Source organism: Dipodomys ordii, unplaced genomic scaffold (assembly GCF_000151885.1).
Source record: "Dipodomys ordii isolate 6190 unplaced genomic scaffold, Dord_2.0 Scaffold150, whole genome shotgun sequence".
NCBI classification, from domain to species: Eukaryota; Metazoa; Chordata; class Mammalia; order Rodentia; family Heteromyidae; genus Dipodomys; species Dipodomys ordii.
Window position 1 is genome coordinate 4,454,596 of NW_012267366.1, and position 72,089 is coordinate 4,526,684.

Genomic DNA, 72,089 nt, shown 5'->3' on the forward strand with positions numbered 1-72,089 from the left:
CGGAGTGCACAGGCTTTCCGTCTAGCCTCTTGCAAACTCTCACCTCAAATTTTTTTTATTACAGTTAACCTTTCAGATTAGAGTGGGAAGCAATGTATGGAATGGCTGACTTGCCTTTATGCCTTAGACATACAAATGTATTTATAAAGCAGATGTTGTCTTGGGTTATCACTGCAGATTTAATTGGATTTGGTGTTCTAGTGTAATTATAATCATATCCCCTTCCACTCTCAACCAAGTCCCAGTGTGTGTGATAAATTCTTGGTCATTTTCTCTGCAGAGAAGATGGATGCTACTTTGAGGTTGCTTTTCCTACCATCATGTCTTAGTTATGTGACCCTTCGAGGAGCACTGTGGATCCCCTGCCTAATGATACAATTCTAGCAGGAAACTTCTTAAGATTTTTATGCCTTCAAAGTGTTGAATTTGTACTTTCATAAGGATGAAAGTTGAAACTAGGCTTAAGATCTGTCAGAGATCTTGAGATAGAATGGTATATTAAAATCATTGCTCATATTTTTTTTGTCCCAGACCAGGACTCAAAATTGGTATATGATGCTTGCTTTCACTCATTGGCTGGTGTTCTACCATCCAGCTGCTCATCTTAAATAATGTTATATCAGTAAACCCTTTCTTTACAGTAGTAATGGTTTTGGAATGGATTTTCATTTGTGTTAGTTGTTTGGCATGGAAGATGTTTGCAAAATTAGAGACATCCTTCAGCATATACATCAGAAAATCCACATTGGATTTATTAGAGGAGAACTAACAGGAATGACTAGCCAATCCTCCACAACTCAGGAATTTCTGTTCACAATCTGCTGACATCACCAAACAGAGCAGGCTTCCAGCCCCTTTCTTCTTTCCCTGGTAGATACATGGTGTTGACCAAGTTCATTGTTTCCTGGTTACAAACTTGTCTGAGTCTGGCAAAACAGAACCCACTAATATGCAAGAGGTTACACAGAGCAGGTGTGTTACTTATAGCAAAACAGCAAAAGACAAAAAATAGTTTATGGTCTTGTACATCTCATTGTTACAATGGGTCAACTTGTATCACTATGTTGAAAACATAGTGTTGAAAACATACAACTTGGAGGGGGGAGGGAGGGGTTGAGGAGAGGGGAGGGAGAGGAAGGTAACAAGCCTCCATAGGAAATGTACTCATTACCTTATTCATGTAACTGTAATCCCTCTGTGCAGTATTTTTGCAATAAAAACATATAGAAAAAGAAGTTTAGGGTCATTTATATGCTGTCCCCCAACCCCATGCTCGAAAAAACTTCCTGGGTAAATGGAGTCTTGATTGCATATGCCTCATTCTACCACACCCAAGGGGCCCTAGAAGGCAGTTTCCCCTCCCCTTTGTTTAGGTTAGGGCCTATGGAACTTCAAATTACATCCTGGTTCCAGTGAAGAGTGGAGCCATTGGTTGAGGCAGTTCCTCCTTATCCCAGAACATTGCATTTCTGGCATAGTTATTCTTGAGAAGTGCAAGTTAGAAGTGGGAAGGACTGTGTTGGTTTAAAGTCACCTAACTGTCCCACATATAGATTATTGTAAAGCTTCTCATTCTAAAACCAAGCTTCTACTAAAAATGTTCAGAAAGCTGTCTTTCTGTATTGAATTCAAATGATAGCAATTATAGTTTGGAAGTGGCACTGGTTTTTAGAGTTCCTTCAGTAATGAAATTAACTTGAGCAATGAAAGCTTGTTCATGAAAATAAATCCAGTGGTTAACGGTTGCAAATAAAGGTCTAACTCTCACAGAAGGAGATTCACATTCATTAATCAAGTGAAATGAAGAGTGTCTGTATTCTTTTTAAAATCAGGATTGTCTTTCTATAAGACATTCTTATTGTTCTGAAGCAAAAGTCAGAAGAGATAAGAGGAACAAATTTCAGGTAAGGAAAGTATTCGGTCACTCAAAACATAGGGGTTGCTAATGTATCCTTAGCAAGTTTTTCTTGGCCTTGTTCCTGGTCTTGTGTTACACTCCACACTTATCAGGGCTTAATTTTAGTTTCTCAATCTCTCATTGTCTCAGTTAATTCCTTACCACGTTTCACCTAGATTATTATGACACTGTATTCCGGTTTTATTTCCTAATGCTTTATATGACAAATTACAATAATTTACCTTGAACATAAATATCACAATAGGTCACTATAACTTTCAATGTTTTCTCACTGTGTACAAAGCATAAGCAAAGTGTCATAGCATGGCACAGCAGGTCCCCATTCACAACCTAGTTTCAGACCACCTCTATGTCTATATTCCTTGATACCTTCTCAATACACACTTTAAATTCACCGTGTGCAGTACATTCCAGTTTTACTTCTCAATGCCTTTGCTTATTTTGATTTGCCTGTAGGTTTCTTTCTATCCTTCCCCATCAAGTTGAAGTCCATTTTCCTTCAAAACTCAAGTTGGTGGCCAGTGGCAAATGCCTGTACTTCTAGCTACTTAGGAGGCTGAGATCTAGAGGATATTTGATCAAGGCTAATCTGGATAGAAAAGGCCCATTGCCAAAATAACCAGCAAAAAGCAGGGTGGGAGTTGTAACTCAAGTAAAAGAACTTCCATCAGGGCAGAAAGTCCAGCAATCTCTCAGTTCAAACACCAGTACTGTCACAAAGAAAAACCTCAATTCAAGCGCTAGAATTCCTAGGTGGAATATATCAAGTAAATTCCATCTCTGCCTACACTGTGTTCGTGTATTGAGCGTTCTGTGCATCCCGTTTGTAAACTCCTTAGGAACAGATGATACAATCTCTGTTATCTCATGATCTCGGGTGTGTGTGTGTGTGTGTCTTTGTGTGGTTCTTTTACGTGCGCCAACTGGAATTAAAGGAGGGAGGCGGTTGTCTGAGCTGCTGCTTTGTGGAGCCATAGAGAGAGGCGGAGCCTGGAAAAGTCCCAAAGAAATAACTCCTCCCTCCCACGCTGCTGTGTGTGGACTAAAATTTAGGAATTGAATGGTGGCCTGCAGGAGGTGTAGGCGGAGTGCAGAAGCCCTCGGGAAGCACTGGGGTGAAAAAAAAGATTCGATCACTTTAGGGCGGAGTAAAAGGTTCTCCTGAAGTGTTCCGACCTAGAAGAAGGCTTTGACAATGTTTTGACAAGGCTTTGACAGATTAAAGGATTTTTAAGAGTTTTTGACAGATCAACGGCTTGCGACGAGCCCCGCCCCGGTGAGGCCTGGCAGTCCTCGCGTGTGCGCTTGCGCCCGCCCTCTCGGCTCAGAGATCCCGCCTCTTCCGGTCACTTTTTTGGGAGGCGGAGCAGCACCGGCATCATGGCGTCTCCGGATATGATGTTTCTTAGGAAACTCAGGTAAACCCCGCGTGAGCAAGTGAGACCAAAGGACAGAGCAGGTCGAACCTGTACGGAGAGGACGAGCTGGGAGGAAAGAAAGGAAAAAGGGGGACAAGGAACTGAGCCAAGTGAGACAGCCGCCGCTGCCGCGGGAACCTTAAGCCCTCCTAGGGTGTGTCCTGCAGCGCCGCAGGCGTCCGCCGGCTTAGGAATGTGAGGAATGGAACAGGTGGCTGATAGGAGAAGACCTGCTATTTTATTTGAGGGTAGAAGGACGAGGCGGTAGGCGTTGTAGTTAAATTGGGAGAAGCGAGGTTTTCCCTGCGGAGCACCTCATTGATTTCCTTCCTCTCTGGGGGCGCCCACAGGGCTGAGGCGGGGAGCGCCGCCCGCGCGATCGCTCACACTGCTCTGTGTACTTTTCACTCTTGCAGCCACAAAAAGTATAGGGCCGTCCTGAAGAAGGAGAAACGAAAGAAACGTCGGCAGGAACTCGCCCGATTAAGAGATGCAGGTAATAGTCCCACGCCTTACCCCGTTTTCTGTGTGTGTGGGGGGGGGCGGGGGGGAGGAAATAGGTCCCCTTAACTCCTGTCCACAATTGATGGCTTGACGTCAGAAGAAAGTCAACTCTTTCATTTGAGGCATTGCCTGGCTGCTGTTTCTCTGTTAAGCTGATAGTTGCATCTGTATCAAGAACACAGGGTGGGAGGAGTAGTGAACAATTATTATGTGTGTTCATAATGAATTACAGTACTTAACCACACCTTGTACACTGTGGCATGGTTTGTTTTGTTTTTGCAACAGGAATGCAAGGTTTAGATTAGACGTTTTACTGATTTCCCCCAAACTTTAGTAATGTATGAGACAGTCTAAGTTAGGCATGGCGCTCTAAGCTAGTACTTGCAGCAGAGTTACTCAGGAGGCAGAGATCAGGATACAGTTGTCTCCGCAAAAGCAGGTAAGACTTACTCAACTAATAAAACAACTGTGTGGCAGGCACAGGTACTGAGGATGGAGTCTAAAGCCAGCAAGGCATAAGCACAGGACACCCGATTTGAACAATAAAGCAAAAAAGGGCAGGGATGTATCTCAAATGATAGAGCATTTTGATAGGCAAATGTGAGGCTCCAAGTTCAAGCGCCAATAATGACAGAGAGACAGAGAACTGACCCTTATTTGTCTCAAGGTACTACTATTTTAGTATTGATAGTATCAAGCTAGTTATTTTAGTATCAACCTAGTTCTGAAACTCTTACTTGATTATGAAATAGCACACTTAAAATTAGAAAGCCATAGGGAATTACATATCAGTACAATGCAAGTGTGCATTAATGATTTTCACAACATGCAAGTTTGGAATGTCTCTATTACTGTTGCACTATGGGTTAGATTTTTCCCCTCTATTAAACTACAGTACAATCATCATTTGGCCTTCATATGAAAGAACCTAATATTTGTTTATGTTATCTAATTGCTTAACACAATAGAATTCCCACTTAGTTATACGGTTACATGTCGTTATAAATGCAGATGGTAGCACGGAAAAAGTCCAGAGACTCTGGCCTCAAGTAGTAATCAGGAGCCTTGAGAATTATAGGCATAGAATTTTCATGTGCTATTGGAATTCCCAGGTGACTATTTTACTAGCAGCACTTGGAATATTTAGAATGGAAGGAACAATGTGTTTACCTGCAAACTGTATAAGAACCTCTCTTTTAGTAGTTGAAAACTGTTCCACTAGAAGCAAGACTTTGTGTCTGTGTAGGGGATGAGAGGTAAAACAAAGGTAGGCTGATGTTACTGGTGCTACTGTAGTTTTAAACCACCTTTTTGAAGTTCTCAGCTATTTTACTTTGCTCACTTTATCTTTTAATTACCCTTTTTTAAACAATAAAATACCTTCTTCTTCTTTTCTTTCCCTATTTTAAATCCTTTAGCAGCTGGTATTTATATTGTGTTGATTTTTTTTAATTTCAGAAAGTCATTTTAGAACGGTCATGGTAAGTCAGGTAGATAGTATCCCTTAGCAATTTATCCAGTAGAAGAATCTGAGTCCCTGGTCTGCTCAAGAGTATATAATTAATGGTAGATCCAAGATTCATCACCTGTCTAGTTCTACTCACTCCAACTCAATTCTTTCCTTAGTGGTGCTTCATGAATACTATGAACTATGACTGTAGTACATATTAGATGGACAAACATTACCCAGAATGCTAGAAAATTGAGTGTTACTATAATAGTACATTGTCTTCTAACACCCGTTATTTTTTCTAATCACGTGGTACCAAATTTGGGTGAGTAGGATCACTACTATTAGAAAGATTAAAAGACTGTACTTTCTTCTTGAATTTATTAACCAAGGATTTACAATATTCAGCTTAATATATATTTGAATTCCTCTAGGCATTTCACAGGAAGAGAAGGAAGAGGATACTTCTGTTGAAGAAGAAGAAGAAGAAGAAAAGCTGTTGGAGAAAGAGAGGTCAATGCTAACTGAAACATTTAAAGCAAATTCATATATTTACTTAAAAAATAACATCAGCCTTTACTAACTAGTACAGGTTTTCTATATAAAACTTTGTTCAAAATAAGTCTTACCTCCTATAAGCTATTTAAGTCTCTAGCTGACAGGCTAACATCAGATGTTATCTTTTTTTAATGGAAGTATTTTCCACAGTCTTTGCTAATTGACTGATAGTTTTTTTCCTAGAAAAAAAAGAAAATTAAATACTTAGTGAGTACAAAAAAATTGCAAGATCTTCAGTAAATGTGGCACTCCCAAAGTTAGCCATTGTTACGGAATATAAATGTCCCGTGCATATATACTTCTATAATGTGATGATACTTATACCAGTTTTTCTGTAAATTGCTGAAGGGAAAGGGAAAAGGAAAGGAGGAGAAAGAGGCCAGTAAATGTTGAACAACAAATAGGTGACAATCGAAAAGGAAAACGAAAGTATAATTCAAGTATAAAGTTAAAAAACAGAATTTGTACATTAACGAAGTTCCACAGTAATGAAAAATGGAAAAAAATTGTTGATTCTGGAGTTTGAAATCAAGGCTTTGTACTTGTTCAGCTGGCATACAATCAGTTGAGCTATGCCTCCAGCCCTGCTTTTTGCTGGCTACTTTGATGGAGTCTAGTGCACTTCACATATCTGGGTTGGCTTTGAGCCACTGTCCTCCAGATCGCGTCTTTCTGACTAGCTAGGATTACAGAGCCATAAGCACCCAATTGATACATTGCTTTCTCACTAAGCAAATAGTACATATATTTCAGTGTTGATGTAGCAATCTGATTATTTATCCATAATGTGTTGTTTTCTACTGATTGCTCTCAGGTTATAATGGCTTTGTACTGTTACATAAAAATTTTACATATAATATTTACATGTCCTTGGCAATTAACATTATAGCCTTAGAAGAATGCCTAGAAATGAAATTGTTGGGCTCTAAGGATGTCTGTAAAAATGTAGATGACCAATAGAAAGAATATTCTGCTTTGCAGTTTACAACTTGCCAGCAATGAGTCAAGATGCTAGTCTCCCCAGACCTTTACTCATGGTTAGATACTTGAAGACAAATCATAGGAGTATTTTAACTGTATAGAGAAATAATCCAAAGCTTTCTGGCAAAAGATGTTGGGTATTTATAGACTGCAGTTGTGAAATTGCCACATTTAAAATACATAAAGTAGCTTGGGATTGGTGATTCACACCTGTAATCAGGAGGCTGAGGTAGGGTAGAAGTCTGAAGCTGGACTGGACTACTTACTGACTTTTAGACAAGCCTGGGCTCCATACTAAGACCCAGTAGCAAAAGTACGACAACAAAAAATACTGGTGCACATCTGTAATCCCAAGAAAAGGAAGTAGAAGGATTATGCTTCTAGGCTCTCCCTAGGCAAAATTTTGACCCTATCTGAAAAATAAACTGAAAGTATAAAGGGATGGGAAGTATAGATTGTTGCCTAGATCTGAACTCTAGTAGGAGGAAAAACAAAAAAGCCTATAGGATAGGAAGAATAATGCTTTCAAAATGTGAAAAGTGAAGTTTCTTTTGAAGCTTGTCATTTGCCTTATTGACAAATGAATATCACTGTGATCACCTTAATGGGAAGGTGGTGTACTCATTTTCTTATGTGAAGGTTGTGATAGCTATTTCCACTGGTGAAATTAGAAATAAGTGATTGTAATTTACTATAGTTTTTCACAAGCTATTCTTAAGAGTTGGAGATATAATATACCTCAGTGGTAGCGTGTTTGCTTAGCATGTCCTAGGCTCTCTCTCTCACACACACACATACACACACACACACACACACACACACTTGTGTTTTTTTATGCCTATATGACTATGTGACTGCTTTGTAGAGAGTATCTTTTCTGATGTTTTATCAGTCCCAAAGCAAGTCATTTTTGACCTTGTTTGCTGTCTTTGTGTGTGTGTGTGTGTGTGTGTGTGTAGCGTATGTGAATGTGTATGTGTATAGATCAATTCCTAGTTCTTCTTCTTGATTGCTTTTTATGTTAATAGGCAAAAATTACATGAGCAGTGGTTGCTGCGGGAGCAAAAGGCACAAGAAGAATTCAGAATAAAAAAGGAAAAGGAAGAGGCAGCTAGAAAACAGCAGGAAGAACAAGAGGTAAAGTATTAATCAAATAACCAGTGAAGTAATTAGTAACTAAACAAAATAACACCATATCCAAAGTATATCATCATATCTATGCATGAAAGTATCACGATGAAGCCCATTATTTTTTAATTCTTTTAAAAATTCAAATAGTTTTAAAAAGGGTTTCAATTTTTAAAAATATAATTTATTATTATTAAGGTGTTGTAAAGAGGGGTTACCTTTTCATCAGTTAGGTAGTGCGTATAAATCTTTTTGGACAATATCACCCCTTTCTTTGCTAATCACATATCCCTCTCAGTAAATACATACTTTAGCTTTCTGGTGTTCCTTTTGTTAAACTGTCTGTAATTGTTCAAAAGGCTGACACCAGGGAAACTGCATACCATACTTGAGTTAGTTTGATTGTATATTGTAAAGTCCATTATTTTGTACAATTAATATACAGTGATAAAAATGTTAGAAACAACAAAATGGATTTGTGAGCTTTAAAAAGTTACATATCTTTAACTTTAAAAAACAACCTGATAATCATTGTACCATTCTTGGGATTTGAACTCAGGGCCTGGGCGCTATCCCTAAGCCTCTTGGTGCTCAAGGCTAGCGTTATACCACTTGAGCCACTGTACCACTTCTGGCTTTTTCTGAGTGATTTATTGGAGAAAAGAGTCTCATAGACTTTTCTACCTGGGCTGGCTTCGAACCACGATCCTCCAATCTCATCCTCAGAGAATTTGTTCCTTATTCTATCTTCATGTCCACCAAATGGTATTATAATTAGATTTGAGAGGAAGTGCTCACATAGTGTTCACCTACTTTCTGTTTTGTTATACCTCCCATAATAAGCCATGATACTGATATGTTTGCTTCATTACACTTAAACTCACTTTATGGGCATCTGTTGCTACAAAATATATTAGATCTTGATACATTGTGAAATAAAATTTTGGAGACTCCAGAAGTAAAGTGGTATGAAGCCCAAATCATTTCACAGGTTTGTATTTTTATCATGGGAATTTTACTAGTATTTTTAAAGTTTTCATTTATTTTCCCTGTTTATTCAATGTTTTTAAAAAGAGAGTCTGAGGGCAAGGACATAGCTAATTGGTAAAACGCTTGCCTTGCATAGGTAAATCCCTGGGTTTGATCTTCAGCATTGTAAAAGAAGAAAAAGAAGTGAGTGTGAAAAATAACTATTCTCTGTCTCTTTTTAACCTTTAAAGAGAAAATTAAAGGAAAAATGGGAAGAACAGCAGAGAAAAGAGAAAGAGGAGGAGGAACAGAAACTTCAGGAGAAGAGAGAAAGAGAGGTGATTCCTGTCGTGGGAGGATAGACACACCACATGTCTTCTTGGGGTGCACGTGTCTTCTTGGGGTGCACATTGCTGTATAATGGGTTTGCAGAAGAAGCCGGGGGCATATCAGGGTTGGAGGTTTTTGTTTCTGTTTTCTTTTTGCTTTGTTTGTTTGTTTGTTTGGAAAGTCCTATATTTAGTCTAGATATGCATCAGAGTTTCCTTACCATAACCATACTCATCTTTGGATCTGTGGAGTGACAGGTGCCTCCAAAGTTTTCTCCAGTTTTACTCAATTTACCCGTTATACCAGGCATTGGCAAGCTTTTGTATTTAAAGAGCAAGATAGGAACTTTGGGCTTTGGTGTCTCTGTGGCCTCTCTCACAAATGTCCAGCTTTGTCAGTGTACCAGAAAGCAGTCATAGATCTAGATAATACATAAATGTATGGCAATGGTTGTATTCCAGTCAAACATTTCTACAAAGCAGGCCGTCAGCCCTGACTTTACACTATACTTTTCTATCTGTAGAAAGTATTTTTCTGCAATTCTGCTGATTCTCTTGATTCCTATAGATGGTATTTTATGTAGTTTCCACATTTATTTAATTAGGGATTTAATGGCTTTGACATATCAGAATTACTTGATTTAAAGAAATCAGGAACTCAAATATTGTGGAATTAAATCTTGTGTTGTTATTAAAGTTTGACTTTTCTAACTTGGGCTATAAAGGCAAATGATAGTCGGTTATTTTAAATAATGTGTATATGTATATCTTCTATATCTTCCAGGCTTTTAAAAAGGTTCATTTGGTTTGTTTTGCTGCTACTCTTTACCAGTGCATGTATTTAAAAGATAAAACAGATCATCTTTCCCTGGTTGATTCATCAGGATGTATGATTTTGGAATATTTCTAAATTGGAATAGCATAAAATTGGGTAATTGCCTTATTGTTGGGAAAAATGCATTTGTTTTCATCTTAGTCATGATGGGAAGCATCAGTCTCCATGACTTTTGTTGTGTATCAAGCATCTGTTCCCATGCAAATCCTTTGCATACTTTGTTAGGTTTTTAGGGGCACAAAAATTACTTGAAGCTTGTCATATTTTACAGAGAGGAATCAATTCCTATTTTAACTTAAAATATTCTTCATAAGTGGTCTTGAAGGGGGAGGCTCAGTAGAAAGCTAAGCCTTCTTTTAAATGCTTTTATTTCAAAGGAAACCTTGTGAGTCACTAAGGAATGAACCAGCTTCTGAGCACATATAAAGGAACATGCGGTGTGTGTTTCTGCTCTGTATTCATAGATGGAGATAGATTAGTGAGAAACAACACAGTCCTGCTGTTATTGAGCTACTTTTCCAGATCTGGTGGGTATTAGGGTACTGGTGGGAGATGATAAAACAAATCATTTAAAATACAGTAAGATATACTGGGCACTGGTGGCTTATACCTGTAATCATAGTTACTCAGAAGGCTGAGATCTGAGAATTGCTGTTCAAAGCCAGCCCAAACAGGAAAGTATGTGAGACTCTTATCTCCAGTTAATTACCAAAAATCTGGAAGAGGAGCTATGGTTCTAGTAGTAGGGCACTGGCCTTGAGCAAAAAAGCTCAGAGGCAGTACCCAGGCTCTGAGTACAAGACCCACGAGTGGTGTGTGTACCTTTCACAACACACACACACACACACACAAATAAGATAATGCTAAGTTCTTTAAAGAGATAAAGGAGAGTTATGGGAATGGAGGGGTCCTTATTTAGGTGATTTGATCAAGGAAGCCTCTGAAGATGTGATATTTGAGCTGATGCCCGAGTATAGATCTTGGGGAGAAAAGACTTGGCAGTGGAAAGAAGGCCTGGGTACCTAACAGGAGCATTGGAAGAGGTGAGGACAGGAAGGGTCAGATTATGAAGGGCCTCTTGGATTTGAAGAAAGTTTGGGTTTTCTGGTTAAGTGTAATGGGGACCCATTGAAAGGTTTTTAAACTGAGAGTGACCTTATACCATTCATATTGTTACTTCCACTAGAGCTACAATAAGGTTATAAAACTGCCACTCTAGATAGGAGATGATGGTGGTATGGATGAGGGTGGAGCTTATAAAAGATAAGGACAAACATTTGAGCTGTGTTCTAGGCTGAGTTAACAGGCCTGTAGGTGGTTATTTGAGTAGAAGTGAGAAGGAAAGGGAGAGGATTTCAAGCTCATATTTTAAAAGTTGTTTTGCTTCAACAGCTGGGCAAATGGCAGCATGGTTTAGGAGTTTGTAGGCAAGGGTACATAGAGGAGAACATGAGTTCTATTTGAGGGCCAAGATAATGTTAAGTGGCAAAGTACATCCTAAGCACATGCAGGGCTCTGGGGTTGATCCCTAGCACCATAAACAAATGACTGAATGAAAAGAAAGATTTCTGAAATACGTTATGTTACCAGGGCTTTTCTGTGTCCAATAGAGTTATCAAGTAAATAGCTAAACATGAGTTATTTATTTATTTGAGGAGGTAGAGAAGAGAATTCTGTAGAACACAACTTAAAATGTCGTTAAATGTGAAATAGTAGAAATTTTATGGGAACATTGCAAGACTTCCTTTGCCTTAATGAAAGTTTGAAATTTCTCCTAAATCTTAATTTCTACTGATCATGTCATCCTTTGACTTCTGTTAAATACTTGTGATGTTTAACCTAGCATTCTTTTCTATAATGTTGGTTAATATCTTAAAAAAACAAGATAATGGTATGTATGTTCAAATATACCAAATATTATTGTTACTGAGCTTTTATAAGATTTTTTATAAGATTTTGTAATGTGTTCTATTCAATTTTCTATTTGAATAAAAATTCTAAGATACATATCCTTTGAAAGCTTTCAGAAGATCTGTGCTTAGAACATCAGAACCTGAAGCTTTTGTGTGTGTGTGTGTGTGTGTGTGTGTATGAGTATGTATGTATATGTGTGTATTTTAGTTGTTCCACATCAGATTCTAACCAGAGAAACCAGAAATGACTTAACCTGATTTTTGGGTTTTCATTAGTCCTATGTTTGCCCCATTTGTAGGAAGCCATGCAGAAGATGCTGAATCAGGCTGGAACTGAGGTATTTTTAAAACCTTTCATTAAGAATTCTTAAGACTAGTTACTGTGTCAGTAGAACAATAATTACTATAGTGTTCGTTGTGTAGTAGGCCTCATAGATCACATCTGAATATCTGGAATCACGTTGGCGCCTCTTCAGTTTGTCAGAAAACAAAACTTTATTGATGAACAGAAACAAATGGAATTGAATAACCCCACACACTACTTATTTAAAGTGCCTTAAAGTATTGTAAGCCACATCACATACCGTTAGCTTCAGATGTCTCCTTGATTCAGAGTATCATCTCCATTTCACAGTGGTAGCTCCATAAGTCTTGAGACTCTTTCCAGAATAGATGGACAGAAGAGAAACTGAAGTGACTGTCTGTGGTGGCAGTAGTGGTGGCTGATCAAGGAAAGTGACTGGGAGAGAGAAATACAGCTTTTATCTCTGGAAAAGTTGCTTGTGAAGTGTTGATTGCCTATCATATCTTAAATGTCAATGTTTAAAAAAATGAAACCTTTTTGACTGAAAATATTTGGATATTGTGGAATCACTTAGTCTTTCATGGGCTTTTATATCACCAGTAAAGTTGTGGTTATTTTCAACAGTTGGACAGTATTGTCACCTGGCAGAACCCAGAACCACCCACGGATTTAAGAGTAGCGGAGAAAGATCGAGCCAGTTGTCCATTCTACACTAAAACAGGAGCATGCAGATTTGGAGATCGGTAACTAATTTTCCTTTTTCATGTCAGATTCAAAATGGCGAGGGGTTTTGAGTTCTCTTTTGGATGCGGCATGGGTTTCAGTTTGCAGTGTTCATCATAATACATCTGCTTCTCCATCTCCTCAGCTCTGTTCATCTCTGTTTTCTCTAGCCTATCCTCTAGGTGGCCTTAGCTGAGAGTCTTCTTTGCAGTCTATACCTTTAGGAAAACCTTCTTGCCTGTTAGTTTCTTCCTGAAAAACAGTATGAACACTCAGATTTAAGAGCACACTTAGACTCAAGACACTTCTAGGTTCAATAATTGGCATCAGTGCTGAGTGCAAAAGTCACCTAAACTCTGGATCTTAACTCCTTCATCGGTGAAATGGGGAGGAAGCATAGTATTATTTTCCTAAGGGAACTGTGAGACTGGAATGGGTGAAGGCATGACAAATACTGTGTGGCCACTGATCTTTTCATTGTTACTGTTGTCAATGAGACTGAAACATTCTTGCTCTCTGCCCCCTCCCTCTTTTTAATAAGATGTGTGGAAATCTGTTTATTTCTCTAGTCATTTACCAAATATTTGAACACCTACTCCATACCAAATCATGGTTTTTTTTTTATAATTTGGTTAATTCATGAACAAATCAAAGGTAGATAATTCCTAGTAGTAAGTGACCTTCTGAGGCAAAATCTAACTATTACTACATATTCATCATAAAAGAGAAGATTTAATCCTGATATTAATGTGTTATTAATCTTAAAAGGGATATGAGCAGTGTAATTCATAGAAACTATATTTCATCCTCCAGGTTTTGTTTATTTATAAATGATCCATGCCATGAATTTTATTTCCCTTGAAAATATGGCTGTGTGCCCAGTGGCTTACACCTGTAAACTTATGACTCAGGAGGCTTAGATCTACAGGTTCAAGGCCATCCCATGAAGTCTGGGTTCACTAGACTTCATCTCCAAAATAACCAGCAAAAATCAAGGTTGGAGACATAGTTCAAGTGGTAGAGCACTAGCTAAGCAAGCATCAAGTCTTGAGTACAAACCTAGTACTAAAGAACAAAAGGAAGAGAGAGAGAGACAAAGAAAGAGAAAGAAAGAAAGAAAAAGAAAGAAAGAAAGAAAGGGAAGGAGAGGGAGGGATACAGACTTGAGAGGAGGATAAAGTGAGATATGAATTTTCTCTGGCTTTTTCTTTTCTTTTTTTTGGGGTCCAGTCGTGGGGCCTGAACTCTGGGCCTGGGCGCTGTCCCTCAGCTCTTCAGCTCAAGGCTAGCGCTCTACCACTTGAGCCACAGTGCCACTTCCGGCTTTTTTCTTTTTGCTTATGTGGTGCTGAGGAATCGAACCCAGGGCCTCATGCATGCAAGGCAAGTGCCCTACCACTGAGCCACCTTCCCAGCCCCATTCTCTGGATTTTTCTAATTAAAGCTTTCACAGAGTTTTCCTTCATCTTGTTTTTGTTAGTCCTGGGGCTTGAACTCAGGGCCTGGGTGCTATCTCTGAGCCTTTTTATACTCAAGATTAGCATTCTACCACTTGAGCCAAAGCATCACTCCCAGCTTTTTCTGAGTAGTTTATTGGAGATGAGAGGCTCATGGACTTTCCTGCCCTGGCTGGCTTCAAACCACAATCCTCAGATCTCAGCCTCCTGAGTAGATAGGATTACAAGTGGGAGCCATTGGCGCCTACAGTTTTTCTTTGTTTTGTACAGGTTCTGTGATTCGAATTCAGAATCTCCCAGTCACTCAGTGTGCTTATTCATGGCTGGTGCTCTACCACTTCAGCCATGCTTTAAGCCCTGCTTTTGCTGGGTAATTGGAACTAGAGTCTCATGAACTTCCCTTACCTCACTTCAAACTTTACTCTTCTGCGTCTTAGCCTACTAAATAGTTAAGGATTACAGACAAGAGCCACCAGTGCCTGGAAATTTTTCTTTGTATATTTTTTTCTTTTGCTTTTGCTTATACTGTGGCTTAAACTCAAGGCCTTGTACTCGCTTGGCTTGGTTGCTTGGCTGGCACTGTACTATTAATTATACCTCCACCCCCCATTTTTCTTTTTCTTTTTTTTTTAACCAGTCCTGGGGCTTGAACTCAGGGCCTGAACACTGTCTCTGAATTTCTTTTGCTCAAGGCCACCACTCTACCAGTTGATCCACAGCACTACTTCTGGCTTTTTCTGTATACGTGTACTGAGGAATTGAACCAGGGCTTCATGCATGCTAGGCAAGCACTTTACCACTAAGACACATTCTCAGCCCAAACAGACTAGGTATTTTTTTTGTTGGTCATGGGGCTTGAACTCTGGGCCTGGGCGCTGCCCCTGAGCTTTTCAGCTCAAGGCAAGCACTACCACTTGAGCCATAGCACCATTTCCTCATTCTTCATTTAAAAAAAAATTATTTGGGGTCTAGAAGTGTGGCTCAAGTGGTAGTGCTATGAAGCAAAAGGCCCTATGTTCATACTTCAGAACTGCTCCTTCCCTCAAAAAAAGAGAAAGAAAAGGAAAAAACAGGAGTGTAATGCATGTCTGAAATCCCAACTATTGAGGAAGTAGACATAGTGGCATTGTAGTTCCGGCAGAAGCATGAGACTCTACTTAAAAAAAAATAACTAAAGCAAAAAGAGCCAAGGTTGTGACTCAAATGGTAAAGCACTTGCCTAGGAAGCAAAAAGCCCTGAATTCAAACTCTACTTCACCATCCCCCACCAACAGAAACAGTAGTTCTCAGCCCATATTTGAATAATGTGAATGGCTTTAGGAAATTGCCTTATCAAACAAAATCATCTCATTATCAAACTATGTAAATCAGAATCTCAGATAATTAGGAAGACTTAGTGTGAAATGTCCTCTGGTGTCTCTAATGTGCAACATGTAATTCTTTTTTTATCTTATTGTTGTTATTGTTAAGATGTTGGGATTGCCTGCTTTTGAGGAACTGGTCACTAGGCAAAGGAAAATTTGTTCCCCTTGGTACCTTAGAAGCATTTCCTGAATGTACACTTCATTTTAGGAAGAAGTAATAAGAACTGATCAATGTACAGTGTCCCCCACCAGAAAAGGTGTTCAGCTGATGACCTTTCACAGATAAACATGACTCTGTTTCAGTTCTCATTTGTGTGGGTAGTTCAGTCAGGTTGCTTTTAAGGTTTTTCCAACAGTATCATCCTTTATGCTTATTTATGATGTGTCTCTAGCACTTCTTCCAAATTTAAGACTTGTAGAGGTCAGATTCCAGATTCTCCTGCTAGGCATAAGTGAAAGATGGGTTGATGTCTTCAGTGGTTTAAAGGACCCAGTTGACAGGCAATTTCTTGTGGAAAGGCTTGTCAAATGTGCAGACACACTCTTTCAAGGAATGGCATTTGACAGTGGTCCAATTAATGGATGACCATTTCTTACTGTTTTCATAGGTATATGAACTTTCACCATCATGACTATCTAAGTATAAGGCAATTCAGGAATTTTCATTGTTCCAATGATGAATTGATTGTAATACAAAGTTCTGTGAAATCCACCACCATCCTTCGTCGAGTACCATCCTTCTACACAAGCACACTGTTCTGTGTCCCCTTTTTTGTGCTGATCCTGGGGCTTGAACTCAGGGCTTGGGTGCTGCCCCTGAGCTTTTTTTGTTCAAGGCTAGGGCTCTGCCACTTGAGGTATAGCTCCACTTCCTGCTTTTTGGTGGTTAATTGGTGATAAGAGACTCATGGACTTTCCTACTTGACCTGGCTTCCAACCAGGATCTTCAGATCTCAAGCCTCCTGAGTAGTTATGATTATAGGCAGGAGCTACTGGTGCCTGGCATCTATCTATTTTCTTTCTGTGGTGCCTGGTGTCTACTTCCTTTCTATAGAGAGCCTTGTTGACTTGCTCCAGATAGTATAACCTTTTCTTCAGGGCTTATCAGATGTCAGAGAAATACTTCCTTTCCCCTTTAACTTTTTTCTCCTCTTTCTCTCTTTCTCTCCCTCTCTTCCTTCTCTCCCTCCCTCCTCCCCCTCTCTCCCCCTCCCTCCCTTTCTCTCTCCCTCTCTGCCTCTCCCTTCCACCTTCAGGCTCAAACCACTGCACCAAGCAGAGAAACACTTCTTTAAACTAAGCATTTTCTTTGTGTGTTTGTTTTTGTAATTAGTACAAAATTCGATTCTAGAATTGAATAAATTGTAGAATTGGTATTTTGGGGAGCCATACCTTAGAAGGGAGTTATATTTTCTTTTTCCTCCTAAAGGAAAGTAACCACTGAAGAAAGGCAAAACTTATTTCTCTAAATCTTCACACCTTACTTGCTTCCAGAAGTAATTTAACAAAAGCTTATGATTGGCTACATAAAATAAAATAAAATTGAGATCAAGGAAAGGAGGAGAAAGCAAATTATTGTAAATGTATGATGCTTCTGACTCTTTTTTTCTTATGATTCTTCCAAATTTATTTTTCTTTTTACAAAATTGTTTAGCCTTCCTAATTCATTGTTTATGCATATAAATTAGAAAATAAGCTAATGTATATCAGCAAAGTTGGAATTGAATTAAATCTACTATAGAGGATTTTAGTGCTTCCTAGGGAAAAATTAACTATATTAGTTCTTATTAAAAAGAAAAAGTGACTGATAGGTATCTCTAGAGAGACAAGGATTTTCCTGGTATTTCATTCTAAGTGTGTTTCCCATGGTATCTTGGATAAAGCACAGGAAGACGAACCCTAATGTTGATAGATGGTTTATAACAATTGATCTGCAACTTTCTTGCAAATGTCCCTTAAAATGATCTTTCATAAAGGATTACCACCTAACTTTAATGTGAAAGCAGTGATTCTATGGAGAACAAAGGTAGTGAGGATGGGAGGTGCTCCCTTGAGATGAGACAACAGAAGAATACACTCAGTGGAGCAAAATGGGGATCCAGGCAGAGTCGAGCGACAACTTGACCTTGAGGGAGGAGGCATAGCAGGAAGCAGCCAGAGTTCCAAGGGAAGAGTACTGGGGAAGAATAATACCTTGTACCTGAAGGGTCATTTGGATTCCCTTGACATTTCTTAATGTATTTGGATTAAGTAATGTTCAATGATGTGTTTTCTTGTGACATTTTGACTGGAAGTCCCATCAGAGTGATGGGTAACTAGTGTGTCCTAAATCACTGATTGCCAAACATGGCTGACCCATCAGGACCAAGTGAAGAGTTCCTTAGACAACGTGAGTTCCCTATCCCATGAGGTCTGATCCCATGACCAGAGAAAAGTCACTATTCCCAGCTAATTCTAAGAAGCACACAAGCTCGGAACCATAGCTGTACATGACCTTTTTAACATACTCATTTCTATTAGCTGACTTTTTCACACAACCATGGGGCTGGCCTTGTGATTGCAAAGACTCTACTTAGTCTCCAAGCCAAGTGAAGATTATTCCCCAGAGAGGGACGTTGGCGCTCTTCAGGTCTTAGGAATGCTCATAAATGGGAACTAGAGCCAAGTTTATTCAGATCTAAGTATCCTGTGAACAGATTCTTAACCTTGTTAAATTGGTTCCTTGTTTAATTGTGTATGTGCTTCCATCCTTACAAGCTGACATCGTTACCAGGTTGAATCCTTTTTTCTTTATTTTTTCAACAATAATACTTTAGGAAGTGAGTGTAATTACAAGGTCTGTAATTCAGTTATCCAGAAGGTCATTTGGAAATAGAAAAATTCACTTTAATGTGCTGCGCCTTCTGTAGAGGTACATAGATGTATTCCATTTCAGACCTAGAAACTGAGTGTGAGTAAACATTTGGTCACTTTCGAGCCATTGTTGTTTTTTCCCCCCCTCCAGTACTTGCCATATTCTTTAACTTTCTTTCTTCCTAAGTTGTTTTTTTTTCTTAAAAAAATCATTTTACTTATTTTTGGCTGCATTGGGGTTTGACTTCTTTACCCTTAATAGATAGGTAATCTACTGCTCTAGTTAGGCCTCCAGCCCTTTTGCTCTCATTATTTTTGAGGTCAGGTCTTAACTTTTTGTCTGGACTGTCATTCTCATGTTTATGCTTCCTGCAAGCTGGGGTGGCAGGCATGTGCCATCTCACCTAGCTATTGGTTGGGATGGGGATCTTACAAATTTGCTCAGGCTGGCCTTAAACCCTGAGCCTCCTGAGTAGCTAGGATTATAGATGTGAATCACCAGCTCCTGATTTCTTTTACAGATTTTCAACTAAGATCCTAACCAGGAAAATTTTTGCTTCTTTAGAACTGGGACTAAATATTAGGAGAAGGGAATAAGTAAGAAAATAAACTCATATAAAGAATTAGAAATCATTACTTGGGCACAGCCTGGTCAGTGTAAGCCTTAGTCCTGTCTAAACTGTGAGAAAAAAGTTCTTTACAGTTGTTAGAAACCTTCATGAAATAGAAATTCAGTTAAAGTCATTGTACTGTAATGACCAGGCATCAGATTTTAGGTTAACTCAGATCTACCAGGGGTCTATGGATTGAGTAGATGTACAATTTCAAGGTTCCATTTCCTTCTCTGCAAAGTAGGGCTGTAGCACAACCAGGCTCAGAGGGAATAAAGGTAAAAAAAAAAAACGCATAAAAACTATAAAACTCTATATCCTCCTCTGTACATAAGTGAGATTATAATACTTCATTAATGAGAAATTGTTGTTCTCTAAGTATTTAAATTAAATGAAGATTGTATAAAACCAGGAGTACATTCTTCTCGTGTTCCTCTTGAGACCCCCATTGGCATTTCATGTGTGTGTCATAATTTGTCACCCCAATGTCTTCTTTTCCCCTACCATTCAGCATATAGAAGTCTTTCCGAACTTCACTTAGAGGTACCTGAATGACACAGAACTTGGAAATCATTCTTAATCGTACATTTAAATGGAAAGCTCCTATCTTAGTCTTAGAAGAATTCTAAGACTGCTGAAGCATGGCACCTGAGTAGCATTTCTTACCATACAGTTAAGTAAAACAACAACAACAACAATAACCGTAGCTGAGTCTGTCTCTTAAAGTTCTAAGGCAACATTTTTAGGTTCGCTTTTTAAGTATTGGACTAATGGACTTGATTTTTTTTTCATATATAGGTGTTCACGTAAACATAACTTCCCCACATCGAGTCCCACCCTTCTTATTAAAAGCATGTTTACAACGTTTGGAATGGAGCAGTGCAGGAGGGATGACTATGACACTGACGCAAGCCTGGAATACAGCGAAGAGGAAATCTACCAGCAGTTCCTAGACTTCTATGATGATGTGTTGCCTGAGTTTAGGAACGTGGGGAAAGTGATTCAGTTCAAGGTGGGCATGGGCGTGAGGAGGGGACTGGTGCACTTCACCCTCAAGTTCTCCATGCGCCAGCAAGCTGGGGCTCGTGCTTGTCACCTGGGTGGAGCTGTGTGCTAGTAAGTGCCTGGTCCCAGGTCAGGCATGCAGGTACTTTGGCCAATCAGTGTCCCTTCATTTCTTTCTCCCTTTCCGTCCCCACTCTGAGTGATGCTATAGCGTTACCACATGAAAGCATGTGAAAGCATGTATCAGCATGCTAGTTTTCTGAACACTAGGGGCAGGGTTGCAAAGGACCCTTCATTTCTTGAATAACTTTGGACTATAGCTCTTTGTGGCATTTGAATTCTCTGTATCAGGTCGTCTGTATGCAGCCATGCAAGGCTTCACTTAGACACCCCCTCTCCCCATGAGGACAGCATGCCCCATCCTTCCTGTGTGGGCACCTGACCTAGAACTGTGTGAACACACTCTGTGACTCAGCTCCACTCACTGAGCATTTTAGCCCACTGTGCTGAGGGGGGTCTGTTTGTACCTCCTGCTCAAGGTGCATGCTTTCTTTTGGAGCTACATAAAACGTAGAAAACTTGATTACTTTTTTCTTTTTCTTTTTTTTTTTAATATTTTTACTCATCGTCTGCTATCCATACTGAAGATAATGTTCTCAAACCATGGTTTGGGATAACATACTAAGGGAAAAAAAAGAGGCATTCAAATAACATAATTATTTAAAAATATTCCTCAAAGCAAGGAGGGTAAGGCTAGATGTGATCCTTGCTTCTGGAACCCATTCGTTAAACTGTAATACAGAAAGACCCCTTCCCTGTCCATCATTTGGTCAGATCTGAAATGGAATGACTCATGTTAGGGCAAGGAAAATATCCGACACTTTGGATTTTTCATCTCTGCTGTAGGAAATGACAGTAGAGAGTTGGAACAGTCAAGTGACAGAGAGATTCCTGAATTTTTCAAGGCTGCTTTTTTGTTCCAAAGTTTTAGCAGGGATTTAGTATGTCAAGATAAAGTAAGGGGAAATGGGGGCAAAAAAGGGAGAAACATTTCCTCCCCTCCAAACAGGAAATGAGAGGAAAGACCTCTGAAGGCTATACTTCCAGTAACTACTTTGAAGATTTTAAGACATTCTTTAAATGATTTTCCCCTTTAACCTTTATTCCTGTTGCATGCCCTTCCCTGCCTTCACTTTGCTCAGCACAAGCAGTAACCACTAAAACGGAAGTATATGCTCATGCCTATACGATAGCACACTGAAGCAAGCACTGGCCACGGAAGCAATGTGCTTTGACTCGCCTTGTGCTCTCAGCTATGTCACTTTACCACGCAGAGTGAGATTGACCTAATTAACGCCAGTGTTTCCTATGAAGCATACTGTGTGGAGCATACAGCAGTGGTGTTGCTTTCAGGATCGACTAACATCTAGGATGTAGTTCAGGGGTAGATTACTTACCATACACAAGGCTGTGGGTTTCATTTCTACCACCACCAAAGAAATAAAATTAAATAAAAATTAGTTACTTAGTTTTGTGTGTATGCTGGTAGTGGGGCTTGAACTCAAGGTTTCACACTTTTTTGCTCTACCACTTGAGCCATAACCTCCACATCCAAATTAAATGAAAATATATTAAAATATGAAAAAAATGAACTTCCAACTGGTTAATGGAAAATCACATATTACTGGAAGGAGCTAACAGACACTAACTCTATTTTTTCCCCTTTTGATTAGAAACCTGGTAAGATGGCTGAGTTTATTCTAAACATGTTGGCAGTAAATTTCAGAACATCAAATCAATGATCAAAAACTAATAATAGATCCTTGAGGAATCTGGATTAAATGGTATTTTTAAGCTTCCTGACACAGTTGACATGGACTTTTGAGGTTCTTCAAGAAATTCTTCATTTGAAGGATGATGTTGCAAACTGTCCCTTTTGGATGCTTGTAATAACAGTACTCTGAAACAAATGTATAAACTTATAGATTTGTTTTAACGATTGTTTTAACGAATTTTGGGGGATCTTTTCATATATAGTATCATAAAAATATATCAAAGTTGTCATTTTTGAAGACACATGATGAAATGGTCAACCTTACTAGTAATAGAGACAGTATATGTGATAATGAGCTATTCACACCTACCTGCTAAGCAGTTATACAGTGTGGTAATCAAGAGTAGGTAAAGGGTGTGTGTTAGCATAAGTCACTCCAGAAAGTGGTTTGGCACCGTGTAGTCATGGAAACCCACAAATCATCATGTTCCTGGTTATGCAGATGAGAGAGGTCCTGAGACCCATAGAGAGGCATTCTAGAATATCACCGCAGTACTGTTCATGGACGAAAAATTGGAAGTACCTTGAGTAGCCATCACTAGAAGAGTAGATGCATAAATGTGATTATTTGATGTTTCTAGTAGGCAGGAGTTAAGTCCTTAAGTTTGCATTATTATGTCTTAGAAAAATACAGGATGACTTTTATATAAGATTTAAAAACTCGCTAAGCAGTACTATATGTTATCAATGCATATACATGTTCCTTTGCATACATATACATAAGTGTGTATACCATGTTGCATAATATATACTTGTGTGATACATATCTTCTGGCATGCATATAGATGTATATATGCCTGTATATCTATATACGTATAGTTGTGTCTGTAGATCTATGCGTGTATATATATGTTTATGTCTGCATTGTGAAAGCCATACCCAGACTCTCTTTAGTGCTTATTTAAGTTATGGAGGAAAGAGAATATGATGGGAGGATTTCAGTCGGGCCTCTAATGTTTTACTTCTTCCAACACTTTCAATCAACTTTGAAAAAGTGTCAAGTGTTAAGTCTGGGTAGTACATCTCTGAATTGTTGAATGGTCTCTATACTCTTATGCATGTGTGAAAGAAACATTTCATATTTATGGAAAAAGCAAACCAGACCTAGATCAATCGGGATCAGATAAGTGGAACAATTATGCCTTATACAGTTGATAGAGTTGCAATAGTATCTGTTTTGAAATTGGATCCCTAACTACTTTTAGAAATGTTAGCCTGGACAAAGTACATCTGATGACAAGATGTTTTCTTTAATTTCTCATGATCACATTCCTCATTGTTCCCATAGGTTAGCTGCAACATGGAACCTCATCTGAGAGGCAATGTATATGTTCAGTACCAGACGTAAGTATTTTGGATGTGCCTGTCTTCGTGTTTTGTCATAGTAAGATAGTTTGATTCTGTTGATGTCGGAGACTTTCTCACTGGATATCTAGCCTTTATATGCACGGCATCTTCCAAAATGTAACTATTCAGAGCTGATGGGAAGCATTTGAAAAATAATACGGTTGATTTTTTTCTTTGTATAATTAAAGATTTTGAATCTTTTACAGTATATTATATATATTAAAAATTATTTATTAATTTTTTTCAGTGGTTGGGGCTTGAACTCAGGGCCTGGGTGCTGTCCCTAAACTCCCTTAAAGCTAGTGCTCTACCACTTTGAGCCACAGCTCCACTTCTGGTTTCCTGGTGGTTAATTGGCGATAAGCATCACACAGCCTTCCTGCCTGGGCTGGCTTTGAACTGTGATTCTCAGATCTCAGCCTTCTGAGCAGCTAGGATTACAGGCAGGAGCCATCAGTGCCTGGCTATTGTTATATATTATAACAATGAAAATTCAAACTGAAAAAAGATGACTAGGATAGAGAGTATAAAATACAAATATTAAAAAGCCAACAAAGCCCCAAACAGTCAGTATGTATCTGGTCATATAAGAGAGTAGTTGCTGTATTTTTTCTGCTTGTCTTGCCATTTGCCTAGGCAACACCCTGGCGAATTGATTCAGTTAACCACTGGAATGAAAATAACAGCAGTGTTAGTTGAGAAAGCATAAGCTCTAACAACAGGAAACACTTCTGCAGTTTCAATGGTACAGCCTTTCGGTTTAAGAGGCTTTGACTGAAGCCAATTTCCATGCATCAAAACCTCTTACAGGGCCTGGTGCTGGTGGCTCACGCCTGCAGTCCTAGCTACTCAGGAAGCTGAGATCTGAGGATCATAGTTCAAAGCCAGCCTATGTAAAAAAGTACCCATAAGACTCAGCTTCAATTGACCACTCAAAAACCGGAAGTGGAGCTGTGGTTCAAAGTGGCAAAGCGCTTAGCCTTGAGCAAAAGAGCTTAGGGACAGGGCTCAGGCCCTGAGTTCAAGCCCCATGACTGACAGGACAAAAAGAAAAAAATCACTCACAGGGTTAATAAGAAAGGTTCCTGAAAATTGTGAGCTGCAGGAGGCTGAATGCTCTAGTTAGGATGACTCCTGAGGCAGTATAAAAACTGTGAACTCGCTGGTCCAATAATAACTTAATAAAATGGTTAATTAATAATGGGTTTCACCTGCCTATTAGAATTATTCTAAAGCACATCCTTTGGTTTTTGGTTTAAAGGGAAGAAGAATGCCAATCAGCACTTGCCTTGTTTAATGGCCGATGGTATGCAGGAAGACAGCTTCAGTGTGAATTCTGCCCAGTCACCCGGTGGAAAATGGCCATTTGTGGTAAAAGACTATATGATTTTTGTCCCACTATATAAAGATCTATTCTTTGAGGGGAAGGGATGAAGCCTACCTCGTCTCTCACAGTAGATGAGCAGAGATGTTATAAATACAACGGATGCAGCCATTTGCATTTGGAACAGACTTTAGAGGTTACTTTAGCGCAATGTATCAATGACAGAGTTGGGGCTAGAATTTCAGTTTTCTGATCCTCAGTCCAGGGCTATGTGCCTAAAATTATAAAGTAGGAGACTTTAGCAGCTTTGTTTTAATAAATATTGTCATTTAAAAATTTCATGGGCCGGGCTTAGAGGCCTGTGCTTATAATCCTAGCTACTCAGAAGGCTGAGATCTGAGGCTCACATTTCAAAGCCAGTCCCGGCAGGAAAGTCCTCCAGACTCTTTTTTTCCAATTAACTACCAAGAGAAAATAAAAAAGCCCAAAGTGCAGATGTGGCACAAAGTGGTAGTGTGTTAGTTTGAGCACAAAAGCTCAGGAACAAAGCCCAGGTGCCCCAAGTTCAAGCGCCAGGATCAGCACCAAAACAAAAACAAAACCCCCAAAATACAACAAAACTTCATGGGAGGCTAAGGCAGGATGATAATGAGTTTGGGGCCAGGAAGGATTACGTAATGAGATCCTGTTTCAATCAACCAACCAGTCAATTGTTAATCAGCCATTTATGAAGTGGGGAGGATTTTGGAATTCCTGGTTTTTGAAATATGTGGTAAGTTTTAGGAGTGGGGATAGAGGAGATGAAATTGTTTTCTCCATTAAGGAAGTTGCTTTTGCCAGTTCCTGAGATTGCAGTGTAATTTTAGTGAGGTGCTTCTGACTGTGGCTTTGACATTGCCAAAGTAGTCTTTAAAAGAGATAATAGCTTTGTTGTTTTCTCAGTGACTAGTGATATGTGCTCATTACTGACCATTTGTATCCTTGGAGAGATATCTGTGGTTTAATCGTGGGTCTATTTATTTTTTTTTTAAATAAACAGGGTCAGTTCATTTGAAAGCAAAAGAAAGGCAGTGAAAAAGAAAAGTAGCAGAAAGTCTATATTAGGAGAAGGAGCTAAAGAGGAGTCCCAGGCCCATTTTTAATTAGGATATTTGCCATTATATTACCAAGTCAAAAAAGTTCTTGCTATATTGCGCACACAGGACCAATCACAAATGTGATCTACAAATGTTTTCACCCGTTCCATAGGTTGTCTTTTTACTTTGTGTTTAAAAGGAGTAGTATTTTTTAAGTCTAACTTTATTTTTCTTGCCTTTAGATTTGTGCTTTTTAGGGTCCTATCTAGCTAGGACCCTTTTGCTTACCTCAAGGTCACTAAGACTTACTATGTGTTTTCTTCATTTTATTTTTCATATTTAAGTTTCTGTGATCCAGTTTGAGTTAATTTCTGGATATAGTGTGCTACTGAACCATTTTACGTATTTGCGGAATTTACAACTTAAAATAGAAATAAAGTCTAATATCTCCAAAAGAGTTTTAAAGAGTTCAAATCGAGGATTTTTTAACATCATCAAATAGTTTTTAATTTTAAGTATATATTAATTGTACAAAGGGATTCATTATGATGGTTCCATATTCAAATTAATTTAATTAGGAAGTCTTTTGTAATAAAGCACTTGGCAAATTCAAGGCATTTGGTCAGTGTTTATTATCACTTTTCTCTTTAAGTAGAAACAATTTCCTCTTAAAGTGGAAAGAAAACAAATTCCTCACCTATCAGAAACCATCTTTTTTTTTGTGCTAGTCCTGGGGCTTGAACTAAGCACCTAGGCGCTGTCCCTGAGCTTCTTTTGCTCAAAGCTAGCACTCTACCACTTGAATCACTTCAGGCTTTTTCTAAGTAGTTTACTGGAGTTCAGAGTTTCATGGACTTTTCTTCCCGGGCTGGTTTCAAACCACAATCCCCAGATCTCAGCCTCCTGAGTAGCTAGGATTACAGATGTGAGTACGGCCACCTATTTTTTAAAAATACAATTTTATTGTTATTAAGGTGTTTCACAGAGGGGTTATCATTTCATGTCAGATAATGAGGACATTTCTTTTTGGACAATGTCACCCCTTCTGTTGCTTTCCCCCAATTTCCCCTTCCTGTACCTGCCCATAAAGTGTGTAGATGATTTTCCACAGTGTTTACTGAACACCATGACTACATTTGTTCACTCTTTCTTCTTCCCTTTTTGCACCCTCCCTTGACCTCCCCTCAAAGCCAGACAAAAGAACAAAACAAAAAAGCAAAAACAAAAAGTTGCCACCTCCACCAAAAATAAAAAACACCCTCCCACCTTTCTATTTCCTGAAATTTGTTTTGATAAATAGTATTTTAAATGTTCAGAAGAGGTATGCCTTTGAGATCCTCTACTAAGAGCATCCTCCTTTTGTCTGTTTGTACGTGAATGAGAAACTTTTTTTTTATTGTAAAGATACTGTATAGAGGGGTTATAGTTACATGAGTAAGGTAATGAGAACATTCCCTATCGAGCAATGTTAGAAACCATCTATTTTGACCAGTCATTTGCCCTGCCATCAGAGCATGCTACATGTGGTAGCGACCCCAAGGCCTGGCCATTTACTATTAATTCGGAATCTTCTTAATCAGCACATGGTAAAATTCTGGAGCAGGTGATCACCATTTGTTCAGTTGCAGTCTGATGATACAATATTCTAGTTAATTAACATGCCTGGCTTGTTTCCACTTTCATTTCGTAAGAGTATTTATATATATAGTATTTATAAGACTGTTGTTGTAAATCTGGGAACCAAAGTATCACATCAACCTATATAGGCCCCATTTAAGTAACACAGGGTTATAAATAATGCAAGCCCCTCCAAATATCAGAAATAGGGTATCTGAATAGGGTAAAGGACCCAGCCCACAAAGCACGCAATAACTGTGGCTTCCTCCTTGTGCCTCTGCAGGTTTATTTGAGATCCAACAATGTCCAAGAGGAAAACACTGCAACTTTCTTCATGTGTTCAGAAACCCCAACAATGAATTTTGGGAAGCCAACAGGGACCTCTTGTGTCTAGATCAGACTGGCCCTTCCTTTGGGAAGAACTTGGAGAGGAGAGACAAGATGGGTCACCACGAGGAATACTATAGCAGGTCAAGAAGAAGAAGAAGCCCCAGTGAAGACAATTCCTACAAGAGAAATGGGGAATCTACTGCTAGAAAGAGAAGTAGTCATCGGGGGAAAAAGTCTCACAAACACTCGGCCAAGGGTCGTGGTAGGCACAGTTCAGGGAGTAGAGGAAGGAAGAGGGACAGTAGTCGGAGCCCCAGCAGCCAGAGCCACAGCCGCAGGAGCCACAACCACCACCGGAGCCACAACCACCGCCGGAGCCACAACCACCACCACTGTAAGCATCGCCAGAGCCGGAGCCGGAGCCAGAGCCGGAGCCGGAGCCAGAGCTCATCTCCATGCAGGGATTAGGGCGGGCAAGTCAAGTCGTGGAGGTAAAACCATTGAGAGTCCCAATCCAAATAAAACTTTTATTCTTTAATGGCTGTGTATCACTGTGACTCCTACATACATACATACATATGACTACATACCTGGAGAGAGGGCAGTGAGTGCACATCCATTTGCACGGATATGTCGTATGACCTCTGAGACCAATAAAAGTTGCTTTAAAGAAAGAAGTATGCCAGTCGCCCATGGCTCACACCTGTAATCCTAGCTAATCAGGAGGCAGAGAGCTGAGACTGGGGAGGGGGGTGTGGATTGCAGCCAAATGGATAGGAAAATTGGTGAAACTGATTAAGCATCATAAAGCCACAAGTGGAGCAGTGACTCAAGTGGTAGTGTGCCAGCCTTGAGCAAAAAAAGCTCAGGGGCAGCACCAGAATTCAAGCTCCAGTTCCAGCATGTGCATTTGCGCACGCACACACGTGTGCACACACACACAATTAGGGATTGAACCTAGTGCCTCACACATGCTTTGGTTTGCACTCTAGCAATAACCCTATCCCTTTTGCTTTTTGTTCCAGATAGGGTATCTCAAACTTACAGGCCTCCTGCCCCGCACTGCTAGAATAGCTATAAACTACAGGCATGCGGTTCTACACCTGGCTAAAGATAAATATTTTTTTTAAAGTTTGATCAAAGGATTTTAGAATAACAATATTGAGTGATGAGGAAAAGCTAACTGTATGTCCTGCTCCCCGTGCAGGAAATGGGAGTAATAGACTTAATGGGGGTTGCTGTTTATAGCCTTTAATACTTTCTGAGCTGGGAGAATATACAGGGTCATTCATATCTTAATAATTCCCAATCCTTAGAAAATGGTTCTAAGGTGGGCAAGATGGATGCTCTTTAGTATTCTAAAACATGAAGATGCAACCAAGGCCCATCTAAAATACAGAAGTCTTTTTCTCCACTTCCCTTTTTACCTGTTGTAAAGTTTACAGTAAAACCGAATATTCTTAATTCATTGTGGGGAGGAGGGAGGAAGTGGAGGGAAATCCACCTTAAGGTCAAGCCAAAATTGAGATGTTGATCCTTTCCCTTCAGATGTCAATGGGGTGGGAGCTTATAAACCTTTGATGATTGTGGTAAACATCCATCTTAAACTTAGCTGCAGTTATGTGGGGCTCTTGACTGTGCACCTTCAGTAGACAGGAGGTGAGAGTAATCAGATGGTTTGGATACCTTTATCAGGAATAATCGTAGTTGGCTGTTCAGAAAGAAGTCAACTGCATCAAAGTTTTAAAAGCGACATTTATTAATTGAAAATAAATGTGTTAATATGCTCTGGGCAGCATGGAGTTCATGTTTTTAGTGAGTTGAAGTACATGAAAATGCCTTAGATCTGTTATTTATTGATGTGCTTATAATCACCACCAAATGCAGATGGGGGGAGGGGTGTCAAATGGTGGGAAGGGTTAACATTTTATTGAACACGAGAAATTCTTCCTTCAGCAGCTCTCCGTAGTTGGACCAACTTTTGGAAAGAGAGATTGAAAACACACCACAGTGTTTATATGGTGAACATTTATTACAACTGGATGTGATAAGACAGTGCTCATGTGGTCTGATTGTTGTTTACAATCACAACAAAGCTTAATCCAGCCCAGCATATATACAAGGGAAAGTGTGAACACCAGGACATGTTTAGATAATGTATGAAAGTGACTGTCGAACAGTTACACGGCTTGAAAAATAGCGTGCCAGTTAGTGCCATTTTACTTCATTCAACTCTCACTTTGTAATACGAAAGGTTTTTCAATTTTTGTTAATGTTCTGCTCGCTAAGCAATGCCACAGAAGGAAAGGAAGCTGCTGTCAAGTGTTTTAGCACTTCTAACTGCAAGGAAGCAATAGAGAAGCGAAATAAATTTGGCTTTAACAAGCACCCCAGAAGGAACACTGGTACTTTCAAGATTGATTTTATGCAACGTTGAGAAGAACCATCCATAACAAATTCTGGAAGAGTCTGTTACCAAAACTTCCTGGCAAACTGATGATCTCACTTTATTTTGGGCCATCAAAAAACTAAGTAAATGAAGAGGACCTCAAAAAACTCATCTTCAGGAATCAAATGGACCTTGGCCTCTTAATAATTTATGTGCTATTAAGAAACATTCTTTGTCCCTCATCTGGTTTGTTCATATTATTAATTTGTATTGTAAAACAATATCATTCCAATCTCGTCATCAAAAACAATGGATGCTTTTTTTTTGTTTGGCGTTAAGGTATGGAGTATCCAATATAGGTCTTTCGTATAAATTTGGATTTTGCTTAAAGTTTCAGTAGCTCAATTTTCATTCACTTGATCTGTAACACGTCAATTCCCTTTATTCTTAGACAGGCCGAAATGGTGCCCTAATCTAGTCTTTGGTTCCATAAAACCAGCTTTCACATTCAAATTTGAGTTTTCTTGGTCAAACCCAGTAGTAAGTATATTTTGCATGATTTGTTTGAGATACATGTTATCCAGATATCATTCTTATATATGCACATAATCAACTAAAAGAAATGGATCTATAAAGTATCCCCAAAAGGTTTCTTTTTCTATATCTTTCCAATACATAATTTAAGTCCCTTAACTTATCATCTTTGATTCACCAAAGTTCCCTTTAAAAAAAATTGTGTAGGCCTGAATGAAGCAGCTTAGCAAAACAGTTAATACTGACAAGACATCATCTTACACCATTAGCTAACATGGACATGAAGGCAGTGACCATCTACAAGTGTGAAATGCCACAAGAAGTCATCAACAAGGGAGAAGAGTTATGTCAGTCCAATTTCTTCAAGAACACTACGTGGGGTTTCAGCTTCCTGTGGAGGGAAAATGTGAGATTCTGGTAAGCAGATCCAGGGAGGGCCTCTTAAGGTGAAAAACGGACATGAAGGACATGCCCCAGAAATATTCTACTAGTGACAGCCAGTTAGTTCAGTGCTCCAAACTCTGGAAGCCACAGAAAAGACATCACCATCTGTATTAAATATTTACTGTAAATCCGCCAATGTATGGGGGTTCAATTAGCATAACACACAAAGCAATCAAACCAATGCAATTATAATGGATGAAATCACTGGTAGTCCATTAAATAAGGAAATATTATCTTACTGTTAAAAAAAAAATCTCCTGCGAGTAAAAAGCAGCCTCCCCACCTCAAGTTCCCTATGCTTCACCAATTTGTTTTCTGTTCCATGGATTTATAGAAATGACTTCCTCTTGATATTTTCACTTTAAATGTTCACAAGCAGTAATGTTTTAGAAATGGTCCTTCCAAGATCTCAGGGCAAACATCTCTGGAAGCCACATACGGAAGACAACAAACACTTTGAGAGAAAAGGAACTTGCTCAGCTGGTGATCTACCATTTAAGTCTTACTTCCAGCCCAGCCTTTTCTGGTTATTTTGGTGATGGAGTCAAGCAACCTTTTCTGCTCGAGCTGGCCTTGAAACATGATCCTCCTTACCTTAGCCTCCGAGTAGCTGTGATTATAAGTGTGAACCACTGGCACCTGGCTCCAATATTTGTATTTGAATTTCAAAGGAAGACAAAACCAAGTTGCTAGGAAAAAAACCTATTTCAAACCATTTCCAAAGTGGCTAACTTTGCACATAACAAAATTTTTAAAAAGGCATGCAGATCAACTTTTAGGAATTACTAGCACTTTTGTAATTAAAAGGCAATTATTATATTTTAATGGTGGATTAACAATGTAAAATTTTGATACTTAATAATAAACTTACTTTTGCATCCTAATTGTGGTACAGCACAAAACAAGGAAAAGTCATATTAAATAATAAATTCATAGAACATCAGGTTTAATTATTATAAAGCACTTTACAGTATAACAATAAATTACTTAACCTTTATGATCAATTTCTATATTTGGAAATCAAGAATAACAGTACTACTTACCTTCATGTGTTGAGGTTAAGAGAATTTAAGTCTCAGTGCCTGATTTATAGAAAGTGCTTTAAAAAACATTAGCTGGTAAGTTAGAAAATTGAAAACTAAATGAAGGCATTTTAGTATTTAGTATCAAGTTAAATTACTGTAGCCAAAAATGTACATAGTGTGACCTGTTAATGTTTCTGTAGTAATGGAAATCTGGGTGGAAGTGAGGTTGGTGAAAAAAGTTTTTTTTTGGTTGTGGGGCTTGAACTCTGGGCCTTGGTACTATCCCTGAGCTCTTCAGCTCAAGGCATGTGCTCTACCACTTGAGCCACAGCACCACTTCTGGTGTTCTGATGGTTTATTGGATAAGAGTCTCCCAGACTTTCCTGCCTGTGCCGGCTTTGAACTGCAATCTTCAGATCTCGGCCTCCTGAGTAGCTAGGATTACAGGCATGAACCACTGACACCTGGCTTGAAAAAGGTATTTTTTTAAAGCGTAGTCTCATTATATATCCTTCCCAACTGAATTCACTTTATTCAGGTTATAAATTTTAAGATGGTGGATAAAAGAACGAATCGAATATCACAATAATACAATCAGTGAACAGTAAAAAAAAAACTATGGCATTAAACGATCAGTTTTTAAAAAGCTAAGGAGGAAAAAAGCTGATAACTTGTTAAAAATTTAGAGATTTAAGACTTATCAACCAGATAGATATAATATGATGCTTGTCTGGTATCTGGTTCTAACAAACTAAACATAAAAGACATTTTCTTCCAGACAATTAGGAAAATCGGAACCAGATAGGAGAATTACTATTAACTTTGTTGGGTGTGGAACTACTGTTAGGTATTAAGTAATATAGGTGAAATAGGAGGATGTCTCAGGTTTGCTCTAAAATTCCAGGGCAAAACTAGAGGAATGTTCTTGAGTAAACAAGTAGAATATTAAGTTGATGATTGGTGACATTGAGTGATGTGTACCTGAAGGTTCTTTATAGAATTCTCTACATTTATGTCTTGAAGCTTTCATGATAGGTTATTTTTAAAGTCAAATGGAAAAGCAACCCTCTCAAACTCCATATATGCCAATTTCTTCCATTTATAATGTTTAGCCTTTAATCATTAAAATACAACACACTGTATAATATCTGAACCATATATTTAATATTTTAACTCAGTTATTTCCACTTAATATTGAGTAATGTTTAAAAGTTTAATGCAACCTTTAGTACGTTAATTAAAGGATGCTTTGAGTTGTATACAGTTTACACTCTAAGTTTATCTTGGTAAAAATGGCCCAGAGCTATTTTGTGGAGCCAATCAGATTTCTATTATATGCTCACTGCCTGCAGAATTTCTTGAGAAAGAATCATGATGCTTTTTGGATATGGATTATTTAAAAATTTTCTTAAAAGCCTAGTTTCATTTACACACTTTACTCCTTTAAGACTGTGTAATTTGAACTTTTTTTTGTCAGTCATGGGGCTTGAACTCTGGGCTTGGGCACTGTCCCTCAGCTCTTGCTCTTCAGCTCAAAGTGAGCGCTCTACCACTTGAGCCACAGCACCACTTCTGGTTTTGTGGTGGTTAATTGGAGATAAGAGTCTCACAGACACTCCTGCCTGGGCTGGTTTTGAACCACGATCCTCAGATCTCAGCCTCCTGAATAGCTAGGATGACAGGCATGAGCCACCAGTGCCTGGCTTAATTTGAACGTTTTTTTTTTTTTTTTTACAAATTGTTTATAATATAAAATGTAATTTTCCTACAGGTTCACACTAAAATTGTAGCTCAAAATTATTTAGGAGAATAATTATCTAAAATAGTAAAATCATAAGCACAGAAAGTTCAATGGTGTTTACCAAGGCCTGTGGGACCAAGAAATGGGGAGTGGTTGATTTGATGGGTATAGTCACTTTTGCAAGATGAAAAAGTTCTGGAGATGTGTTGCATAACAATGTAAAAATACTTAACACTACTGAACTATATACTTAGCAGTGCTTAAAATGATGACTTGAATGTTAAATGTTTTAAAATCACATTGAAAAATAACCTGGAATAATACAAATATAACATGTTATTTTATCAAAAGGGATGAAGAAGTAAAGGCCATTCACATGAGTTGAAGTACATGCAATACTTTTATTTTAGACATGCAAGGAAAGCTCTCTCAGTCTACTAATTTAAGCAAGCGGCTGTATACAGATAACCACAAAAAAGCCACATTTTGTTACAGCTCAGCACACAGCAACCAAAGCAATCAGGCAGGAGACAAAGCAAATTTATTTCTGCAGCATTAAAACCAGATGAACCATACTGCAGGACAGAGAAAGGAATGGAGAAAAACCAATGGAAATGAAAGACCAATGTTTCCCAATATTTCAAACATAGTACAATGCAACACGAATGGAGATGACTGATCTGACCTGCCTAATACTAAGCTTGCTGCAAGCACATGTTCAAAGGTCTTTCAATGAGTGGTAGCTTAAAAGTTAGTGTTTAGGACCAAATTTCTTAACCCAGGCTTCAAACTCTTTCGATCCAATTGATTAACTTGGTACTTTTCTTTTCATTGTAAAATATGCTGAACGTTAAACAGCATACACCATATTAGTCAAAATTAAAGTTTTGGATATTCAGAAAGATATAACCCTAGTTAGCAAAAAATTAAGGATTTAAATGGAGGCTTATATTAGATAGCCATTAACTAATTAAATATAAGAATTTAGATATTGAAACAATGCATATTAGGCATTCTGTACTGTAATATTGTTATGGAAGGGCTACCACTAAGCCTTGCAGGACAAACTTTGCACACATAGTTTTCTTAAAGGGATAATACTTTTATCTTTAGATGACTGTGAAACTTTTTTTCCACTATTTTTAAAAATGTTTCTTTATTGTAAAGATGCTGTACAGAGGGGTCACAGTTACATGAGTAAGGGAAAAAAATTCTAAAAGGGATTGTTTAAGGTGGAGGCATGGCTCAAGTAGTAAAGCGCCTCCTAAACGGATTATTTGAGTTTATTTTATAGCACAAGTCATGGAATAAATGTGGCACTGAAAAAGAAAACTAAAAAGTTTCTTAAAAATCAAATGTTTTAACCAGATCAATTTTTACATAACATATCAGAACATATTGCTTCATACAGACTACAGTCACACTAAATAATTTCTTTTCTGGAACTGAAGATTAAACCACACTAAATATTATGGTACTGCTTATTTTGGACCAAGTGCTTTAGCTCTATTTTCTTTGGTAAACATAAATGATTGCCAGGCTTTTCTTAGACAATTAATCCAGATGGTTCATTAATAATCACATACATGTTTTTAATGAATATTGCTCATAATACTCACAGACCATATTTTGTCAAGAAAAAATTAAATCAGAAATGGATATCACATACAGAATGAAAATAAAACAGCAAAGTGGGGTATGAAAAGAGGAAAGGTATACAATCAAAAAGGTACTGGTTCTAGAAGTTCTATTATTATTTTACAAGACAATAAATCACCAAGCTGAGGATATTTTCTTTCATAAGTATATCAGCTCTATTTCCTCTGGTAAATTCTGCATACTCGATGAGTAGTCATTTAGTACACAGGGACATTAAAATATTCATGACGTGGCTACAAAAGAAATGCATATATTCTTATACACAATAGAAAAACTGATATAGACACAATCAGATTTATAGAACTTTTAAGTTAATAAAAATTTAAGGGGTTGTTTACTTTTGTTCTTTGGTTTATGACTGAATATTTAACTTCTTTAATAATGCCCAGATCAAAGTCACATTTCTATTATACATTTCTGTATGTAAGGGTAAACAAAATGTTGCTCTGTATTTACAAAGCAAGGTCTTTATTTCACTCTAAAGATATTTTCAGTGTAACTCAATAATGAGCAAACTGAAAGTTCAATTTGAATATTGCCTTTCACCAGCGCCTTCGGTTGATTGGGATTTTATTACACAAGCGAGATCCAGAGGGAACCTTTCTCCAAGAAAAAAGGAGAAATAACAAAAATCTATGAGTGTGACTTTGAGACTAAGTGTATTAACTTAAAAAAAAAAACCCAGAATAGATGCTAAAGAATTCTCTAAACAGATTTGTTAAGGTGTCCATGCCCACAAATTTACCTAATGATATATTTCTCACATCAACAAGAAAAAATGGTACCATGTGGTGAGGATCTTAATTTGACTCTAGAGGGTTGCAGATGGTTTCCTGGGGCTTGAAGAATTCCCTGGAATTAGACGCAAAGTTCTGAACAAATTTTCCTCAAGAGAGGATTCACCATCCTTCCAACTGCCCAAGGGATTACACCCCCATCAAAAGGCTGTGAATCCAAGAAGGCTAAAACTGCTTACATTAGTGTTTTGAAGTGTCCTCATTTGAACATTTATTCAAGTTGTAACTTTGAAATACTAGGCTACAAAAGCAGATACATTTTTTTTTGCCTTTCCTGGAGCTTGAACTCAGGGCCTGGGCACTGTTCCCTGACCTTTCGTGCTCAGGTCTAGTGCTCTACCATTGGAGCCATGGACTTTTCTGCCTGGGCTGGCTTCAAACTGTGATCCTTAGATCTCAGTCTCCTGAGTAGCTAGGATTAAAGGCAGGTGCTACTAGAGCCTAGCAATTTTATTTCTTCTTAAAGTAACAGAATGAAAGCTTATATCAGATAGTTCCTAAACCGCCTCCAAAACATCTTAAAAAGATAGCTTCCCTTTTTCTTCCACTCACAAAAATTCCACTCTAGATTTTTAAAAAACTCAAGTAATTAAAATAATTGTATTAATCAATGCTTCACTTCCATAAGAAACTTTCATTGTTCATAGGAACATTGTGTTCTTATACCAGTGACATTAGCAATTTATAGTATTTAAGGATTTTCTGTGTCACGGAACTTCAATCTATTTCAATAGTCTATGTAAAAAAATAAATTATAAAAAAACCTGTAACTTATATTAAAAAAAACTCTATGAAAACATCAACTTCAGAAAAGAAAATTAGAACTCTTCCCTTGGGATTTAGCCATAGCCTTTTAAAGTAATGCTATAATATAAACAACAAGCTTAACACAAGTATAATGACAAACTGAATTCACATATCCTACTACATTTTGATGCAGTCAGTATTCCAGCACGTATTCTAGTATGCTTTCTTACACCAATGAAAATGCTTGCTGTGATATATATTCTCTGTTTTCTGGAGAAAGAACAAGAAAAGTCTGTCAAATAACCTTTCATCTAAGTATCAATTCTTTGCCTTTATATTATAGTCCTTAATCTTTTAAAAATTCCTCTTAATTTTATGTCACATCAGTTACAAAAGAGAAAGATGATTTCCCAAACAGGGCTGAGTAGTCATTCCTCTCTAAATGAAACTTGTATTATGAGTGAGGACAGGTTCTCTATGGACCGTTGTAAAATGTGACCACTCCAGCCACTGCCATCAGCCTTTATCTGCTAGGAATTTTACTGCCTATGAGTTGATGGTAAGCCAAATTATTCTATATAGCGAATGATCTAGACTACTATACTGAAACAAGAAATTAGCAGCCACCAATTGTGAAAGGAAACCCTTCTTTAATGGGAAAACATCCTTCACAAAGAAAAGGAACCCTAAAATGCACAGAAATAATTAATAAATGTTATCTACAGGTTGCTCTCACAGGTATTAAGTAATGCCCCACTTCAGACTGCTGGACTCTGAAGAAGTTCTGCTACAAATAAATACCTTAATGATCATTGAACCTTTAAATCTGACTTCAAGGTACGTAAATATGCCCATAATTAACTAAGATTTTTTTCTCTTCTACGTGGAATAATAGTAGATGCAATATAAACTCTAGTGATCCTAGCCCTTATAACACTTATCGTTTCCATCCCAGGAAAAAAAAATTGTATTATTTAAGAATAATGTAATTCCTCAATTATATTTAAAGGTCAGTACATAGGGAAGGTGTAGCACTAGACCTACTCTTTTACTCTTCCCATAGACAGGGACATGGGCACTTTTGGAAATCATAAATGGTGTGTTTCTGAATATACCAAAATACCTGTGATTTAAGGGGGAGAAAGGACAGCATATTAGTGCAGAAAAAAATTTAGTGCAATTATTGTATTGGATAAATATAAGCCACAAGTTGCCTTTAATACACATTTGTGTGTGTGTGTGTGTATACACTAGGGTTTGAACTCAGGGCCTCATACTTGCCAGCCAAGAGGTCTTACCACTGAGCCACATCTCCAGAGCTTTCATATACTGGTTGTTTTTGAGATTCCTGCCACGGCATGGGCCTACATCATGACCTGCCCACATTAGACTTCCCATGGTGGCTAGGACGACAAGCCTGCACCACGTTTAACTCTCTATTGAAAATGGGTCTCATGAACTATCTGCCTAGGTTGGCTTTGAACCTCGATCTTCCCAATCTCAGCCTCCCAAATGGCAAAGATAATAGGTGTGAGACATTGATGCCTTGCTAGGACAGATTCGTTAGAGACTTTTTGTTTTGAGTAAAGATGATAAGTATATTATATTCAACCTGAAATACGCCTTTGGCTCTGGGAAATCCTTTTACTAATTTGCTCCTTACTAAATTTATTGCCAATCATCTACTCTCCTCAGGTATCTATCCTTCCCTCCCCAGTCCTCAGTGGTTCTTCTCTAGATGATGTCAGCTTTCAAGGTGAAGAAAAGGACAACAATTTGTAATTTTCCTCATCTAACTCATGAATAAAAAAATCTACAGCTTTCTCCCATTACTGCCTCATGATAAAGGACAAAAACTTTCTTCACTTAAACCAATGCTTTATTTGTCGGTTGTGGGGCTTGAACTCAGGGCCTGGGTCCCTGAACTCAGGCTGTCCCTGAGCCTCTTTGTGCTCTAATACTCTACTACTTGGGTCACAATGCCACCTCTGGTTTTTGACTGGTTAATTGGAGATAAGAGTCTAACCGGTACTTTTCTGTCTGGGCTGACTTCAAACTATGAACCTCAGATCTCAGCCTCTTGAGTAGCTAGGATTACAGGTGTGAGTCACAGGTGCCTGGTTTAAACCAGTACTTTTGACTCCATTCCCATTACCCCTCCCAATATAGTATATCTCCCCTTATTTCATTCTTATTCTTATCACTCTCACCATCAGAATCTTCTCCTTAGTACATATACATGCATCTTCAACTCTGTGTCATAATTCCCTATCAAAAGGACCAAATGTAATGGGAACTATTGTGTAAGAAACACTGAAGACAGGAACTAAGTTATATCTATTCTCAAAGCCATCTACCTTCTCAAGAAAAGTAAAACTATTACCACAACATTTCCTAGACATTCACCAGAGCAGGCTTATGATTCCAAAGGAAAGGCAACTAGAAAGTGGTAGAAAGCTATAATAATGACTGGGATGCTTAAGTCTCGTTGAGAACAGCAGAGCTAAAGTAAACTAATGGTACCAGTCCCGGGTGTGTAGAGCTAGGAACAAACATCTAGTCTCTTTGTTTCTAGTATACAATGTAATAAAGTGCTCTTGTTTGTCCTTGATGTTTCAGAACATCACTAACAGAATTGTGTGGCAACTCTGGAACTCTATTCATTGGGTTAAAGGCCTAAAGGGTCAAAGAATATTCTTACTCAGCAAGATCTACTTAGAACAATGAAGTATAAAAAAGAAGTGAATTTTGTGTGTGTGTGTGTGTGTGTGTGTGTGTGTGTGTGTGTGTGTGTGTGAGGGGGCTTGAATTCAGAGCCCCATACTCTTACTTAGCTTTCTTGCTCATAAGATAGTTCTCTAACACTGAAACCACACCTGCCTCCAGTCCAGAATTTGGTTGGTTAAATGGAGATGGAGTATTGCAGATTCTTTTTTATGCCTGGATTGGCTCTGAATTTAAATCCTCAGAGTTTAGCCTCCTTAAGTAGCTAGAATTTCAGGGATGAGCCACTGGTGCCCAGCTAGAAGTGAAACACTTTTAAAGAGACCTTTTGGATAATAAAACTCATGGGGTCAGTCTTATTTCATGAGCATTTGTGAATTATTAAAGTCTAAAGTTTTTTTTGAAATCACATGAGCCATAAGTGGAAAATTATATGGTTTTACCAAATGATGTCTAAAATGGGCACAGGAGATAAATACTTCATGCGCTGCACATTTATTTTAATAAATTCTACCTTAGTCTTACTATGTTTTCATTTGCTCTGAGCATTTTCCCACTAAACATTTGCAATACTAAACATGCTGTTTTATACTTCTTAAAAAAGGAGGGAGAAACTTTAAACATTTCCACAATTAATATTTAAAGTTAGCTAATATGCTGCTACGAGATTATTTTCTCATTTGATATGCCTTGAGGATCTTTCCATATCATTACAAAGAAAATCGATCTTACTTTTCTTAGCCATGTTTATAGCTGGATGTATGATTGTGTTGTAATTTTTCTTAACCTTATTTCCCACTGAGGGACATGTGGTAAGTCCTAATGGCTAAATAGTATACTGAGCCTATGCTCATATATACATTGTATATTTCTGTTGGATAAATTGTTGTGGTTAATGGGCCAAAAGGTATACACATAATAGGTACACCAAACTTGTCCTTTGCAAGACAAAGAGTGTCTCTTATCATTGCCAATCCAAGAAAAAACAAACAAGCAAAAGGTCTAGCTGCTTTCCCTCATTTGTGGTAGCTATAACAAGCCTAGAAACCTATAAGTAAACACATTGGGCAGTGTGCAAGTGGTTACAAGTGAATAAGTAGACTCTATGGAGGGCTTTGACCAAAGTCACAGTCCAACAAAATAAGCACCAGGAAATGAGTACTTGAAAGAGGGAGGATGAGGCCAAGGAGAGAAGGGTAGACAAATGAAGGGGGGCAGGGAGGGAGAATGCAGTCAAGAACTAATAGTATATACCACAAAACTAAGAAAACTAAGGGAAGGGGTGGGTGAAGGAGGGTAAGAATGGCAAAGGTGGCGACACTGATCACACTGATTTAGATGTACTGAATTCCTAAACTGCTTTGTTAAATGGCATCTCCTTTGTACAACTACTTAAAGATAATAAAAATTTAAGTATTAAAATGGGTGTATTTGCCAGTAAAAAAAGGTCTTGTTGGTATTTTAATTGCATTCTAATATAAGGAGAATTTCTTTTATCTTTCATTTCATTCATCTTTTATTCTTTTCATCTTTCATTCTGCTCTTCTTTCTTCTGTGAATTATTCATGCCCTCTGCTATGTTTTTTTTTCCTTTTCTACTGGGCTGTTCATCTATTTCTATTACTTTTGTCTTAAAAGTAACCACAGGAATAACTTTACTATGTTCTTTTAGCTGTTCTAATCTGTTATTGTAAGACATAGACATAAATTACTCTTTGACAGCTACATTTTTTTACAGTAAAAAAAACCAGAAAATTTTCAGCTTAGCAAATACAATTTTAGACTGTTATGAAATATTTTGAGCAGTATTGTTTGTCTTAAAATGCTGTAAATTAAATCAATGTTTCCCAAACATAAAAGATTTTTCAGAGTCAAAGAACATCAAACTCTAAATATTTTTGCCAAGTAAATCCTTTAAAGCCAACAGAGTACAAAAGAACAAGAGCAAAAAAGTCTATCTCTACAGCAAAAGAAAAGTCTGTGTATATAAATTCTAGTCATTGAATCTATTTTTCCTTTAAGAAGTGATTGAATCCCTAAGGGAGATGGAGAAATCAGCAGAAAATTCAAAAGGGCTCTGCTTGCCTGCAGGGTAGACTCAATTCTATTTCCACACACAAACTCAATTACCTTAATAGAAACAAATAGATCTGGTTGTTGTTGAAGAAATGAGATTATATGTTGATGTCCCACTAGCTTTGCTGTGGATTAGGTTCTAAAGTCAACCACAGATTACCTCTCTAGACCATGTTTATCAAGTAAACATAATTTCAGTGAATCACAGGTGAGATTAGACATTTATGTGTTTATTAGCACGTAAGTCCTTCATTCACAATTCTTAGGTTTCCTTCTCCCCTCTTCCTTTTGCCTTTTTTTTTTTGAGTACTGGAGCATGAATTCAGGACCTCATACTCTTGCTTGTCAAGGTTGCTGCTTTGCTTTTCTGGCTTTCTGCTAGGTTCATATAGCAATTCTCAGATCTCAGCTTCCAGAAAGGCTAGAATTATAGGCATGAGCTACTGGAGCCCAGCTCCCCTCTTTCTTTTGCATTTTTGACCAACTTTCAGGCAACTAAGCTGTATACTACATATACCACTGAAAAGATGCAACAGACTAAGTGTAAATGGAATTTTTATTCCATGGTGTTAAATTGAACTAGGGTTTCTCAACTCAAGACACAACTGACATTGGGGAAGAGATAATTCCTTGGGGGTTCCTGTTAACTGCAGAATATTCAGTAGTGTCTTTAGACTTTATGTATGATAGGCCAATAGTGATATGTCCAGCATAGCTCAATGGACCCTGGGAGGACACGGCTGCCCCTCCTCCAACCCATGAGAATTTCTGAGCTAATCAATCTACTAGGCTCTAGTTGGTGGATAAGAGCATAGTCTACTGTGTTTGCTTGCATTTGTTCATTTTTCTATAACAGAAATTTTTAATTTTTGAAAAAAAGCAACACAGGAAACAAAGAAATTATAATAGTAAGGGAAAAACTTCAAACTTAGAAGAATTTCACAAAGTAATGAAAAGATCGCCCAACCAGCTGGAATATGCTCTTTGCAGGTCCCAACACTAGAGCTCATGAGTTCAAGGAAGTAGGTCAAGAGAAGTATTAAAAAAAAATAACTGGGGTTGGGAAGGTGGCTCAGTGGTAGAGTACTTGCTTTGCATGCATGAGGTCCTGGGTTCCATTCCTCAGCACCACATAAGCAGAAAAAGCTGGAAGTGGCGCTGTGGCCAAATGGTAGAGTGCTAGCCTTGAGCTGAGTCGCTGAGGGACAGCGTCCAGGCCCAGAGTTCAGGCCTTGAACCGACAAAAAATAAACAAAAAACAAACAAACAAAAACCCAGATTGGTAAACGGGAAACCACAAAATAGGAAAGGAGAGTATTATGCAATAAAGTTTTCTACTCTGTTTATTATTATGGCCTAAAAATGCTTTTATTATTATGGGCTCTATTAAAAACTTGTGAAATCAAATTTAACGTTATTACATATTTAAGTTATTCCAACTTTTCATCATTAGAAACATTCCAGAGTTGCAAAAAGTGATTCACAGTGAGCTAGAAAAGAAACATCAAGGAGAGGGGGAATTTTCAAAAGTCTTTTAGGAAAAAGACTAATATATGCAAACATTTTTATTCTGTGTCCCCTTCTGGATTGTACAACTTGAGCACCAACATAACAAACCTTGTCTCGAATTTGTTCTGCAGCCCCCATTCATTTTATTTAAAAAAATTGAAATATACTGCAATAAAAGACCACAACTTTGTTTAACTTTTGACTAGTGAAAATAAAGGGGTTTAAGGCTAAAAGGTTTTACTATAAACAGTGGCAATTACAAAGGAATTATAGGAGTTTGTCTTATTAGAGCAAATTCTAAAACTATTTCTATCAAAATGTTTTGTGCTGGTAATATTATTGTATATATTTTAAAAACATCTAACTCTTAAAATTATTTGAAGCTGGGTACCAGAGGCTGTAATTCTACCTACTCAGAAAACTGAGATCTGAGGATCATGATTCAAAGCCAGCTGGGATAGTCTGTGAGACTCTTTTTTTTTTTTTTTTGGGTCCAGTCGTGGGGCTGAACTCTGGGCCTGGGCACTGTCCCTCAGCTCTTCAGCTCAAGGCTAGTGCTCTACCACTTGAGCCACAGCGCCACTTCCAGCTTTTTTCTTTTTCTGCTTATGTGGTGCTGAGGAATCAAACCCAGAGCCTCATGCATGCAAGGCAAGTGCTGTACCACTGAGCCACCTTCCCAGCCCCGTCTGTGAGACTCTACCTCCAATTAACCACCAAAAAGCCAGAAGTGGAGCTGCGGCTCAAGTAGTAGAGTACTTCTTGCTTTTAGCATAAAGGCTCAGGGACAGTGCCCTGAATTCAAGCCCTAGGACTAGTGCAAAAAAAATTAAGATATTTTGTGATTTCTGTTTGGAGATAGGGTCTTGCTATGTAGCTCAGGCTAGTCTTGAACTAGGGATCCTCCAGCCTCCATCTCCCACCACCCAGCCCAGGTAAGATATTCTTGAATTTGACTAATATACTCAAGTATTCTTAACTAGCAAGATTCATCTTCAAAAAATTACATATTCACTTTATGTTTTTACTTTAATGCTATTGTTATTAATCATATTTACTTAAAATATTTTCTTTAAAATATTAAGTTATAAAGTCTTCCTTATTTTCTTAAAGACCACATTTTCTTCTAACATTCTTACCTCTCCATTTTTACGTAGTCCCATAGATTATTACTTAAAAAAATAGGGATAGCATAATACTAAGATATATCATGTAGGTCCAGCACTAAACCAAATCAATTTTAGCAGTGGTAATTCTCCTTAGAGAACCACTTTCTAGACAAGGAAGACAAATGCCTGCAAACACAGTAAATCTATTCATAATATCTAGCATCTTCAAGTCGAAGCAAATTTTGGGGTACCTCACTTCTTTTCCATTTCACAGATTGCTTTAGTGAGAAACAATACCAACAGCCAACAAAGCTTAAAGGAAAAAAACCACCACAAATTTCAAAATAATGCTGTTAGTATAAAAAAGAAAGGTTGACACATCTCAAAGCATGTCTCTCCACCGTCATGCAGCTACCCATGAGGGTTAAAGCCCAATGTCCAGTATTTAAATATTTGATCTTCACAGATCAAGCCAGGACTTGAAATCATCTCAACGTGCAACAGTCGTTTTTGCATAGCACCCCATTTTATCCATGCCACAAAAATGGTAAATTTAGTAGTTACCAATAAATATGTTGGGGAGGGGCAAAGAGACTAAAGCCTTAGACTGTTCTTTATCATAAGATATCCTCAGACAAACCTCCCCATTCTTCATTCTGGCTCTATAAAATTAAGGAGTAGAGAAAAACTGGTTAAGTGCCCAACTTTACAGAAAAAAAGCCACACTACTACTTCCTTTGTCATGTGTGTGTGTCTATAAAATAAATCAAATTGCATTATTCCCCACCTTACCCACACACAATCTAGTTCAGAATGGGTATGTGGGGGGGGGAGAGAAATAATCCCAACATTGCATAAAGTATCAATTTAGTAATCTTAGCATGTCATACCTTAATAATTTAAGAATCAACTGTAGTGCCGGTGGCATGTTAAGATGACATGTTCTAAATGTTAATCAAACATGAAAAATTGGATAATTGGCCAATTTCAGGACTTCCCTCCCAAATCTAATTATGTATTCATACAACCAAATAACAAAAGGAATAAAATTCAGCCTACAGATGCTAAAAATAGTTCTTTGTATATCAAGTAATTAAGCAGAAGGAAAAAATGTGTTATTATTAAATCATGTCTACTGATCTGTTAGTAATTATTATTTAAATCATAATTATTTTATGCTCTTATTACTAACCATAATGTACTAACAGAAAATCAAGTTTAGCCACTGACCATCTACTCTCTTTGCCAATAAAGATGAAAGACTATAACACATCTCATTAAAACAAATTGAGTAAAGGAAAAAATCTCAAGAAAGTTTTCTTATAGAAAATTTTGTCTTATAGAAAGGCATAGTTCTCAATTTAAACATTAATTAAAACCAAAATTATTTTATGATTTGCAGATACTTTTAGCCAACAGATATACATTCTTTGTAAATTCAAAGTCATTTTTAGAGCTTAGAAATAATCCAAATAAAAAACTCGACGCTATCTAGAAAAGTCAGTACACATGAAAGATTAAATTAAAAATCAATTAGTCTTTCTACTACAAATTTAAGGCTTTATTTACATTTTTACAAGCAAAATCACTCCACAGAACATTAACTAACTTAACACTATATCCTGAACTATAAGACCTAAAGCTGCTATTATAGATGTAGGCTTTTTAATAAGTACAACAATAAATGATTTAAGATAATATTTATATCTATCTACATTTCCAATACTGTGGACAATAAGAATTCATTGCCTAAGAAGTCATATATGACATATACTCTTTCAGTAACATTTTTGTCCCCTAGTGCATTAATATTTAATAATGCTACCAGGTATTAACAGCATCATTGAGGTATTATAAAGTTGCAATTTCCCAGTAGTACTTAAAAAATAATACAGGCACAGGAGATATCAGTGCCCTATACATTTCTCTCTAGGAAACATATTACAAGCAAAAGTTGAACAGCAATGACTTTAAAAATGCTTTATTAAAAGCAAATGTAGTTAACCAGAAAATTAGGGAATATTTGCATGCTGGCTTCTGAAAGAAAGAGGGTTGTCAACACTTCACATTTGTAGGTACCCTAACCACCCTTTTAGTAAATGTAAGAGATCATTAAATGCACAGTGTTTTCTAACAGCTGTTTATACTCTAAATGATGTTATTTTGTAGTCCCTACAACTTACTGGTGCAGGGGATATCCCTACTAATTCCTTCCTTCTCACCAAGAATAACAGTAATACAATTTCACTGGAAAACTAGTTACCTTTCTCCTGTAATTTTGTTCTCTTAAAGCTTGTCATTGCTGTAATAAGAGAAATGCTTAAAAATGAATCTAAAATCTGCTTTAGCAATTAAAAAAGAGCAAACTGATGAACAAATATGTAATGCACAAGAAGAGGCTAAAGTAAGCTGGATATAGAAAATGATCATTTGTTTCTGCAAAATGAACCTGTGTTCAAGGCGTTTTCTATATATGCACATATACTTAATACTTAATGTAAGCATACTATGTTTTGTATATTTACTAAGCTCTTCTCATGCTGTAAACTTTCTATAAGACAGCAGTCATAGCTAGCTCATTATAATCTAATTTAGTACCTAAATCAGAGTATCATCAAAATTTAAATTTCAGAACTAGAAAGTATATAAGCATTGAACCCATGACCAGCAAAGGATGACAGTGGCAATTAGAAAGGGAAAGGTTTGTTACGATTCTGGAATATGGAGGTTAAGAGAAGAAGATAAAAATGTTGACAGAAAATAGTTTGTTATTTATAAAGAACAAAGAGAAATACAAATGACTTTTTTGTGTGTTTTGCTAACACAAAATCAGAGAAGTCCGCAGAAAGTCTAATTTGAAAACACTACCATTTGCTTGGCTACATTTACACTTAATGGACATGAGGTGAAAATATGAATCAATTTGGAATGAAAATGCCAGAATTTCACAGTCAACTTCAAATTATCCACACTAATGAAAAATGTATTGATCTCAAGTGACTCCACACAATGGATGGAGAGTTCTCAACTTATTGTTACTTTTGTCCAATCATTTCCTTCCTTATGATAGGTTAGAAAATAGTGTTTTAGGGCCCCAAAATGGGCTATCCAGAATAAGCCGGACTGATAGAGTATTTTGAAAATGAACTATCCATCCATAGATAACTGAGTTGATGTGACTGACACATATTCCAATCAATAAATTGCACATAGACACTACACATGCCAAGCATGCTGAAACTACTGAATGATTCGGAAACCAAGAATGATCATTGAGACTTCCCTAGCAAGAGCCAAACATGCTACTGTCTAGAGAGAAGAACAAGTAGCTTACCTCTTGCAGTAGATCAGCTTGTTCAATTGCTTTAAGGACATTTTTCTTGGATGTCTCCTGCACTTCCCCTCCCAAAAGAAACTCATCCAAAATAAAATAAGCCTTCTCAAAATTAAAGATAATATCAAGTTCACACACCTGAAAAGCAAATCAATAAATAAGGCCAAAATGCAGAAGCCTGTTAAACTTTTAAGCCAAAGATGCTGATTCATGATCAGGTATGGAATAAAATGTAAGCAGAGAGAATCAATCTTAATTCGTTCTGAAAGTGGCAGTCCTGCTAAGCATCATTGATTTCAGTAAGTTTAATTTTCAAATCTCAAGTATGTGAAAACACAATGCCTCTAAGATAAACAGGTCCCACAACTTTCCTCCCAGCATAAATTAATAATTTCTTTTTTTTTCTTTCTGGTCTGGTCATGGGGCCTGAACTCTGGGCCTGGGCGCTGTCCCTCAGCTCTTCAGCTCAAGGCTAGCACTCTACCACTTGAGCCACACTGCCACTTCCGGCTTTTTTTTTCCTGCTTATGTGGTGCTGAGGAATCGAACCCAGGGCCTCATGCATGCAAGACAAGGGCTCTACCACTGAGCCAACTTCCCAGCCCTAAATTAATAATTTCTGACTCATAACTTAGGTTTTAAAACATATTTCCTTGATAATGTGATTGAACTGCTAACAGAATCTGAATTCGATACAAAGTTTCAGAATATTAATGTGTGCAGTAAGACTCTTCTCTATCTTACTAGAATTCATTCACATCATAATTAAATGTAGATGTGAAGGGCCAGCACTCATGGAAGTTAAGTGATCAGATGTCATGTCTTTTCCCCGTATTTAGAATCTTCAAGACAACTAAATGATACATTTTTGGGGAAAAAGATGAACAACAAAATACTACTCACACTCCCAAAGTACTTGTCAAGTAACTCCACATAACGATGGATTATTTCCAGGGTAATTAGTTCATTGTCCTGATCCTCAATTGCACAGCAGAAATACAGACTAGCATATCTACAATAAAACACAAATGGGGAAAAACTATTACACTAGCATCACACTTTCTAAAGACATTTTCATGTCCTGCTAGAAAGGCCTGGTGCTATAAGCAGGTTTATTTCTTCTTTTACAATAGCACATCATTTGAATAGCTTGTATGTAATAAAATACAAATATGGAACACATGTTTCCCCAATCATCACGTATTTTAAATATATTTTCATGGCCTACTGTTAAGACTTCATGCTATTATCATACTTGTTGTTCTCCGATACTACGAAAGTAATAGCACATAAGAGAAAAATTTAAAAGCATAGGCAGGCCAAAAGAAAGAAAAATTACTTAATCATATCACATAGAAAAACCAAGCCCATCTATGTACCCTTATCAAATCACAGAAGAGAACAAACGCTAAGAATCTTAGCTACTTCGCCCGTACCCTCTTGCAGTTACAATCTCTTACCTCTAGGGGGAACCACCACCTTACTTTTTAACAGTATAGCATTTTTTTTTTTTAAGATTTCTAGGATTACAAACTTCAAGAACAGATTCAAGTAATTTAGAAGTTAGAAACAAAGTACATAAAGTTATTATCAGTTCAGAAAAACTGAAACCTGTCCTTAAAATGTCCAAGCTCTATACTATTGAAATGTATTACACCAGAAGGATGAATAAGGCTAGGGAATTCATTTTGTCTTCAAATTAGGATTCTGATACATGGGACTGGGTCCTGCTTGACTAAAAAATAACAAAAACAAACTTATTAATGAACAACCTTATGATTTAGCAAGCCCTTTGAAGGAGACTGAAGGAGTTGGTCTAAGGAGCACTTAAACACAATAGATAAGTACTACTCATAAAATTAGTGTAAAATAATATACAGAAAACCACACCCAACCTGAGTTTAAGGATTCAATGAATTCCTGCCTTTTGCTATAAAGATAGCCTCAAATTTATACAGCAACAATAATTTAAATATTATCAAAAACACTTTGATGTGATTTTTTCCCGATGCTGAAGATGGAACCTAGGGCCTTGTGCATTCCAGGCAAATCACTCTACCATGGAGCTACATCTCTAGTCCTTGTTTTGGAAATGGTCTCACTATGCAGCTCTGGCTGGCTATGAAGTTGGGATCCTCCTGCCTCTGCTTCCCAAGGAATATATACTACTACATCTGGTTTCTATTTGCTCCTTTCAACAGCAAGTAATCCTTGATAACAGATGTTTTTTTTTAAAAAAATCAAGGAGTCCAAAGGACTACTAGGATGAAAAATACAATCTCCTACCTTCACTTAAAATCCAGGCCACTTTCTACCATACTAATTCTTGTGCTATATATTATCTTTTTGGGTATTTTAACTTATTTAATATTCAGTAAGTTATTTAAAATTGTGGCTCTTCCATAGTAGAAATGTAAATGTATCTTCTTTTTTTATGTATCTGTTATGTGTGTGTGAGAGGGAGGGAGGGAGGGGGAAAGGGGGAGAGAGAGAGGAGGGGAGAGAGGGAGAGAGGGGGGAGAAAGAGGGGAAGGGAGAGAGGGAGAGAGGGGGGAGAAAGAGGGGAAGGGAGAGAGGGGGGGAGGGGGAGAGTGAGTGAGAGAGAGAGAGAGAGAGAGTGTGTTTGGGGGCCTGAACCAATGGTCTAAGCACTGTCCTTTAACCTTTTTTTTTTTTTTCTCAAATCTGGCATTCTACACTTGAGCCATAGTTCTACTTCTAGCCTTTTGGTGGTTAATTGGAGATAAGAATCTCATGGATTTTCTGGCCTGGCCTCAGCTTTCTGTGTAGGTAAGATTACAGACATGACGCACTAGCACCCAGCAAGTTCATGTATCATCTTTAAGGGAATAAACATTGTGCCAAACAAAATATGGCACCACCTCCAAATTTAACAAAGTGCTTCCTCTCTTTCCAGTCATTACCCAATTTTTGTTTATATGATTAAAATGCAATGGGATATTCTAACTGTTCATTCTCCCTAAGCTAGACTCTTTAATAGAATTTGGAGAAATGGATGCAAATGATACATAAGATTTCCTGAGAAAACTAAAAGTGACATAAAAATGGTCGAAGAAAACCAGACACGACTAGCTCAAATGAACAGAATGCTAGATAACTGTATTACAGAACTTACTAATTTCTGAGCAAAATTATTTATTTTTAAGATTTCCCTAATGCTACTATTGGACAATCCAATGTGTCTACCATCCTTGCTTTTTATCCATAGTACTGCTTCTTGCAAATAAACAGTACTTAGTCAGCTGCGGGGGACTCAGGCCTGTTATCCTTGCTACTCAGAAGACTGTGATCTGAGGACTGAGGTTCCAAGTCAGCCAGGGAAGACAAATCCCTGAAGCTGTCATCTCCAATTCAGCAGTAAAAAGTCAGAAATAAGAGGTATAGTTCAAGTGGTTGAGTTCCAGCCTTGACAAGTGAAAATGTGAGGCTCTGAGTTCAATCCCCAGTACTGGCCACAAAATAAAATAATAAAATAAATGGTGCTTAAGAATCAAAGGTCCTAAGTTATGCAACTTAAAAACATGGATGTAAAATCATCAAGAAAACCAATATTATTCTTAGAAATGTAAAACTTCCCCCGATACTATCTAATTTTCTGTTGGTTTATTTTCAGTGGTGGGGATTGAAGTCAGGGCCTAGCATATGCTATCACTGCATTATACTCTCAATGTTTACTTTTGCCAAGAATGGAAAAAGAGCCATCAAATTAAAGAATTCTTCCTTTGAAGTGAACAGATAATAATCAGGGTGCTAAGAACACCATTTTTCAGAAAGAATAAAAGCACAGTAAGTGGTACTACTGACTCAGTTCTCAACAGAAGAACTCAATGCTAGCTGTAGGTTTTACATACTTTACCATTTTAATCTTCAAAACAACCCTATAAAGGATACCATTATTATTTGCAGGCTTGAGTAACCTGCTCAGAACATAAATTTGACCCAAGAGCCCAAGTTATACATATAAAACCACTGTTACTAAATATATTAAAATAATATTGAGCTTGGCACAACAAAATGTACTCAAAGCAATACTTTAAGAGCTTTGAAAAAGTTAAAACAAAGTCATACTGATTTAGTAAAAGATTACCAAGAGAGCATGAATTGTACTCCCTATTTTTAGGATGAAATGGTTCTTAAAAATGAAATAATGAGTTCATTTTTTCCTCTTAGTGCATATTTGTAAGTCTAAATCTGAAATAAAATTAATAATAGACTAGTAAGAAGAAAGGTATGTTTGGTTATTTTTAGCACAGTGGATTAAGGCTTACTCTAATTACTGGCACTCAGAGAACATTTGAAAGTGCCTATTCTTACATTCAAAACACATGACTTCTCTGCAGTCAGCTAAATATCAGCTGACCATAGATGAACATAGCTAAAATGTTCTCAATACCCACTGGTATGTCATTAAAAATTCTTTTGTTAGTAAAGAAAATCAATAAATACCCTTCAAGAAAATTTCAATCTAGTAACTTGAGGATGTATGCATTTTTATATTAAAAGGCTTTAATTCAAGGATTCTTCCATAAAATGCTGAAGAGAATCAGAAAAGCAGGCACTATTCTGTCTTCAAGGGATCTTCAAGAGTATTTATTTTAGAGTTGAGGTTCAAGGTTACAGAACTAGCTAATGGCACAGACAGATCTTAAACCTTTAGATGTTCAGTCTGCTTCCAACTGTGTTATCCTTGTCCCCTTTCCTCTCCCTCTCTGAAGGGGAAATTTGTATACTTAAATACTCAAGATGAAGCATTTTGGATGCTGTGATGAAGATGACATATAAAACAGTTGCTGATACAAACAGCAAAAGTATCAGTTCAGAATTTCTCAGGAGCTAAGCAGCAATTCTCTGGCTTTAATGGTCTTTTCTTCCAGATGGAGCAAGAGAAACAAATCACCTGCTAATATTAACAAAACAAGATGCCATTAGGTGGTAAAAAGATGAGGCTTTCAGTATGAAATAAAGGAAATAGATAGAAAAATACGAAACATTCCATCTTTTGTATATGAAATATCACAATAAAGATGTGATTTTTATTTCTTAAATCTATTTAAAGGGGCTTTGACAAAAGTGTCATCAGGTTTGTTTTACCTTTACCTTTTCCCCCCGCTGTGTGTATGGGCTTACCCTGTGTGTACTGGGGCTCGAACTCAGGGTCTCATGCTTTTGCTTGGCTTTGTCTCGGAAGACTGGCACTCTACCACTTGAGTTACACCTCCACTTCCAGTTTTTTGCTGGTTAACTGGAGATAAGAGTTCCTTGGCTTTATCTGACAGGACTATCTTTGAACTGCAATCCTCAGATCTCAGCCTCTTGAGTAGCTTGGATCACAGGCATAAGTCACTAGCACCTGGCTCCGTGTGTGTGTGTGTGTGTGTGTGTGTGTGTGTGCGCGCGCGTGCGTGCGTGTGTGTGTGTGTGTGTGTGTGTGTGTGTGTCCTGAACTGAAGGGTGCTGTCCCTGAGCTTTTGTACTCAAGGATAAATAACACTGCACTACTTGAGCCACAGCTCCACTTCTGGCTTTTCTGTGGCTTAATAGAGTAAGAGTCTCATTGACTTTCCTGCCTAGGCTGGCTTCTCAGTGCTCAGATCTCAGCCTCCTGAGTATCAGGGATTACAGGTGTGAGCTCTGGGCACTTGGCTCCCTTATAACTCTAGACAGGGAGAGACCCAGTGGCACCAACCTGCTCTTTCCCTTTTTTCTTTTAACAGCTCATTTGTGGGCTGCTCTTCCTGGGATTTTCCTCCTCCACACCAGGGACTCTTTTGAGTGTCTAGAAATAAACTTAAGCCTCTCATACCTATTTTTGAATCTGTCCCCAATCCATGTCTATGGGTGGTTACTACCTCTTCTGGCCTCCACACAGTGAAGTTCCCCAAAATAGGCGACACATGCTGTTTCACTAGCGCTTAAGGCTTCACGCTAGTACACAAGAGGTCTGTCTCTACTACTCCACTGAAAATGTTCCAGCAAGGTGCACTTGATGAAATGCTACCATAAAATGTAATAGTCTTCCTTCACTTTCATTGAACTTACATGACATCTGACATTAGTGCTTGCTTTCCAAACTCTTACTTCCCTGATTTTACTAATATAATATTTACCCTTTGGTTTTCATTCTACTCTGTAGGTCCCTTCTTAATCCCTTCTGCTTGCTACTTAAAAGATGATTTATTCACTCATGTCTAATTGTCTCCTGAATGACTATACTACCTACATACCATCAGAAAGCCAGGAATCTCTTAACAGAAGTTACACCGGCATCCTATAGTCAAATTAGCTGGGTGCTCTAACTTACTACTCACCGCTCTTGGCCAAATTTGAAATGTGGGGATAAACTCACTCCTCCCCTTCCTTAGCTGATCTCCCCACTTCTAGGGATGACCAAGCCTTATCAAACTTCCCTAGGTAACAGCTCTTTTCCAGCCTCTAGTTTCAGAATCTCAGTATTGTGCAGTCCCCTGCTGATCCTGCAGGGACCAGTCTTAGCCCCATGGCTCCCTCACCACCATCTTGCTGCACTCTTTTCAGAAAGGCAAATATAATCTTTTTAAGCCCCTATTTTAAACCTTTATTTCCACACTAGGGATTTGAGCTGTAGCTCTGTATCAATCATTAGCATGTCACCTTGGACACATCACTATTCCCAAATTCTCCTTTCTTAAAATACTGAAAATTAGCTGGGCGCTGGGGATTCATGCCTGTAATCCTAGCTAGTCAGGAGGCTGAGATCTAAGAATTGTGAAAGTCAACACTGGCAGGAAAAGTCTGTGAGACTTTATCTCCAAATGACCACCAAAAAAACCAGAAGCTGAGCTGTGGCTCAAGTGGCAGAATGCTAGCTAGCCTTGAGTGAGAAAGCTCAGGGACTGTGCCCAGGCCCTGAGCTCAAGACCCAGTACTGGCACCAAAAAATAAATAAAAATAAAAAAAATAAAAAATAAATTGAAAATCAGGAATTATAACCTATGCAGATGGTTGAGGCCAATTGAGCAGGGGGACAGAATGTCTCTGTTTTCACAAGAGCAGTTCCATTTATTGCTAATTTTGATTAAGGTTCTAACCCTGGGCAAAGATTATTCTAAGATGTCTCCCAGCTCTCCAAAACTATGATTTTTCTAAGCAAATATTACAGTAAAGACTAGACACAGAATCACAAAACTGATTAAAATTATTCTATAATAAAGATAATTACACAGTAATTGGGAAACTATGTCCTTAAATCTCCATTTGCTTCTTCTGCAACCTCCTCCATCAAAATCCCTTGAAGTACAAAATATTGAAGTACAACAAGAAAAGAAAAAAGAAAGCCACTTTTCTCCCCACCTTGCATTCCATACTGCTAATTCTCTGCATACTTTCCATACAAGATAATTTTTAAAAATATTTTTATTGTAAAGATACTGTACAGAAGGATTACAGTTACATGAGTAAGGTAACGAATACATTTTCTTTTGAGCGTTGTTACCCTTCCTTTGTTTTCCCCCTACTATCCCTTCTCTCCCCACCTCTACAATTCCTCCCTCCACCTCCAAGTTGTAAAGTTTGTTTTCAACATATTGTCTTCTATGTCTCATTGTTACAATGAGTCAAACTGTATTCTTGTTTCAGCATTTTATTATTTCCCTTCCCCTCCCCAATTAGAAAAATGAACACACAAAATGCAGGGCACTGGAATCAAATACAGTGACAACAGGGCTTATACCATGGGGGAAGAACATACAAAAGAAACAAAAAAAATCACATAATACATTAAAAACAACAGTGACAAAGAAAAAAACCTCTATCTTGGGGTTCATTTCGCTTAGCATCATCTTATATGGTCATATGACACAGCTTTTGACCTTTTCTGCTTGTCTGGTTAAGATTATCCTAGACATATACTAGTTATTGCAAATAAGGGAAACCATGGGACCCATGTTTCTTTGGGTCTGGCTTACTTCACTTAACATAATTTTTTCCAAGTCTATATGCAGAAATGCTGTTTAATACAGTAAGTTATTAAAAAGGAAACTGAAATGAGGAAGAAACAGATAAATGTTCCCTAAAAAGTTTCTTGTAAGGAAGAAATTATTTTTCATTTAACTTGCTTGAAATAATCTTGAGAAACTTAAGGTTGTCACAGTTTCAGATACCGATAAAATAAAAATGTGTAGAATTTTTCTTAAACCTCAGTGTTAAAAGACCAACCTATGATACCCTTTGCAACATCAAAATTTTAAGAAACTCTATCCTTGGTAAAATATCTATCATATCTCAGCATACCACCACCACAGCAACAAGTGTATTTCAAATTAATAAACATCCTGTATATACACAAAGTTTTTAAGCATCTGTATAATTGAAATGGTCTATGTTCCTAAAATATTTATATTCAAGGTTCTAAATGTCACATAGAAGGCATGTTAAATACTAGATATTACTACACAGATTTGTGGAGAGAAAGGATTAGACACTATGCTTGCCTGAATTCAAAAAATTACTTACATAATTTAAAATACTGACCCTATTTGCCCCTGCAATAAAATGAATTCACTGATTTTTTCTATAAGATGATTAAGCATAGTCATTTGCCTTCAATTATGTAATTAGATTTAAAATGGATTTCCTTGATGTTATCATTTTAGCATGAGCAAGCAATCAAAAAGAGCAGTTATTTGAAAACACAAAGCTTTCTTTAAGCCTAGTTCATCTAAATATTTATTAATCATTATTTATACATATCATCACTCTGCAAATTTCCCCATTATAAAAGACCCAACATTTGATTCCATTTCACCCGTGTGATAAATAAAAATTATACCTTTTGTAAACAATCTTTAGATCTCGCCATTCAAGGAAGCTGCACATTTTCGGTTTGCGTGCTAAGACGGTTTGAACAAGTTCTCTTGTGATCTTTTTCTTTTCTTTGTCTGACAGTGGGACATACCATTTCTGCAGTCGAAGCTTTCCCTGGCGACTAAAAAGCAACATAAACTGCATCTGTTAAGATAAAGAAAATCTAGATTACACACAATACTTTGAATCAATAGCAAAGATTAACTATTTCTCAGAGAAGCTTTGGGGGCAGGGCATTTGAAACTCAGAGATGGATTCCTAACCTTTAAAAACACTATGCCAGTTATAATAGCAGGAAATTCTTTTAAAGTCTTCCTACTAAATGCAAACCTTTCCTTCCCTTCCCACCCTACTCCAGCCCACATACAATTGGAAGGGAATGTGTGGAAATTAAAGACAGAACAAAAACAAAAAAAAAAGGAAATAGGTAGTAAGTTAGAGTGAAATTTCTGAAGAAACAAGGTAGCTGTGGTCATTTAAGAAACTATTTTCTACCAGTTCCACACACTTTCCACTCCAGATATGCATCAGAAGAACTGCAGACATCAATTGGTTGAGGAGTATTTGGAAGAAACAGGAAGATCTATGATTTTTTACCCTGAAGTTGTTCTAGTTTCAGGCTGGATTACTAGCAGACTGACTACTTATCACTCAGAATTCTCTTTTCAATTAACCTGAGTATATTTCAAGCAAACCTGAATGGTATAACATAAAATATTAAGCAATAAGCATGTCATAAATGTACGTGTTTCTTAACAAAAGCTTGATTTTTGATGTATGTATCTCATATATAAAATTTGCAACACAAATACCTACTCAAGAAAGATCTGAGTTACTTAATCTGAGAAAATAAAAATGTTAAAAAGTCACAATGAATTTACTATATATATATATTCAGACATATTATATGAACTATGATAAACAATAAAAATATTTAAAACTGTAAAAATAGCACTTACAGATGAAGTGGATGACAAGTTGGAGTGCATTTTACACAGAAGCTTATTGGTATGGATGATTTATTTGGAATCTGTAAGTCTGTTGATTATTCTACACATTTTTCTTTCAAGGGAAGCATTTTGTGATTAACCTGGTCATCTCAACTATGTATAGAAGTATTCTTTCTACAGAGATAACTTAAAAGCAAAATGCAGATAGGTATTTTCTTTTCTTTTAACCTTGTAACTTCCTTTAACAATGTCAGCACAAGTCAGAGTCAAGCTTGATGGTTTGTATTCACCACACCATCTTGAATTTGAGCACCGGGGAGGGTGAGTTTACACAAACCAATGCATAAAATAAAATGGGCTCGAAATTTCGGCATGAAATTACTGTCGCTTTTTTTCCCCCAATAACCCAGAAAGCCATCTAGAAGATAACTGGCTATTTATGAGGCGGCAATTTAACTTTCATAAAGTTCAAATGACCTTATTAATGTACTAAACATGCACGAGTAGCACAAAAATACACGGATATTATTCAGTGATACCAAAGTGCTTCACACATAAGTCCGGAAGATAGCAGCATCCACCAGGGACAGACAGCAAGTGAAGTAGCAACTAGACATTTAATCAAACCCGTTAGCAGAACTTGGAAAAGAATGAACCCCGGATTTCTGGACTTTGGTAGGCAGAAGGAATGAGGGTTAGTCATCAGTGGGCTCGAGGCTTTGGGGAACAGGGTCCTGTATCCAGCCTAGCACTTTGTAGGACGAGAAATTAAAAAAAAAATCAATCCAAGATCTGCTCTGAAAATAAATGATGTGTTATCATGGGACGAAACCTGGTGGTTCAGACCCAAGTATTTCTTTCCTCTCGTTCAAAACCCCGTGCTTTGATTTGGCCGCAAATTACAGAGCACCACGATTCCCCGCGACTGGTATGAAAACAAAACAAACAAACAACAACCAAAAAACAACAACAATGTGCTCAGACTTAAAAAGAGTGGGCTCCGGTCCAGCGATCTTCATCTTCGGATCCCGCTATCTCTGTTCCCCCAGCCTCTGCCGGGGCCACACTCCATCACTGACCGAGCCCAGGAGGTGATGGGCAGAGAGCTAGCGGAGCAGACAATGGCATTCGCCGCCGCGCAGGGGGCGCCAAGAGTCCTCGGCCGCCGCCGCCCCGGCTCGCCGGCCCCTCCCCAAAACGCCCCGCAAAACTTAAGGCGATTCCTGAACCACAGGTGCCGCGGGACTCCCGCGGAGCCCACGAGCAGCCCCCAGCCGCAGCCAGCGCCACGCGGAGTGGTGCGCGCGGCGCGGACATGGATAGAAGTGAGTTGCGGGGCGCCGCGCCCCACTGACGGGCCGGGCGGGCTCGGGGTGGGGTCCTCGAGGTGCGCGCGGGGCGACGGGGGGCGCGCCCCACCATCGCTCCGCACTTCCCAGGTCCGGCACCTCCGCGCGCCCTTTGAGACTTACAGCGGCAGCTGATCGTGGACCTGACGGAGCTTGACCGGTGGCGGCTGAGGGGAAGCCCCGGTCGCCGTGCTGTGGAAGCGAAGCCGTGTTGCCGTGGGGAGGGGATCCACTTCGCGGAGGGACGGCTTAAGTGGCGAGGGGAGGGCGAGTCAACAGACCCCGCCCCGGAGGCTGGACCAGGGAGGAGCTGGGGCTGCGGCGAGCGGAGGGGCGGGCTAGGCGACTCTGGGGAAGCAGCACTACGGTAGCCAACAGCTCCGAAGGCATAACGGCTCTTGCGTAATCTGAGAAAGCTCATTGGTTCTGTCGCCAACATGAGGCGGGGTGATCACCGGAAACCAGGACACGTGACCCGGAAGCCGCTTCTGCCTCAGCCAGCGCGCCTGCGTATTCCTGCTGGTGTCTCCGGATCGCTTGAGGGCAGCTGCCCTGGCTCTTTACTGACAGTTGGAAGGAATTCCGCGGCGCCCTTAGCTGACCCGATGGTGCAGGGCAGGGTAGGACAGGTCCAAACTGCAAAGAGCCAACCAAATTCTAGTTCGCGTGACACTCAGTCCCCCAGGAGGGTAGAGCGGGGAGGTGGGAAGGGTCGATGGTGATGGTAGGTGGAGAGGAGCTACAACTCTGGGGAAAACAAGTCAGCTTTTTCCGTGGAGCTCATGCTGGCATTCACAGGGAGGCCCCTCCTTCCTAACGCACTGCTGCAGCTCCAGCTCAGACGCTTCTCACCCCAAGTCTTTTTTCCCTAGGCTTGCCTTGCTCATCTTCAGTGCTCAGGGCTAGATGAATTACTGTCTCTTCTCGGCTGAAAAGCTGAGACAGCACTTCGTCTTGGGGATCCCGCTACCTTCAGCCCCACCAGCCGCCTGAGCTGCAGTTTAGCCAACGATGCAATCTGCACGGTTTGTCCTTTCAAATGTCTCACCTATGAAGCCTCGCCCTAAAATGAACCCCTCTTTCACCTACGTGCCCATTGACCCTGATTTAGCATATCTCAGAATTTTTTTTGCCTTTCATTTTGCATCCTTAGCCAATTCCCCCCTTGGCTAGTAAGACTATACAATGATAGATTGGTTAAGTAATGCTGAGCCAGTACTGGACATATAATAGATGTTCATATTTTTTTGAATGAGAGAACGGAAGAATCATTTAGTTCAACTCATCTTTTATAGATAAGAGGAGAGGAGTCCCACGGGATTAGGTGACCTTGTTTGAACAGCCATGGGTTTCCCATGTCAAATGCTATTCATTACCCTAGTCACCTACGTTCTTACAAAGGAAGCTACAAAATTGCTTTTCTTGGCCATGCCCTCTTTTGCAGAGCTTACTAAACATAGTCGCCAGAATTTTTTTTAAATGACTAAGTATAAAAGAGATGCTAACATCTTCACGAAGCTAAGGTTACTCAATTTAAAAGAATCCTTTGTCAGAGATTATTATGTTCGTTGATTGAGTTACAATATCTGTAAAATGAAGATGATATACAATAGTAACTTGAGGACATTTTTGATGCCCTACGTGTCAAAATAAAGCATATATAATATCTCCTCCTTTCACTACTACTATGCTGTTTGGAAAGTTTTCTAACATGCATGATTAACGTATGCTGGAATATTGAAGTCATCCACAGAAAGCAGAGTTGGCTTGCTGTAGTTTGTTAGGACCCCAGCCCCAACTCCTCTCTATTTCCTGCCTAAATATGCTCCAAGGGTGCATGGCATTGTCCCATTTCTCCCTTACTACATGAAACACATGCCATTAGTTCAAAGATTGCTCTAATGTTATACAATGAAGTCTGACTTTTTGATTCCAAATGCTGCATCCTTTTCTCTTTCTGTTCAAAATGTATGTCCTCAAATTTCCTGAGATAGCCACTGCCAAGTTTAAACTCATTGTATGTGCTCCTAATGTTGGTCTGTGACTCTGAAAATGAGGACAGGACTTGCTGATGACATATTGGCAATCTCATCTCTGTGGTCTTAGCCAAAAACATGGGGGGGGGAGGGGGAAAGACAGAGGAGAAGGAATCATGGGAAAAATAATTAGCAGCTGAAAGCAGCTATTACATAATCTTGGCTGCTTATTAATTTAGCAGAAGGAATGGCTTATTAAATTCTAATACCAACAGCACAACTGCAAACAACCTAGCAATTAACAGTGCAGGGCCCATTATTTTGTTAATATGTTCTCTTTTGGCAAGTGTATGAGGACAAAATTTATAGAAGCAGATGGTCTTTTTCAGTAGATTATAGATGGTTTATTCCCCAGTCTTAGTATTAAGTGCTAATTGTGAATTCCCTATGAAAGACAAAAAAACCCCACAGTTGCCATCTTTGTTAGTAATTAACTGACATGACTTTGATTCCCACAATTACGAAATTGTAGGCTTTGTTATATCCATGTTTCTTCTCACCTAGTATCTTTCCCATCTGTCATGTCAATAGGGGATATATTTTTAATCTTCTATTTCTGTTTTTAGAATGATCCTGCTTTCTTTGTGTTAAAACAAAAAATTATAATATAAAAATAGGATTAAAAAAATTAAAAACCAGAGTATACACTTGTTTCTTAAAGCTCTTTACTGTCAGTTAAGCTAAATGCAGATTCAGGGTGAAATCAGGATTTTATTTCTTAACAATAAAAATTTCATATTCTATACAATCATCCAAAATTTTCAAAAATACTGTTCATTTCCTGATAACTATAGAATGGTCATATACTTTCATCTCCTCTTCCTCCCAAAACACCATTAAACCAAAAAAGGAAGGAAAAATGTTTAAAACATATCACTGAGTTGACAATGAAAAGGGTCATTAGGGCTGGGATATAGCTCAGTGGAAAAGCACTTACCTATCAAGTGCAATGTCCTGGGTTCAATCCTACTACAGGTTTTTTTGGGGGGGTTGTTTTGGTTTTTTAAAGAGGAAGTCATTAACACAAGGCTGTCAAAAAGGATCCAGTGTCATCGTGCCATTTCAATATTGAGGTTATAAACATTATGTGTAATAATGAAATAATGCTATCTTAAGTAAATCCAGAATTAGAATTATCAGCTTTTGCTTAGACACCAGGAAGTAAAATCCAAAAGCAATGATGAGCATCTTTCTAGGAACATAATCTTGAAGTAGGATTATAAAGGCAATTTTCTTTGTTTTATTTTTTAATATTTGTGTGTGTGTGTTTGTGTGTGTGTGTGTGTGTGTGTGTTTGTGTGTGTGTGTGTTGGTCCTTTGGTCCTGGGATTTGAACTGAGGGCCTAGTGCTGCCCTTGAGCTTTTTTACTCAAACGAGTGCTCTACCACCCAAGCCACAGCTCCACTTCTGGCTTTGGTGGTTAATTGAAAATAAGAGTTTTATGGACTTTCCGTCCCTGGGCTAGCTTTAAACTGGGACCCTCAGCTCTCAGCCTCCTGAGTACCTAGGATTACAGGTGTGAGCCACCAGTGCCCAGGTCTATGCAAATAAGTTTTAAAATAGTGTAGTGAAGTAGATTAAAAAAAACCATTCAGTTTCTTGATAACTGCATGTTGTAGACACTATAGAGTCCCTTTATCCAGTATATAGATTATTTAGAAACTATTACATAAAAATACCTATTAATGGCATTCAAGGCTTAGTGAAGTATATAAGGTATGCTCAAAAAGGGTACTTAGAATTTGTAAATTTTCATCTCCAAAGACAAAGTTGTTCCAAGGAGAAAACTAGCTTGAAATAATGAGAATTTGTGAACCAAATCATTTCAGAATAGATAGAGCTGTCACTGCCAAAGTCCTTAACAATGAACTAAACAGAAATGTAGAATATATTCTCTTTCTTTCTTGAAGCTTGTTTCCATACCTTTGAATAAAATACGGGAAAATTGCTACTCTCCTATTAATAATAGGTTATTCTCAACCAGGGCAATTTTGTTCTCCGGAAGACACTTGGCAGTGTCTATGTACATTTTGTTGATCACATCTGAGAGGATATGATGTTACCAGAATCTACTAGGTAGAGACCAGGAATTTTGCTCAGTGTCTTATGATGTATAGGATAGCTCCCACAACAAAGCATGGACCAGTTCCAACTGCTAGTACAGTTAGGGGTGAGCAAGTCTGGGTTAGTCCCTGAAAAGGTTAACCTGTTGTAACAGATCTTTTAGAGACATTTCAAGAAATAGAAGAAGTGCTTTCTTTTGGATTATTTGAGTGAGAAAGCTCAAGGACAGCGCTCAGGCCCTGAGTTCAAGCAATTTCTTTTGTTTTTAATTTTTAGTTTTTGATGATTCTCTTTTTTTTTTACCTTGTATATGGTGTATTCAAGAGTACAACTTGGAAAGGGTTGGGAGGAAGGTACAGAACTCAAGGGAAAAAGGATGAAAAAGTGCAACAGTGGTGCTCACTGGACACTGATAAAAGTGAACTATACAACTTGTGGGTAGAGACAGGAGGGAGGAATTGGGAGAGAGTTAGGGAAGGGAAGACACTGTATGAAAGGAAATGTACTCTGTACTCATTACTTGACTCATACCATTGTAATCCCTCTGTATATCACCTCTATAATAACAATAAAGTAAATTCATTAAAAAAACCCAAAAGCCAGAAGTAAGTAGAGGTATAGCTCAAGTGGTAAAGTACCAGCCTTGAGTGAAAACGTGAAGCGAGAGTTCAAGCTCCAGTATAGGTTAAAAAAAGATGTTTCAAATCTTTCTAATTTCTGCTAGCCAGAGAAAACCATGTATGGGGAGGTATTTATTTGTTTGTTTATTTGTAGAGAGCTCCATATGATTTGGTTAGGGCTACTTGGATAATCTATCTTGTGGTCAACTGAGTAGCAAATTTAATGATAACTAGTTAACACAATTATGGCAGTCATATCAAACAGAATGGAGTGGGAACAACTTAAAATTTTGCCTTCTAAAGTACCTTTAAAATATTATTGTATATATGCTCTGGGAATAACCTCATCCTGCTACTCAGCTTTATTTATTTATATACTGCTGACTTATAAATCTCTAGTCTCTGCACCGCCCTCACATCAAAACCTTTAGACTTGCATCATTGCTTCCACTGTCCACCCTATACATATCTAATGTTGGACGTTGAAAAGTGACCTCATCATTTCATCACCAGCTTGTACTCTTCCTACTTTCCCTCTCTTAGTGAGTCATTCTCCATTTTCCTCTTTGACATTATTATGCCCATTCAAAGCAATTCACATCAATCAAGCCTACCTCCAAAAGTCTCCAATCTACCTCCCTCTCTTTACTTCTGGTTCAGGCTACCTTCACCTCTTGGGTGAATTATTAAACATCCTTTGAATTAGTGTCTTGGCCTCTAGTCTTGATCTCCATGGTGGATATTGTGGATCTACATTCCAACTTTCTTATAGTGCTCTTTTCAGGAAACTAAAAACTATATTCCTTAGGTAGGTTTCTGATTGTGATGAAACAATAAAGGGCATTCATGCAATATTTAGAAGGTGGAAGGAAGTGTCATGAAAAGTAGGTCTTTATTCTGCCATTTCTGTTGGCAAAGATATTAATGGAGGCATTTGGATTTCAGCAGCAGTTGTAGATGGATGCCAGTGTCCAGTCCCTAGCTGCATAAGTGGAAAAAAATCCACTTTATTGGCAGCATGTCCCTGATTTCCAGATCATGGCAGAGAAAGGATAGTCCTGGAGCCAGCAGTTATATGGAAACAGAGTCTTAATATTCCAGCTCATTGATCACAGCAGAGGCAACAGCTTTCTGGCAGTCAACTTCTGCAGTGTTGTTCTGGAAGGTTTTCCTGGAAGCTCAGTCTGGATTTTGCTTCTCCAGTAATTCCAATCATTTTTAGACTGCTTCTGTTCAAATCCAGTTCGATGGGTGTATTTTCTTTGCAACAAAACTTAGATTCTACAACTGACCGCATTTCATCCAGAGTGTTAGTCTCAAAATTCAAACAGAAAAGTGATCATGACCGCATTTCATCCAGAGTGTTAGTCTCAAAATTCAAACAGAAAAGTGATCATGACACTGTCCTTATTTAAAGTCTTGCAATAACTGCAATATCCTTATGCCAAGCCCAAGTATTTTGTTCTTGTTTGAAAAGTCCTGCATATATGAGTACCGTGGCTTACTCTTGTAATTTTAGCTTCTCAGGATACTGAAATGAGAAGAGTGAGATTCAAAACCAGCCTGAACAGAAAAGTCTGCCTCCACTTAATCAGTACAAAGTTGGACTGGAGGTGTGGCTCAAGTGTAGCACCAGCCATGAACAGGCTGAATGAGCACTAGGCAGTTAATTCAAGCCTCAGTACCAGGGAACAAAAAGAAGAAAGATCCTGCAAAATGTAGTCCTCCTATCCTCTGCAGACTCATCCTTATCCATGCACACTCTGGCCACAATCACTTTCTATTCCTGTCCTTAAGAGGGTTGCGTGTTCATCTCCTTGTTTTATCCTATGCTATTTTCCCTGTGTGAAATTCTTTTGTCCTGTGTTCTCCTAGCTAATTCATTCCCCTGGGGCTGGGAAGGTGGCTCAGTGGTAGAGCGATTGCCTTGCATGCCTGAGGCCCTGGGTTCGATTCCTCAGTACCACATAAGCAAAAAGAAAAAAGCTGGAAGTGGCGTTGTGGCTCAAGTGGTAGAGCACTAGCCTTGAGCTGAAGAGCTGAGGGACAGCGCCCAGGCCCAGAGTTCAGGCCCATGACTGGACCTCCCTCCCCCCAAAAAGATGCTAATTCATTCCCCCACTACCTGTGTTCCAATTTGGCCTAAGTACTATATCCTTCAGGCTTTCTTTGACTCTGATGCCTATCATTACCTCCAAAAACTCTAGGTGCTCTCCTATGTGCTCCCACAGTATCTTGGTCATCTGCCTAGCTCCCCTCATCCACTTTGAAACACCCCTGAATTGGGATTGCCAATTGTAAAGTGTCACCCCCCCCTCATTATTTCATATGAGCCTGGTAGAAGTTTCCACATCCAAGTTACTTTGTTTTTACTCAGTACTCAATGAGTGCCTAGCCCAAACTTAAGTGCACAATTTAAATGAAGTAATAAAAAAAATTGGGGCATTCTAAGAAGAGGTTGTAATATCTATTGGACTTATGTTTTAGGAAAATAGTCAAGTGGCCATGTACAGAAGTAACTGAAATGGAATCAAATAGAGGAATGTGTTGGTCTGACATAGTACAATATTAAAAAATAATGGAGAGGAGGAAAATATTTCAGAAACGCTCATAATATTCAAGAAATAATAAGGCAGAGCATTATTAAATTTTAGCATTTTAAGTCAAGGTTTTTTTTTGCCAGTCTCGGGGCTTAAACTCAGGGTCTGGGTACTGTCCCTGAGCTTCTTTTGCTCAAGGCTAGCACTCTACCACTTGAGTCACAGCTATACTTCTGAGGGGTTTTTTGGTGATTAATTGGAAATAAGAATCTCATGGACTTTCCTGCCCAGGCTGGGTTCCAACAGTGATCCTCAGATCTCAGCCTCCAGAGTAGCTAGGATTACAGGCATTAGCCACTTGTGTTCAGCTAACAAGATTTTGGAATACTTTGTGTAATGTATTGCACTAGTTGTTATATAAATCAAGTGTTAATATATCAGAATCCTGGAGATTATAAGTGTTTCAGTTGGTAAGTAGGATTTAAATTCTTCAGTGTCAGAAAGACAAGTAAGAGGAGATTGAAGAGGTTATGTTTTGGCCCCCAAAAGCTGTTGAATAAATTGGGAGAAAGGGGGAATGAGGAAAGAGAGAACAACAGGATGTTAATCTGATTAAAGTACAGAATACACGTGCATACCTCTTAGTACATAGTGAATCCTCTTAGTACAATTAATACATATGAAATTAATACCAAGAATGTAAAACAGGCTATGTTTGGGAGTGGGTGTGCGTGGGAAGGGAAGACGGAAAGGAGAGGATGAAAGAGGGTGAACATGGCTGACTTTAGATAATGTTTGAAAAGAGAACAATGAAGCCTATTGAAATTGTTTCAAAAAGGCTCAAGGGAGATAAGGGAAAGTGATAGAAGGGGTGAATTTCATCAGGTGAAATTTTATGTATGAAACTATCACAATGAAATTCTCATATGCAACTGATGGGAAGTGGAATAAACTCTTTTGCTTTGAATATTTTTATATTAAATAAATGTGTACAGTGACAAAGATTATATATTTTGAGGACAAGTAAAGTAGATATGGTGTCGAAGAGTTTCTGTATGTTTCTTGTTGGGCTGGTATTAGGGCTTGAACTCAAAGCATTGTGCTCTCACTTAGGTTTTTTGCTCAAGGCTGGTGCTCTGCCACTTGAACCACAGCTCCACTTCTGGCTTCTTGCTGGTTAACTGGAAATAGGACTTTTCTGCCAAGGCTGGCTTTGTACCACCATCCTCAGATCTCAGTCTCCTGAGTAGCTAGGATTACAGGCATGAGCCACCAGTGCCCAGTTAGTTTCTATGACTTTTTGTTTATTTCTTTGTTTTCTCAACAAGATGGTGGTGGAGGTGTCAGTGGCAATAGATGATATACTGTGGCAGGAAGAAATTGCCTAGTGAACATAGGAGTCTTAGTTCCTGGTGCCACCAGTTGGTAGTGTGATCTTATAAAACACTTATGGATACGCATTATCCTGCCCATGTAATTGTAACCCCTCTGTACAGTATCTTCACAAATAAAATAAAATAATAAAAAAAAGAGGCAAAAAAACACTTATGGAACTTCTCTGAGCCTTAATGTCCTCCCTTTTAAAATGAAGTTTTTGAATGAAATGACTTTTTACATTTTTATTCTTTTCTATATTTGTTATATTTAAAATATGTGTAGTAGTGCTGAGAATTTTTTTCAAAAACTAGTTAAAATGTTATAGTCTATGTGGTGCTGATAAACTTTAGAATAAATAGTTTAAATTTTCTTATGGCAGATAGAAAGTAAGGATACAAACAAACCATAAGTTTTTTGTTTCTGGATTCCTAAGAGATTGATGATAATATTCACTTTTGCCAGTTGTGCATCACTTACCCAAACTCAACCGACAAAAAAGGGGATGTGGAAAAAATCTCTTGTTTCCATGTCTTGGAGTTCATTTCAGTATGTATATTATTTTTATAAATATGAAGGGGTACTTAGGCATCGCACCTTTGTGCTTCTCTCTTCTACTAAAAGAGTATCCTCATTTAGTCTCACTGTAAGTGAATATCTAGAATTCGGTAATTTAGCATATCCCAGTTCATTTTAAATCTAATTTCTGCATATCAGAGAGAACATGTACCATTTGTCTCTCTGAGTTTGGCTTACCTCACTTACCATGATTTGTTCATTTTATCCATTTCCCTGCAAATGACATTATTTTATTCTTTCTAATGGCTACGTGAAATTCCATTGTATGTAGGTACCACATTTTGGGGATCAACTCATTGATTTTGGGGCATCTGGGCTATTTCCATAAAGTGTGAATATGGTGGCAATATACATGGATGTGCAGGTATCTTTATCATATCCTGGCTTATGATGTTCAGAGCAGATGCTCAGGAGTAGTATGGCTGGGTCGTAGGGAAGGTCTATATTTAGTTTTTTGAGGAACCTCCAGACTGCTGTCCAGAGTGGTTGTCCTAGTTTAAATTCCCACCAGCAGTGCAGTAGGGTTCCTTTCCCCCTCACATCTCTACCAACATTTGTTGCTATTTGAATGCATAATGTTAACCAGTGTCACAGGGATAAGATGGAATTTCACAGTTGTTTTAACTTGCATTTCCTTTATGGCAAGGATGATGAGCATTTCCTCATGCGTCCTCCCCCCCCCCATTCTTACCTCTTTTTCTGAGAAGTCTCTCCTTAGCTCCCTTGCCCATTAAGAGATTGGTTTATTAGGTTTGGAAGGGGCTAGTTTCTTGAGCACTTTGCATATATTGGGTAGTAGGCCTTTGTCATATATATTGCTGGTGAAGATGTTTTCCCAGTCTGTTGGTGGTCTTTCTAGTTTAGTAACTATGTTCTTAGCTGTACAGAAACTTTATTTTGATGTAGTCCCACTTGTCAAGTGTCTCTCCTGTCTATGTTCCCCTGGGATTCTATTCAAGAAGTTTCTACATATGCAGAAAACTCAAAGTGGATCCCTGTTTGTCACCATGCACTAATACCATTTTAAAGTGTGGATCAAAGATCTTAAAATCTGACCTGAAGTGGCTCAAATGGGGTAGAGTGCTAGCTTTGAGCAAAAGAAGCTCAGGGATTGTGCCCAGGCCCTGAGTTCAAGCCCCAGGACTGGCAAGAAAAAAAATCATAGAATGGAATTTCTGTTATAAAATCTGACCTGAAACTTTGAAACTACTGCAAGAGAGAAAAAGAGAAACATTAGAACTTCTAGCTCTTTTTTTGTCTGAGTCATTAGAGATAAAAGTCTCACATAGTTGGGCACTGGTGGCTCATGCCCTTAATCCTAGCTACTCAGGAAGCTGAGATCTGAGGATCTTGGTTCAAAGCCAGCCCAGGCAGGGAAGTCCATGAGACTCTATCTCCAATAAACTACTCAGAAAACCAGAAGTGGCGCTGTGGTTCAAGTGGTAGAGCCCTAGCCTTGAGCTGAAGAGCTGAGGGGCAGCACCCATGCCCAGAGTTCAAGCCCCACGACTGACCAAAAAAAAAGAGAAAGTCTCTCAGATTTGTTTGCCCAGGCTGGCTTTGAATTACAATCTTCAGATCTCAGCCTCTTGAGTAGCTAGGATTACAGGTGTGAGCTACCAGCACCTGCCTTTGAGGCATTTTTTTCAGTAAGATTTAAGAGAGTGTTTTTCATTGCTGAGATGTAGGGGGGCCAGGATATAAAAAAAAGCCTTCAGCAAGAGAGTGAACTGTATTGACAGCCAATGACGACAATAAAATCTCCCCAAACAGGCACCCCCATCCTACACCCACAAGTAACTTAATTCTGCCAACAACCTGTCTGAGTTCCAGAGAATGAAATACCAGCTGATGCTTTGATTTTAGCCTTGTGGGACCTGAGCAGAGCCCTCAGCTAATGTGTCCTAATCCATAGAAACAGTGAGAATCAATCAATATTGTTTTAAACTCATATGTTTGTGTTAGTTTATTATACATTATCAGATCACTTCTATATAGCAGAAACACAGGAGGAGATCCAGACGGATAAAGAGTCATAAAGCTAAAGGGGAAGAAACAAGGCCAAACACTTCCTCTGGATACAAAGGCAGCTCTATAGTATTAGTATTTAGTGCTCAATTTTTATTTGTACTTATTCTCTTTGGAAAAATCCAAACTAAGTAAATATTAATGCTAATGCTTGCTTCTTCCCTTCCATCCCTTCTTCCTCCACAGTAAATATAACTGAAAGTCTTGCTTGATTCCCCAAACTCAGTCATTGTTGCTTCATGTTAACTACTTGCCTAAGAAGCACATTCATCTTATGAGAGAGATAATGAGAGAAACTGGCAATGCCCTAATAAGCTCTAAATTAAGCATACAGAATGTTGGACAAAATATAAGAATCAGCAATTTTTTTCTACATATTGATCATTAGTGTTAATGAGAACAGCAGCAAGTGGCTTTGTTCCTGTTCACTTGAAGACTATAAAGACAAGGTAAGCAAGCAATTAGGAAGGTTAATATGAGGATTCAGTTTTCATTCTGATAAATGGAATAATTTATTTACTAGCCTATTGGCCTTGGGTGGTGTCATCTTCTCTGGTCTTGGATATGGTCTTGGCTAGTTTTAGGCCATATTGTTACAGAAACTGTGGGACTAGAATCAGAACCTACTAACAGCACTGAAATCGAACGCATTATTTCCTTCCAAGAAATGTATTGTAAATAAGCATAAAGGTTTATTGTCTGATGAAGGAACTGAAGCTTCTTCTTAAGAACAGTGGAATACCTTAATCAGTTTGGGTAGATATAATAGAATACCCAAGATTGGGTGAATTAAACAACAAATATCGAGTTGGGAGTGTAGCCCAGTAGTGCTAGCATACTTGATGTCCTGGGTTCAATCTCTAGCACCAAAACACAAAGACAACATTAATAAATACTTATTTTCACGGTTTTGGAGGCTAAAAAGTTCAAGTGTTTGGTAAGGTCTCTCTTCTTGGGTTGTGGACAGTCATCTTCTCACCATGTCCTCACAAAGTAGAAAGAGAAAGGGTAAGCAAGCTCCCTTAAGCCTCTTCATAAAAGAAGGGCATTCATCCTACCATGAGGGTTCCATCATCAAAACCTAATTACATCCCAAAGGGCCCATTTCCAAATATCATCACATTGGGGAATGAGATTTCTACATATGAATTTTGAGAGGAAATCAACATTAAATCCATAGCATAGAGAAAGTAATATGAGACCAAATTTTATAGTGAGAAAGGTTGAGGCTCTCTGAGGAGCTCAGATTATAAAAGACACAGAATCCTTGAAAAAAAGAGATAGCAATCAAAAGATTTAAACCACAAGAACAGCACAGATCTGTCACAGTGATGCAAGCAAGCTTAGCTAAAAAGAACCTTGAATTTGCAGGTTCACTGCTGCAGTGGAATCTGTTTTGTTTGCCCAGCATCTCTCACTTTTGAAAACAGTAACCCCATTCTTTAGGGAAGCCATGCTCTCCTGCTACCCCATTACTCTCATTCCAATGGATGCAAACTAAAACAATGGGCTTGGTAGCTCAGTGGTAGAGTGATTGTCTAGCACATGCAATGCCTTGAGTTGGATCACCAGCCTGGAAAAAACAGAATTAACTAAAAAATTGTATACCTCTGGCTTTGGAATACGAAAAAATTTAAACATCCATAAAATATGATCTACAGGGAAATGAAGACAAAATTCTCCTTCAGAGAGTTAACTCAAGATTTCAATGTTAATTCTCTATTAAGAAAATCAAATGGGTAGTGTATAA

At 38.2% G+C, this 72,089-nt stretch overlaps 2 protein-coding genes across 4 annotated transcripts; one reads left to right on the forward strand and one right to left on the reverse strand.

The window, feature by feature from the left end:
* Positions 1-3,259: 3,259 nt before the first annotated feature.
* Positions 3,260-28,386, forward strand: Zrsr2 (zinc finger (CCCH type), RNA-binding motif and serine/arginine rich 2). The gene is made up of 11 exons (XM_013032150.1): positions 3,260-3,336; positions 3,753-3,832; positions 5,725-5,803; positions 7,858-7,966; positions 9,178-9,264; positions 12,303-12,341; positions 12,932-13,050; positions 20,114-20,327; positions 23,443-23,498; positions 24,763-24,872; positions 27,802-28,386. The coding sequence occupies exons 1-11, from the start codon at positions 3,299-3,301 to the stop codon at positions 28,314-28,316; spliced, it is 1,446 nt and encodes a 481-aa protein (XP_012887604.1). The 5' UTR covers positions 3,260-3,298; the 3' UTR covers positions 28,317-28,386.
* A 1,473-nt stretch (positions 28,387-29,859) lies between these two features.
* Ap1s2 (adaptor-related protein complex 1, sigma 2 subunit) lies at positions 29,860-59,330 on the reverse strand. Of its 3 annotated transcripts, none has more exons than XM_013032162.1 (5): positions 59,221-59,330; positions 56,764-56,942; positions 48,840-48,948; positions 47,937-48,074; positions 29,860-31,162 (listed from the first exon to the last, which is right to left on the reverse strand). In XM_013032162.1, the coding sequence occupies exons 2-5, from the start codon at positions 56,940-56,942 to the stop codon at positions 31,115-31,117; spliced, it is 474 nt and encodes a 157-aa protein (XP_012887616.1). In that variant the 5' UTR covers positions 59,221-59,330; the 3' UTR covers positions 29,860-31,114. The 3 variants fall into 3 exon arrangements, with proteins under 3 accessions (XP_012887616.1, XP_012887617.1, XP_012887615.1); XM_013032163.1 differs by lacking the exon at positions 29,860-31,162 and adding an exon at positions 35,173-35,873; XM_013032161.1 differs by lacking the exon at positions 29,860-31,162 and adding an exon at positions 37,132-37,454.
* Positions 59,331-72,089: the final 12,759 nt, after the last annotated feature.

Coding starts and splice junctions, on each gene's coding strand:
- Zrsr2 (XM_013032150.1), top strand. CDS start 3,299: ATGGCGTCTCCGGATATGATGTTTCTTAGGAAACTCAG. Junction 20,328..23,442: donor GGAAAGTGATTCAGTTCAAG/GTGGGCATGGGC, acceptor TTGTTCCCATAG/GTTAGCTGCAACATGGAACC. Junction 23,499..24,762: donor GTATATGTTCAGTACCAGAC/GTAAGTATTTTG, acceptor TTTGGTTTAAAG/GGAAGAAGAATGCCAATCAG.
- Ap1s2 (XM_013032161.1), bottom strand. CDS start 56,942: ATGCAGTTTATGTTGCTTTTTAGTCGCCAGGGAAAGCTTCGACTGCAG. Junction 48,949..56,763: donor CTAAAGATTGTTTACAAAAG/GTATAATTTTTA, acceptor GTTTTATTGTAG/ATATGCTAGTCTGTATTTCT. Junction 37,455..47,936: donor AAGCTGATCTACTGCAAGAG/GTAAGCTACTTG, acceptor TTCTTTCTCCAG/AAAACAGAGAATATATATCA.